We start from the raw sequence: 72,089 nt of genomic DNA, 5'->3' as shown, positions 1-72,089 counted from the left end.
TTTCACAGTCCTCACAAGCTCGTTCCATTTCATATCACTTTGTTTGCCTAGATATTTAAAGGACCTGACTGCGTCAAACAGGACACACCAATGCTGTATGCAGAAGTATGGGTTTCTTTTTCCTACTAATTTGCATTACCTAATTATTTCTACCTTTAGAGCTAACTACCATTCATCACACTAACTAAAAATTCAGTCCAAACCACTTTGTATCCCCCTACAGTTGCTAAACGACAACACCTCCCTGCACACCGTACATTACCAGCAAACAACCGCAAATTGCTACCCATCCTGTTCGCCAGATAATTTATCTATACAGAAAAAATAGCGGTCCTGTCGTACATACCTGGGGCACTCCTGACGACTCTCTTGTCTATGCTGAACTCCATGTTCTGAGTGGAACCTGCGACCAGTGCCAGTCGACTCTTACAGTGTCTTTAAGTGGACTTGCAACAAGCAAACTTCCAAAACTATTTTCTCTTATGTAACTCATTTAGGATGCAGGAGTGAGTATATTACCTCTCAAGGCTCACCAGTCAACACATCATGCAAAAACTTTTGGGAATGTGGTTTATAGGCTGTATAATTAGTGGCATAGACATGTATAGCTAACAGTACACGCTAATAAAAGCAAAGAATTCTCAAATGAACGTTTGTGAGGTATTTGCGACTTTGTGGTTACCAGCCACCAGTGGCTGGACTTTCTGTAAGCGTCATCCCAGTCAGGAAAAGGTTACAATACTCTGCAACATTCAAGAAAATTATTAGAGATACTTTGGTAGAAGAGCACGTGTTTTGAATGAACATCATGAGAGTTATGAGTACAAGACAGTATTCATAGTTAATGGAGATGTTCAAAATATCATTGTTGTACCTAGATATAGACCTGTACCCATTGCTGCAATCAGTTTTGAAATTTTTGAACATGCCTCGTTCGTTTCCAAGTTCTTGATAAGTTTTGAGAAATTTCTGCTCCAATTCTTCAACCATGATACTCATTGAACAATCCATATTTGGCGATACTGGTGAGTTAGATATCATCTCACCATAGCAACAAAATGTGCTGGTGCTCCACCATCCATGAACCACATCCTCCAGCACTATTCCAAGGATCTGCCCCGTTAGCTGAGTAGTCAGTATGTCGGAGACTGGGTGTTGTGTTGCCTTCCCCATCATTTCATCATCACTGACACTCAGTGTGACATCAACTGAAAAGACTTGCAACTCAGTGGCTGAGCTTCCCCAGATGAGGACCTTAGTGTTTAGTGCCATACGATCATTTCGCTGCTCTAATGGAATATCCTCAAGCAATGCTGCAGGAACCAATAGTAATTTGTCCACTGTGTTTGTTAGATAACATGTATGGCCCAGTAAGACAATCATCTAGTACTCCTAACCACACAATCAATGAAAAACGTCGCTGATGTGGAGACTCATGCACAGTATGTGGACTGGAGTCTAGATGACTCCAGATGTGAAAATCAGAGTAAATAAAGACACAATTGTAAATGAATCCTGCTTCATCTGCTAATAAAATGTTTTTGTCAAACTTAGGGTTGTCAACAGCTTGTTGTTGCATCCACTGACAAAACGGTAATCTCGGACTAAGATACTGAACCCATTGGAGGTGGTATGGGTACATTGCATTGCGATGAATTATTTTCTAAACACTACTGTGGCTCATTCTAGAAATCTGTGTTGTAAGTCTCCTCGTCGAGATTACTGGAGAGTGTTTAGGTGTTCCCTGGACCACATCTTCAAAAACAGATGCAGTTCGTGCAGGTGTACCAACTCCTGCAACAAATGCAAAGCCCCCAGTTTCCCAGTTGGATGTACCGTTGCAAACGTTCTACTCTCAGCGTGCCTTTGGGCAGGGTATACTTCTTTGTACAAGTGTGCAGCTTCTCGTACATTGCTGTTAGTCCTGCCATATATGAAATGCTATCTGCACATTACATTTTTTTATTAGTGTAATGTCCCATGTTACCACCAACACTTGTACAACACAGCTGATGTTATGCGAACAGCTGACATGAGTGGCAATCTGGCTGTGTACTGTTCCATCGTATCTCTTCTGTCTGCAACTCCACATCTCGAAAATGCAAACAAACACCACATTGGCGTCAGTGTTTACACAGAATGGCATCAGTAATGGCTGGTAACCACAAAGTCGCAATTGTATCACAAATCGTTTGTTTACAGACCTATGTGTATTGAGACTTTTCATGTACTTTCAACTGTATGCGTTTACACCATTAATTATGATATACCCTGTATACTGGAGAGATATCATGCAATTGTTGGCTGTCAAATATCAAAGTGCCATTTGTAGTTTCACTCGAGCAATTACTGCGTCCTAACATGAGTAACGAATTTTTTAATAGAGCTAGACAGGCAGCTCAACAAGCATTGGAAATTTACTTTTGTTATTCTTAATTAGTCCTACTATGTTTATAACTCTGTTTGATACTCACTTCAAAATCCAACACTAATGCTTTCTCTTCTTCTTAATGGATTCTTGGATAAATTCTAATGCCATAAACTGAAATGACATCAACATATCTTTGAGTAATCTCACTTGACGCCACATTGCAAACAGTACCAGAACAATTTTGACAGAAGTGGGTGGAAAAATACTGAGTCGTATTTATATATGTAGTATTCTGTTTGCAGTACATGCATACACATGCGTGTCTGAAGGAGCAGACACTGTAATGATCTACAGCAAATGTACATCTACAGCATATTCCGCAAACCGCCTAATGGTGTATGGCAGAGAATACTTCTGATACCACCTATTGATCCCCCATTCTCTGTTCCACTCGCGAATGGCGGGTGGGAAGAATTATTGATGATAAGCACTAGTATTAGTTCCAATGGTAAGTACTAGTATTAGTTCCAGTTTCTTGAATTTTCCCATTGTGATCATGTAGTGAGATATATGCAGGAGAAACTAATATGTTGTCCAACTCTTCCCAGAAAGTGCTCAAGCAAAATTTCAATAGCAAACTTCTCCATGATGAGCAATGCCTCTCTTGTAACCTCTGTCACTAGAATTAGTTGATTGTCTCTGTAACATTCTCACACTGGTTAGTCGAACCCATGGTGAAACATGCTCCTCATCATTGCTTCTTTTCTTTCTATTCTACCAGTGCTGCGTGGTACAGATCCCAGATTCATAAACTATTATCAAGAATCAGTCGAACAAGTGCCTTGTAAACACTTCCTTTATGAATGAGTACATTTCCTTAAGATTTGTCCTATGAATCTCAGTTTGGCATCTGCTTATCCTGATATTTGTTTTATGTGGTCATTCCACATAAGGTTACTCTTGGTAGTTACTCCTAGATATTTTATGGTAGATATTGCTTCCATCAGTTTGTCATCAATAGTGTAGTTGTACAGTAGTGGATTTTCTCCTATACATGCACAACATATTACATTTATTTACATTCAGGGTCAACTGCCAGAGCCGGCTGGACTCGCCATATGGTTCTAGGCGCTACAGTCTGGAACCAAGCGACCGCTACAGTCGCAGGTTCGAATCCTGCCTTGGGCATCGATGTGTGTGATGTCCTTAGGTTAGTTAGGTTTAATTAGTTCTAAGTTCTGGGCGACTGATGACCTCAGAAGTTAAGTCACATAATGCTTCGAGCCATTTGAACCATTTCAACCAACTGCCAGAGCTTGTACCATTCATTAATGCTCTGGAGGTCACTCTGCAAATAGGTATTGTCTTTTGGCGTTGATACTGTCTTATAGACAACTGCATTATCTGCATACAGTTTTAAAGAGCTTCTGACAGTTTCTAATGATAATTTATATACACTGTAAACAGTAATGGTCCTGTCACACTTCCTTGGTGTACTCTGGAAACTACCTTCGCATCTGTCGATTACACAGTAAAACACACACACTGCAAATAGTATTACATGTCTAGATAGACTATAATAATAATAATAAAGTCTCTCCCTGTGCAGGATTCACAGGATGTGGACACTCAGTGAAATATAGAGGTTTTGCTCAAGCCAGAAGGTGCACTCAGATGCCAGAGTGGTTAAGGCTCGTATAAATTCGGAAATCCAGGTTTGAGTCCCAGTCTGGTACAAATTTTCATTTGTCAACGCGTTTCGAACATGTTCTGCTCATCATAAGGTGTTTATACATATGTACATACATAGAAACGTTGCTTACAAATAATTTGTCTTAAATTAAATTAACCTAGAACTTTTTGTCTGTAACATGCCATGGGCAAAAAGTTCTAGGTTAATTTAGTTTATGACAATTTATTTTTTAGTAACATTTCTTGGTGTGTATGTGTGTATAAACGCCTGATGATGTACAGAACATGTTCGAAATTCATTGTATTATGTTAGATCAAACATACAACAAATATAAGTTACTGGTAGCAGAAATTACAAATAAGTAAATATTACAATACTATACCTTCTGTGGCATGATGAAAGCGGCGTCACTTGAATGATACCACCAAAAACTGGATGTTTATGCTTGCAGCTGTGTTGCTATTGCAGTATTCCACTAGTTGCAGCAGCTCTTCGGTTGCCTGAGTTAAAGCAGCATAAAGCAATAACAGTTAACAATAAATCTTTGAAATAGTTGTATATCATTGGAAAATATGGAAACTAGGAAGTCATTGGAAGGTCAGTGATGAACAGTACAGCAAAGAAATTTAATGGTAGTGTATAAGAAACATAAGTAAGACATTGTATGATAAGTGAATGAATTACACAAGCTAAATGATAAGATTGCAGAAGGCAGTTGAATAAGGGAGATATAAAAATGTATTGAAGCAAGGTACGATCTTTCTGATTTGAAGGAAGAAGGAAGGAAGATTGTTTTAACATTCTGTTGACATTAAGGTCGTTAGAGACAGAACATAAGCTTTTATTGTGTCAAGGATGAAGGGGAGGGGGGAATCTGGCTGTGCCCCTTCAAAGGAACCATTCCAGCATTTCACTAGAGCCATTTAGGGGGAACCTAAATGAAGGGAACCTATATCTGGATGGCCAGATGTGGGTTTGGACCATCAGCTTCGCAAATGCGAGTTCAGTGTGCTATCACTGCACCAACTCGCTTGGTCTTTCTAATTTGGCTGACAAGATGAGCTTCCTAGCAGTGGTATTGACCTTTTGAAACCTTGTATACGGTGGTGAAGAGTAGGGTTCCAGGTATCACACTATGCAGTCATTCAACAAAGTGGGCCCTCATTTACGAATAACCAACAAAAAACAATTTCACATCAATCTCTATAGCCTTACAAACAGATTTGTTATAGAGAGTGGCAGTGTAGTGTAGTAGTTAGGATATGTTCTTGATGTGTAGAAGGTTTTGCGTTTGAATTCTTTCTGGTGCTTCCAAATTTTTCATTTCTGAATCTTTATTGGAATGACTTTGATCATTATTTTCGTTCATTTAATTATTTTAAGTGTAATTTTTTTTAATTTTTAATGCTGTACTGTGTTATTTCCATATCATATTAACTGTTATGCCTGATATAATTTTTGCTTCCTGTTATTCTATTTTCGTTTGGAACATTTGTGTGTGTTGTTTTAATTACTTTTATTTATCTGTCATAATATTTAAAGGTTTTAAAATGCAAATTTCTTGTTTAAAAACAAAAAATAAAAGAATATATTTATACTGACTGCTTAAAAGTTTCAAAATTGGTTTTCATCAAAGGACATAATTTTTTGGATGGTACTGGTGATACAATCATTTAAATATAAATTTTTTTTGACTTCCCACAAAATAGCGGAGATGAAGTTTAAACAAAAGAAATGGTTGGGCAGTAAACTTAAGCAAAATGAGATATGAAAACATCGAATTCATTAACATAGAAAAATATAAAAGTCAAAGTTAATATAAGAAATAATTGAGATCAAATAAACGTAGAGTCCAAATCAAAAACGATTTATAGGAAGAAAGACGAAGTTGTTGGAGAGAAGCTAAAGCGAGAAAAAATAATAGCGATTTGGATCAATGAAAAAGTTTAGGGAGGAAAACAGAGACATTGTTTACATTGATGAAACTCATCTTATCGTTACAAGTAAGTGAAAAAATTTTGGAATGACAGTATAGCTCATAGTTTCCTCAAACCAATATCAAAGGGACAAAGCAAAATACTAACTCGTGTACATGGTGAAAATGGCTTTATTCCTAATGCACTAATCATGTGGAATCAAATCAACCAACACAACATTATGACAACTGCATGCACCAACAAATTTAAGAAAAATGGTTTGATAGGAATGGTATTTCCCAATTAAACCTAACTCTGCACTAATTAGTGACAATGATCCCTGTCACAATGTTACAATAAACAAATCTCCAATGCCTGATTCTACTAAAGGCGATATTAGAAAGTGGATAACAAAGGAACATATCCCATTCTTGGATGACATGCTGAAACCTATTCTGGATGAGCTTATTCAAAGAACGAAGCCGAGGACCATCAAGTGTTCCAGCGATAATATTCTACAAACTGCTGGCCATGTTGCCTTGTGCCTTCCTGCTTATTAACACCCAGAGCTAAATCCAAATGAGAATATTTGGTCTATTGCGAAAGGTTGGGTAGTTTCTCGGAACATCTTTGTAATGCACCATCTGTGAAAGATTTGTGTGAGGTGAAATTTAACTCAGTGAATCAAGAAGATTGAACTCTGTCATGTGAACACATTAAAAAATTGAGCAAGAATATATGCAGCAAGAAATCTCCTTCAACAATGAAATTAATAAAATAGTAATACCGTTAGGTGGCTCAGGTAGTAATAGCGAAAGTGATTATGGTGACCTGCAAGAGAACTGGAAGGAGTAATTGTGCTGCTTGATAGTGATTGAAGGCGAGTTCTTGCAGTCAATGTTTACTGTTCAGCACACATACCTTCATACTGAGCTCTGCGCCAGTTCTGCCCATGACATCAGATATCTGCCACCGATTGTAAGCCCATTTCCCAATGTATAATTATTCCAATATCACTCACATGGTGGTATAGTATCCTTTGTTGTGGGCAGGTGACACTGCCACTGACTTCGAAATTTTCCATTTTTTTTCTTCATTGAATGAGAGTGTCATAGATTTACCCTTTCCAGTTTCACACCAGAGGCTGCTTCTAGGCTTAAGTGAACGCCAGCTATGTGCATTTGTAGTTATTTATAGCTAATACAGCCTTCTACAAATTCCCTGAATCTTGATTTATTCAGACTGTTCCTTCTGGGAGGTACAAACAGACACAAGTGTTTGCATTGTACCCATCACAAAATCTAGTAGATTATTGTGGCGAACTTATCTGTATTAAATAGAAAAATATGACCTACAAACAAAACACTTGACTAGCATTTAGGGCAAGTCAGATGTAAACCTTCATTCCTATTAATTCGATTATGTTTTCAAAGCCTTTGCTAAATCACTCCAACAAAATACTTAGATTACTCATGCAACTGGAACAAATACAATTAAGAGGATTAAATAGGACGTCTTATTCAAAACATGAGTAGTCTCATGAATGAGAAACAAATAAAACAGTTGGTAGCTATTCTGGTGTAAATTAGTACAGTAACTTCCATAAGTCTGTAAATGGACGTATGATTAAGTTCATAAAATAATAACACTGCAAGAGACAGCTGTTATGAGGATGTGAGTAGAGCTGGTTCAGTGTCAGGAGGCACATTCCCAGTTCACTCCTTTCCAGTTTTTTCCTCGGCGGCGCGGTGATGACCTGTGGTCGCCAGAAGGTGCAGTGAAAGAAGATGCAGAATTTGTTATTTATTTCCATAAAAATAGAGGAAGCGTCTTGACTCATGATTGGCATCGTTTGTCAATGTCCACTGAGGATTTGCGCCGTAAGTGGCCTTCAACCTGCTAACAGCAGGTGAACCACAACTTCGTTCCAGCCGGCTACTGCACTGGTGGTTTGCCACTTGCGCTGGCCCTGGCTCTGGCTGTACTGCAATGCCACGGCAGAGTGACGGCGGTGCATGTGTTGAACTTCCACACACCGACTTGGGAGGTGCTCTATCCCTTCCAGCTCACTACCTTTTTTGTCATCCACTGTACCGCGATGATGGTTGCTGTGCAGTCGCGAAGTTTGACAATATTGACCCACCATCTAGTAGGCCCTATTCAGTCCTCCCGAATGTCAGGAACCCTGGTGTCCTCATCCTGGTATGACAGAAAGACCTCCAGGACCTCCCATCTGCGACAGAGGCAGATTATGCAGTTGAACTCTGTGACTGGTGATTATGGTGAGGAGGGCTGCTTTTGTCCATACCATTCAGGAGATCTATAACAGACTTGTGCCAGTCGTCACTTCGCTGCAATCAGAGAATCAGGCGTGAATGTCATGTACACCATCGATCTGTCTGAGCAATTGACTTAATGAGCTAAACTGCTGGGGTATTTATGGAGTGGAGTAGTGGCTTATGTTTACCTGATGTTATCCATTATGACTGCATAGGGCTTGACATTGCGAAGGTATCAGCGTTTTCCATTATGCTGCGCTTGCTTAACGAGTTTGTTACAGCTTAGAACTGATTCGTAAGGACTCTTGGTTCAGTTTCTTGCATTCGCCTTAGCCTTTCTTTCATCCTATAACGAAGGTGACGCGACCCTGTTTGGCTGTTTTGACCCACTATATCCTGCTAAAGTCTGTTTCCTGTCTCGCCAGGGACACTGATGTGTGTTCTGCTCGGTGGCTATATGTTTTCACTTCGGCCACCTCGTTTAGACATTGCTGCAATATAGCAAGATACCTTCACTCTGGGACTTTGAAAATTATATCCGTTTCACGGCCACATACAAGGTTGGTACACAACAATATCTAAGCTGTTTCTGCCAACAATTATCGAAAGAAGAGAGTTACTAATAATACTGGTCGCTTAATGTTACATAGAGCATACATTTTATGATATTAATAATAATAATACATCGTCATCACATCATTGTCATCACCACCACCACTATCTTGTACAGTTTTCCAGTACTGGCAGGGTCTGCTTGGAACAAATGCCTCTCTATCATCTCCAATTTACCCAGTCTTCTCATCTGAATGCTTTCTTCCACTCCTTTTAGCTACTTGTCCCTTGAACTTCCCCCATCTTCCTAAGCATCATTGTCTCGTCGATTCTCTTCATGTGACCATACCTTTCATGAAGAGTTACTTTCCTGCAAAAAACTTCGTTTCACTTGCTTGCACTATACGTTTTCTCTTCCCTTCATAAATCTGCATCCTGCAATGTGTAACAGAACTTACAAGAAGTATGAGTATTTGTATGACTGCAAAATACAGATAACACTACATGTGACATAACTGGTATCCACTCTAAACAAAAACAAGATGCACCACGAACTTCTTACCTGAATGGGACGGAAATAGGTAGATTTGATGTTACCTGCATGCAAAAACAACTGATTAAAATTTCAGAAAGAATGATTTATTTAGTCAATAGAATGAGCTTCAAAAACTAAGAAAGTCAGTAATCCATTGATCCATCTCTGACCCTTATGCAAGCAGTTACTGGACTTGGCACTGATTGATAGAGTTGTTGGATGTCTTCCAGTTGGTGCATTAGCTGGTTGTATGGTCCTGCCCATAATGCTCCAAACATTCTCAGCTAGGGAGAGATCTCTTTCGATAATTGTTGGCAGAAACAGCTTAGATATTGTTGTGTACCAACTTTGTATATGACAGTGAAACGGATATAATTTTCAAAGTCCCAGAGTGAAGGTATCTTGCTATATTGCAGCAATGTCTAAATGAGGTGGCCGAAGTGAAAACATATAGCCACCGAGCAGAACACACATCAGTGTCCCTGACCTTACTGGCCAAGATGGAGTTTGTCAAGGAGGAAGACCAGCAGTAAAAACTGTGTGTTGGCAGGTCTTATCTTAATGAAATGTAAGCCCAGGATGGCTTCTAACATAGGCCAACTAAACAGGAGATGGAATGTCGTCGACACATTGCTATGCTGTAAGAGAGTCGCAGATGACTATCAAAGGCATCCTGCTATGGAAAGAAATGGCATGCCAGACCTATCACTCGTGGTTGTCGTGCCTTGTAACAGGCAACAGTTGGGTTGGTATCCCACTGCTGTCCAGGGAGTCTCCGTGCACGTCTTTAGCCTGGAATTTCATTGACTGAGGTAGAAGTGTTTTCAGTGGTGAGCCACGCCTTGAACTGAGCCTTGATGACCAGCAAAGACGTGTCTTGAGACACGCTCTACAGTGATAGGTCTGTTAGCCAACATATGGCCTGACAGCCAGGACTGATGGCCTGGGGTGTCATTCCATTTCATAGCAGGACCCCCTTGTTTGTCATAAGCAGCACCCTTACAGCACAGCAGTATGTTAACAGTATTCTACATCCTGTTTTGTTGCCCATCACGCCAAGCCAGCCTGGGCTTATATTTCACAAGATAGACCCGCTTGCACACAGTGAGAATTTCTACTGCTTGTCTTCATACTAGCCAACCCTACCTTGGCCAGCGAGATCACCAGATCTCTTCCCAGTTGAGGAACATCTGAAGCTTTATGGGCAGAGCCTTCCAAACAGCTTGTGGTTTTGACAATCTAACACACCACTTGGACAGAATTTGACATTATATTCCCTCCAGAATGCATCGAACAACTTTATCAATCAATGCCGAGCTGAATAACTGCACATGTGGACCACACTATCGACTTCCTTAATTTGCTAAGCTCTTTCTGTTGGATAACTCATTCAATTGTTCTGAAATTTTAATAATTTGTTTAGGTGTACATGTACATCACATCTATCGATTTCCATCTCGACTGGATAACTCCTGCATAATGTGTTACTTTTTTGGCTTAGAATGTATAAAGTATTTGTTATTTCACATTATTTTTCTCGGGGTCCTTTTGGCTCATATAATTCCTCTCACACATCTCATAAAACTAACAGCTTGACTAGCATGTTCACTTATCTCTGTCATTCTTTCCATTTTTCTACTCTATACTCCATGAGTACTTGAAACTTCCCTCTCTTTTCAGCTGCTTCCCATCCAGTAACATGTTTACTGTAAGCTTACATGTTTTCTTATTCTTATAACCAATATGCTCCTTTTCGAGAACTTGTAATAACAATATATATTTCAATCAATTCTCTTAAAAATTTGTTAATGAAGTAGAGAAAATTGAAAAAGAAAAAAATATCAGTAAATGTTAGAGATTATTTTTAAGTTTGGCCACTTAGTGACATAACTTTTTATATATGCTGCTCAGAAATGAACAAAAATGGCCGCTTTTAAATATTTTTGTAGATAATTCATATTTCTAATATTGGTCTTGTAAACAGAGCTGTCAGTTTCATAAAGATATATTTAGTGTATTTAAATTTTCTGTTAATGGTGTTCCCTGACTCATACACCGTACCAAATGTGTCTTTTTTGTGATCTTCCACTTTATATTCATCAAAATGAATTAACGAGACAGTTTTAACGGACTTATAGTTCGTACTCTATAATAAAAATAATTTAGTTTGTAGTTATTGGGTTCTGTCACTCTCTAGGCTACAACTGGGTATGCTTGTAGGATATAACTGCATCCCTCCATCGATAACTAATGTTCTTACTTTCGCCCTTCACACTTTTATAATAATCAAAGAATGGATTTAGCCCTATTTCTTAATTTTTCTTTTGGCACGAAATGTAAATAAGGAGGTTAACATGTGGACTTGGGGCTTTGGCGAAGTTAAAGGTTGAATAGATTTTTTATTAGTATTTAATTATTAACACATTATTCAACTGAGGCTCTTTCCGTTAATAATAACTGTTCTATGTCATCTCTCTGTTACCAGGACGGAGGATGCAAAATAGTACCGGTATTCGACTTTCACAAAGACAAAACTAGTACTAGTCTAGTAGTGTTACTGGAACAGTACGAGACCAATACATATTTGGTAGAGCGCAGCATAAAATTCCTCAGATTGAGGGATCAAAACAGTTTGTCTTTTACTACCACGATAAAACAAATTTTCATAATACTTAATGCTGGATCTTTTTCTCTTGTCCCTAGAATTTTATATGCTCCGCCACGTTTTGTGTTGTTGTATAAAGATCTTTGGCAGTGCTGTGTTCCGTATAGTCATTGGTCGGTTCCCTTCTAACCGCTCGTAAAAAGTTGACTTAACGTTGCCAATATACTAAAGAATCTGGGATATTGTTATTCTTGTCATTTTTTGTAATAGTGTGACTTGTCAAAATTGTCAGTGTATAATACCGTCCGCAAAACTTTTCGCTTGTTTTCATACCGACGGAATGGAGATTACTTGTACGTACTGAAACACGTTTCAAATAATTCGGTTTTTGCACATGTGCAGACTGCGAACTTAACTTCCTGTTAGAACACGCACGTTTCCAAGGAAAACGACCGCGAGTGTAATTTCGCGTCTCAAGTTTGCTTTGTGTAGTGCTGTGTGTGGTGTGTAAACTCAAAAACATACGATGGCAGATGTTGCAACCAAGAAGGTGAGGGCTAAATACGATTAGGCGGATGAATGATCTACCTTAAATAATTAATAATCGTTGTAATGTATTAATTTTGCTGTTTATATTTGTCGCGTTTTACTTGCTATTGTTCTGTTCAACACAGTAATATTGAGTTTACTTTAAAAGCTTGAAATCAAGTCTGGTATGATTTACACAACAAATTTTAGTCACGTTCCTACTCATCGTCGGGGAATGAGTTAAGGATACGGAACGACGTCCTTTGAGAAAAAAACATTTGTGGAAATGTAATTGTGTGTTTTTATTGTTTCAGGTTCAAGAGTACAAAGATTCCCTGAAGTCAAAGGTAAATGTCAACACCGTGGCTATAATTCATACCAAAAATAACTTGAGTACGTAATGACAATTAGGTATTGTTATATTATTTCTCTGTGTAATTTATAGCGGCACAAAATTCTTCGAAAGTTCTGTTGTCCAGTCAGGTAAATTTCGTTATTAAACACGGTCAAGTAATTTGTTTTCGAGAAGCGCTCATAATGGCAGGTGACGGTGAGCTTTACATTGGTGTCTTAAGTGCAAACATTTGACTTCTCCGTTTTTTGTACTCTTCTGTGATGTGTGGTTGGTATTTCAAAGCTGTGTATTGAAAACTCTAATGCACTTTGGGAACTGCACCAGAGTTGTTTCCATTGATAAAGTTTTCTTGTCTGTTGGTTTTCTTGAGTTTGCGTCATTTTCTTCCATTAAGGTTTTTTCAATTAACGAATTATTGCTTGTATGGAATAAGATTTCCAGCGTAAATTTACTTAATTGTATCAAAGTATTGTTGGAAAGTTGCATTAGTCATTCTTAAATTGCAGAAATTATTACAGCTGTCGAAATTTGAGCGATTATAATGTGTATGGCAAGGGATACACTTCTTTGTGCCATATAGTTTTATAATTATCAGACAATTTTGCCTCATTGCTGTGTCAATTGTAGTATATGCCATAGTTAAATGGAAATGTGATGATATGTGGTCTGCAGTAAAGTGTAAGAGTTGTAACAGTGAGAATCCCAATACTTTTATAGTGTTCTTGGTTCCCACAGTAAGAAGTATTAAATCATTTCAGGCATTGTCAAGTTCAGAGGGTAGCCATTGAAGGAACAGATAAAACATTAGTGTGTAGCCACAACTCTATTTAATAATGAGTTTACTTGCAATTACAGTCATTTACTAGTAATAACAAGAAAGAGTAAAATATGAACCTATGCGATGTTGTTGTTTAACCTGATCGATAACAACACATTGAAAGTTTGTAGCAATGATAGATTTTTGTTGCCATTAAATTAGATATAGCAGCAGTACCATTAGGTGTAAGTTATTTAGTGGAAGCTATGAGTTAATTGTTCACACAATACAAATATTTGGCAGCGTATGATGAGGTTTGGATCTGGTAATTAGAGTGTAGTTAGTGCAACAGTGTATGCACACATTGCAGCAATTTGTTCTGCATTGATTACTTCAAAATGTTTCCCCGTTACATGGGCAGTTGTTCCAGTTGTACGAACATAATAACCATTCTTTTGTCCAATCACTGCTATTATCAGATACTCTTTTATGTAAATTAAATGTGGTGCACAACAGAAACAAATTGCAACAGCCATAAGTGTCATCTCTGAATGACTTCGCAAACTGTCACCTGAAGTAACACTCACAAGAGCAGAAGGTATGACAGTGCTCATTCTTTGGTTGTTGACCTGCTATCCGCCCTTATAAATGACTAACAGTCAGTCAGTTTGTTATTCAGCTCCAGCTGTAGGTTGCAACCTGTCAGTTTCATTTAGTCGTCTGGAGCTTGCTTCTGAGTGTTCGGTGAGAACCATGAATAATAGTATGTTGTTGTTGTTATATTTTTTTGGGGAAATACGGAAGTGTCCGATCCCGCCCGTCTGCTTTGACCCATGATGTCACAAATGTGGCGGAAATGACCATAAACCACGATTCCAATATGGCGCATATAAAGTTGTTATGTACACATTATGAGGACGAAAATACATCGAAAAACAAACATACACACGTTCCACAAAAAGCCTAATGACACTAACGGGACAAGTGCAGGAAATAGGCGGTTATTTGGGTGGGGACAAACTAAATATAAACAAATTTAGACACCCACCCCGATACAAACCACGCAAAACGACGAAAAAAAATCGACATCACAAAACACCCCAAATACCACTAAACACAATATCATCTGGAATCGGACACTTCCCTTGACCTATATAGCTCAACAGCAGCTCCCGATCCCATAAATTAGGACCTAACACTTCCCTTGACGTATACAGCTCTAAAACGTCTCCTGATACCAAAACCAACATTCACAGCCACACATTGGGATCGAACACTTCCCTTGACCTGTTATCCTTACATCATCTCCACATATAGCCGTCCCTGGTCCGAGACGCTGGGGCTTTAAGTAAGCCTCTTTTCTTTGCAGCATACTGAACACTTCACGACTTCATCCAACAATCCGAGTACTTTAAGAAATTTCATTAGAGACAATGCACTGCCCCCCCATCATAGCCGTCAACCGAAAACTGTTGACCTTGTCAGTCATATCCATACCTAGCAAAGACACAAAAAAGCAATTTACCAAAATTCACATACAACGCCACACTCGCAAACTAAACCAAAAACATCATCTAACACACCACCAGAGAGCACCACCGATCGCATGAAAACGACACCTACAAACACGCCACTCTCACAAACTAAATTCCGCGCCATCATGACGTCAAACACCACAACAGCCTTACGTCGCGGGTCAAAGCAGACGGGTGGGATCGGATGCTTCCATTCACCCTTTTTTTGGGGTGGGGGGGTGTTGATGGTTGAAGGTGGGTAGATCTATGGAGTTATTAACAAGGCAGATATACCTGTCTTCTGAAACAACCAATGATTGACACCAATAACAACACAACATTCGCAAAATAAAATATGACAAATTAAATGGCCTCTTCCAGAATAAGAGGTTTTTGGCACAGGAGTGTACTTGTTAGTAATGCCTTCAAACCTTTTAAAAGCTTGAAAGTACATGATCACAATGGGCAAGTAGGGATTGTAATCATGGGTGTAAATGTAACTGTCGGACGCACTGTGTGTTCACTATCTACAATACTTTGTTGGTCTGGTAAACAATGTGATCAAAGCCACCACCTACAAGATACACAGTGCCAGTCAAATTGTGACCACTGCCTATCTTTGACATCAGTGTATAATAACCATTCACAGATGGCAGCACTGCAGTGGAAGGTATATATAAAGCATGTCTGTTGATGCGGACAACAGTGCAATCGTTGTTGAAATGCAGAAACGGAGTAGTTTATCTGATTTCAAAAAGGTCGTGATCGTTGGCTTTTTGGCCCAAGGATGAGGGCATTTCCAAAACAGCTAAGTTTGTAAACTGTTTGTCTACCCTCATGGCTAAAACACACCATTTGTGACAGTGATGCTACCCAAAACTGGCTCAGAGGCAGCTGTGGTGCGCCACACGCCATACATGACAGAGGTGAACAACACCTGTGGAGATGTATATTGGTGAATTAATTTGAAACTGTTGAAAACTGACTGCTGCGATGCACCAGGGGGCTGCCAGTGATGTCTCCTCAACCACCATCCAGTGTATGTTGCATAAGGGCCTCTGCATCAGACACCTGGTTCATACATCCATGCAGACTGCTGTCGATTGGGGACAAAGGTTTTAATTTGCTTGCCAATACTGCAACTGGATGTCAACTGAGTGATGGCAATGGTCTTTCCAGATTAGTCATGTTATATATTCCATCAGACAGATGGCCGTTGGCCTGTAAAGATGAAACATCTGTAACACCCTGTGACAATCATTGGAAGTGTTCAGGGCAGAGGAGGAATCATTGGTCAGGGGAATGCTTTTGTGGCATTCTGTTGGTGATCTCATTTTGGAAAGCCAATCAATCAACAATTGAGTGTGTATCTATCCATGGGGTCCATGTCCACCCTTACATGCAGATCGTTTTGCTCAGCTGGCACCATCTATCAGCAGGGCAGTGCAACATGTCATGCAGCTTTCAGTTTGTTTACATGGTTCGAAGAACACTAGGGTGAGTTTACTGTGCTGGCCACCAAACTCTCTGGACTCTCTGGATTTAAAGCCTACCTAGTGCAGCTGGACACAGTGTTGGAGTTTGCGTTGCTCCAAATCACTGTCTGTACCTTCCAGAACCTTACTGACTGTTTTAGTGCATATTTTACAGCAGCCCATGCTGCTAAAGGTGATTACTTGGGATTCTGGCAGGTTGACCGATCATATGCTTCAGATTTTTGCACAAATGATTCTGCTTTGTCTGCGATATTTTGATGACCAACTTAGTTGTCCTAAAGTACTACAAACTGTGTGGTCTTAGCTGTGCTTGGCTCAGTTTCACTGTAGGTTTCTGTTGCAGAATTGCATCTACATACATACTCTACAAGCTATCATACATCGCATAGTGGAGGATATCTTGTAACACTTATAATCGCTTCCTTTCCTGTTTCATTCACAAATGGAATTATGGGCAAATGACTCTGTGCTTCCGTATATAAACTGTTCTGTCAGTTAGCTTCATGTGTGTTGTAATGAAAGTGTCTAGTGTTTATGAGTGTGTCTCCAGTGGTCCAATGGACTACTGCTCTGTTGAGTTTAACATATGGACCTTAGGACTGCTGCATGGCATTAATCACCACATTCGCAATCTCCTCTTACGGGCATACATCAGATTCAACAGGGAATGTTTTCATTCATGCGTTCGTTCGTTCATTCAGTACATTATGTGCAGCTCAAAAACCTTACCTCCTTCCACTGGTGTGGAGGTTTGTTGGCTTCATCAACTCACTACGAAATTCATGCATTCCAAAATAAACTATGCTCGGGCTTTGTGGCTGGGTTGTCTGCCAGCACAGCTAATTTTTTCCAAACACAAAAAGCAGTAAGCAACCATAAAAAACCTAACAATCATATCTCTAAGAGTTATCCAAGTGCTCTGCTTATCGAAAAAAAATATGATTAATTCTAATTTTCTGCAGAAAGAAATCGTTAGATTCAGCAATTGTCATTGGCTGCTGTATACTATTGCCCTGTTGGCTTTAACCATTGTCAACAAGAGCCACTGACACACGAAGTGCACTTTAGCCCCAAACGACATATCATTTCTGTAGATATGAAGAGGAGAAGATGATAGCCATCATGGAGAATGTGTACAACTGTAACATCATAAAACTAATTATGTCAGTTAAGGAATCACAATAGTTTGCTGATCTGTCTAAGATACAAATCAGATGATCGATCATAATTGCCATGATGGGCATGAACACTATACATATTAATCATTCTGTTGGGTATTCACTAATGTTCAAGAAATGAAGCTTTGAGCAATACCAAATGACTTGAAGATAATGTATTACATGGAAAATGAAGCATCTTAATTCATTTTAAAAATACGAAGGACCGGGCATAAAATCCACAGTCTTTGTATGTAGCCTCATGGCTAGTGGATTTCTGAGAGACATTTAAGTATTCAGCAATCATGTATCTGTAACATTAAGGGGGTATCTTTCTTACAGTGGGGTTCTCAGCCAAAACAAATTTTATGATAACTGCAGTGGCTGTCATTGATTGGCCTTTTGAATCTAACCAGTGATAGCCTGTGCAACAGATTATCATTCACTCAAAACTCATGTTTGAGAAGTACATGGTCCATTTCCTTCATCATCTGTGTCCAATACAAATTCTGCTTTTTCTCTAATGATTTTATCATTGATAGAATGTGAAGCACTATTTTTTCTTTCTTTACAAGGACATTTAATATACATTGTATATGTTAAGAATACTTACATCTTTGGGATGCATCCGAAGTTGCTTCCACATTGGATGCTTTTTTCCTTTAAGAACAGCGTGTCGTGTTCTGTCTGCTGGGAAGTTATTAATCCAATCATGAAGTTGGTCTAACGTTTTTGAAACTCACATTTAGTTCACAGTGTGACCATTAGAACCATTTTGAATGCCAATCAGAAGTCAAGGAACACTGCATAAATCTTGGGACTGGTATCTGCTTTCTTTTGGATCGCATGGATAAGCACTGTGACCAGAGTTTCACAAGATGGCTGTTTGTGGTATTTATATTGATTCGTGCAGGCAAGGCTTTCAGTGTCCAAGTAGATCATAGTTTGCACACATAAAATGTTTCATTACTTTACAGCCGTTTGATGTCAGCATTATAGAACTATAGTTACGTATGTCTTGCAGCCCTTGTCCTTATTGGAAGCAGGAGTGACCCAACCCTTTTTGTAGCATACTTAGTAAAATCATCAGCCTATAATAAAAGAATAAGAGAAATAATCTATAAGAAATCACCTTAGTACCCTGTCAGGTCCACTCAGTTTTACCATGTTGAGTGATATTAGCTAGTTTTCTATTGCATAACCACTTATTTCAATATGTCATTTTGGCTGTTGCATGAAAGTTCAAAGGAGGAACTGCAGTAGTCTTCACCAGTGAAACACTTTCAGTAGACTGAACGAAATATTTTGCTTTCTGTGGCATCCTCTGTTTTGGGGCTGGGTTTACTGACATTCGTACCAGATTGCCAATGGCTATATTAGGCATGGGAAATTCACTTAAGTATCTGCTGCTTGCTGTCTGTGTAGGAAAATATTATGCCCCAACTACGACTGTTCCAAGTGCCAAGCTAAATGCATGTGAAACTTCTGCCCAAATTAAAAACTTGTGCAGATAATGTTCTGCTATGATAATCCAACCCTGTAGTTCTGGAAATGATACTGCACATGTGTGGAGAACAGCTGTGCAAATTTCACTTTCTCCCTTGTAGGTACACGAGGTCACTGACAAAGAAGTTCTATCAAATTTTTGTGTTGTGAATTCACAGTAGTGGCATTTTATTGTGGTGAGGTGGTACATAATGAATTAGGTTGCTCTCCAATATTTGACAGCAGCCAATGTGTTCTGCACTATAGAAATATTGTAGTGAATATCTTGGATATGGAAGAAAAATTTCACTATTTTCAACATGGCTGACAGCAGCAGCTGTAAATAAATTTTCATTATATAGAATTTACAGCCAACCGGTTGCTTAGGTTTAATGTAAAAACCTTAACCAGGTTTCTATAGCACTAAGGTACTTCCTTCAGAAGGAAGCCACATAATTTACATGACATTAACATTGTGGATATACATGATGACCCAAAGAGCTAGATTCAAACAGCAAAAAGTATAAAATAAAATCTTCCATGGGAACAGAGAAAAAATCAATAACATGCCAAACCATTGCTTTTCTTGTCATGGAATAGATTTTCATCAGTTGCCTGTGAGCAATCTTGTGTTAAGTGTAACCTAGTGGCACTGGGTGTGGGCCTAATGCCACCCCTAACCATAGTCTGTAGCCCATTGCCACCACTGTTATTGAATAGGTCCAAAATTAGTGTAGATTTACTGAAGTTCAGGAGAGTTAGCAGTCTTGGCAGTATTTTTTACATGTAAATTCTATGAAATTTTGAATTAGTGCTGCAAATATATATCATCTTCCAGATATGGTTGTAAGCAGCTGCTGTGTGGTTTTCCCTTCATGTCTTCTCAAGATACATTTACTGAATGAATTTGCAAACTAAAGAGGTAGGTGATATTCAGGGCACCGGAGCAGACTTACGTGACATTCATACTCCCTAAGTACCCTTCAGCTACACAACTTAAATATGTGGCACACAGACATATCCACAACATCCAAGAAACCTTTAGAAACCTTTCCCATGCTAATAAAACTGGGAAAGGAGATGTCAATGTCTTGGATACCAGGATCTGTGGGAATTCTAGCAGCTGTGGGAGCTAAGGAGACATGTACTAGAAATCCTGTGGTACAGTTCTTCCTACTTCCAACAGCTCCTTATGTATTTGAAGAATATTTTATTTTGAATGACAGCATTTATGTTTGTCAGCAGATTTCTGTGTGTGAAATTAACCTAGATTAGCTCTCTTAGTGTCTTACAGGTGGATGTTCCATGCTGCAAGAGACTTGGCTGTCCTCAGCAGTTCATTTTTTCCCAGTAATCATCAGAGAAACATCATTCTAAAGATACGCTTTATCTCCTCTGTTACATTAGAAAATTCATACTATAAATGTACTTTCCATGTGTAAGTTTTTAGGCTTCCACAGTCATTATCAATTTGAATTAAGTCTTTTTAGATATTAGGCAGTGTCTTTACAAAAAACTAAAACTATTAAATTACTGGGGCCTCTGCAACAGCCGTCTTCAGTGTGACTAAGTATTACACAATACAAACAAGGAGAACCTGATGGTGGGCATTATATCCTTCAGACAGGTGACTTACTAGGTGTTGTCCAGGAAGACAATAAATAGAATAAAACAGGTGTTGACTCATTTTATAAGCATACACAAGATTGAGAAACAGAGGCAGTTGATACTACTGGTTGGAGTGGAGACATGAATGGAGTTGGGGTAGGCATATCTTGGGCCCCATACAAACCAGGAAGAAATTACTGCCAGTAAAGTAGAACGAATGATTTGGTTTGTCTGTATGGTGGTTCATATTTTGCTCTCCATAGTGGGCAAAGATGCTGAAACTAGCATTGTGTGCCTCAGCCTTGAAGACATTGCTTGCAAGGTCATTGTTGCAATACAAATAGAGCCAGTATTGCTGTGCCTTCCATTTGAGCATGCTGAGAGAAAATATGCCACTAAGTTCTCAGTGTGGTATATAAGCAGTGGTTTGTGTGTGTATACCTTCTATCTGTTAGACACTACTTTCATCTGTATCCACAATTCATTTATCTTCATTTGTGGGTATTAAAATTTTGTTGGCCACATTAATTCATTGGCTACAGTGGAGCTCAGACAATACTGTTGCAACTGGTCTGAATTTTCGTCTTATGAAGTCTGATTTTGTAATTTACTTCCCATTGGATAAGAATGTAGGGGCCAATCATGGCTACAGTTTAAACAACACAGTTGTCATATTCTTGATATGTTCCCTAACTTTTTGTAGTGACACAAGAAAACAATCTTATGAAATTTTGTGTGGGATGTTATTGCTGTATTGGGAAGTCAAATGCAGTCATGTTAAAGTTGTAAACAAATCTGGGATACTGTTAAATGTTACACAATAGTTTAGCAACAACAGTTAATGCAACATAATGTTAAATGATGATTGTGTTCTACAATTCTGAATGTAATTGATGTTTCATAGTAGTCATGTAAATATATTTAAGTGAAATGTTGATAGATTCACTGATGTGATACACAACACTATTTAATGGTATGTGAGACAAACAGGAGTTTAACCACGAAGCAAAGTTTCCTGCGGGTGAAATGTCTTAGATTAGCCTTTGCATCACTTTCTAGCAGCTTTCGACTATTGCACAAGTGATTTGTCACTGCAAACAAGATAGGAGTGACTCAAATGTAAAGCATGTGCTGGTGTGATGAAAACAAGACACACACGTGTCTGTACAGAAAACAGGCAAAAAGCCATGTTGCCATCTTGAGCCCATGAAGATTTCAGCAAGCATCTATCACCTCTGGGATATTGGGCATTCAAGCCTTTGTAGTGGTGCTCCACTCCGAATGAGTGATAAATGACACAGAGCAACAATAATTACTAATTGAGTATAATGCAAATAGACAAAAATTGTAACATTGACACTCTATCAAAATTAACCAGAGATTGTTATTGGGGATATATGCATTGGTGCAGGCTTTTATGCACAAAGTAATTATTACTATAGATATTAGTCTAAATTTGCATCCAGGCTGACATCTATGTAGAGGGATGACAGTAATATTAATTATGCGATCTTCTTTGAAAGCACTTTCTTGGAATTTTGAGACCAGCACTTGTACTGAATATCAGCCCATCTTACATATGGGAGTGGATTATAATACACCTCACCATTTAATCAGGCTTCTGTGATCCCTCTGAGACAACCTGTGTAGCCTTTTTAGATTGTTTGCAGATGCTGCCGTCTTTTTACCATTTAGTAAAGTCATCAAAAGATCAAAACAAATTGCATTGTGGTTTAGACGAGAAATTTGCATGATCCGAAAAGTGGCAATTGAACATTTAAACAAAACAGTGTGTTAGGTCTTCGTCAAAAGTAGTAAGACAATTGTTAAATTTTGGGTACGTGATAAATAACACAAATTTAAAAGTTGTTGATTCAGCTGAAAATCTAGAAATTACAGTTGTGGATAACTTAAATTGGATACATTATGTAGAAAATGTGTGGAAGGCAAACCAGAAACTGTTTTATTAGCAGAACGCTTGCAGATGCAACAAATCTTAAATGAGTCTGCTAACACTTAACTTTCCATCCTCCTATGAACTGTTGGTACATGGTGTGGGATCCATACTAGAAAAGATTGATGAGAGGACACAATAAAGTTCAAAAGAGGACATCTCACTTTGTATTATTGTGTAATAGGGGAGAAAGTGAAACACACGATTAGTGAGCTTGGGGTGGCAATCATTAAAATGGACATTTTATGTCGCGGCAAAATTTTTCACAAAATAATTTGTTGACTCCCACCTGCATAGGCAGGATTGACCATTATAATAAAATAAATCAGAGCGCACTCATTAAGATTTAGATGTTTGTTTTTTCCTGTGTGAAGTTAGAGTGGAACAGTCGAGATATAGTCTGAAAATGGTTCATTGAACCCTCTGTCAAGCACATAGGTGAGAACGGCAGAGTAATGACGTAGACGTGTATGTAAATATTGTTGATGTAATGTTTCTCTGTAACCTTATGAAGTAGGGTGTGTGTGTGTGTGTGTGTGTGTGTGTGTGTGTGTGTGTGTGTGTGTGTGTGTGTGTTAAAAACAAAGATGATGTGACTTACCAAATGAAAGTGCTGGCAGGTCGACAGACACACAAACATACACACAAAATTCAAGCTTTCGCAACAAACTGTTGCCTCATCAGGAAAGAGCGAAGGAGGGGAAAGACGAAAGGATGTGGGTTTTAAGGGAGAGGGTAAGGAGTCATTCCAATGCCGGGAGCGGAAAGACTTACCTTAGGGGGAAAAAAGGACGGGTATACACTGTATAGGCTACCCCAAGTACCATTTTCAAAAATCACTCAATTTCTTCCTAGAACTTAACATGACACACCTAGCAAAAAAAAAAAAAAAAAAAAAAAAATGTTTTAAATTATTCAGTATACATGATGTTTGCACAGGAATTTTCCGTGTCTTTCAGTATTTCCCAGAAGCATTAGTTATGGATCACATTGTACAAACCATTAATTTAAAAGTTGTTGTTTTAAGAAGTGGCCAGAATATTACAAAATTTGTTAGTTATATCACAGTCTGCATAATTTGTGATGCATTGGATTTGACTTCGTCATTTACTTGACTTGATTTTTGTAATACTCCAGTTTTCTGTTGCAGGCTGAAGAACTGATATTGAAGGGTTTTCCACAGAAGATTGTTGAACTTAATGAACTCTTGGAGACACCTCCATTCGCCCGTGAACTGAACACTGTTCATCAGTCTTTGAATATACCAGTCCCAGATCCAATTGTTCTGAACAGGTATATCTTTTTTCTGTACATAAGTCTTTCTGTTATTGAAAAACCATCTTACTAGGAAAATCCAACATGCTTTGGCATTGGCGTGATATGGGTGTGAACTGCATTATGAATGACAAGGCATACATCTTCTTACTGTTGGCTCTTATAAAATGGTAAGTTATCTACGAATATTTCAGAAGTGTAGTCACAAATCTATTTACAATGAGTCATTCTTACAACTCGTGGCAAATATCAATGCTGATATATTGTATTCTTGGTTCAGAATAACAAAGTGATCGAGAGCTATTTGTTTATAATACAGTGATCATGGAAACAGCTGATTGGAGAATGAATGTAGTCTCACCTCCTGAATGAGTCATGCCTCTTGTATTATTTACGATTCTCATATTGCACTGTTGCCTTGTGCTGGTTGACAAAGTTAGTTGTAGAAAATGCTTGTAGTTGGTGACGTAAGTTGTTATGTGTTTTGTTGTTTGCTTTGTTTCTCTGTGTGCTGAGTTTATTTTACATGACAGAATGTCAGAAACCAGTGGACAAAGTGTACAGAAAAGTGATTTGGCCATGACCAGGACTACATGGTAATGAGGAGCATGTGAATGTGCATGGTACAGGAAGTGTAGCTATTGCTCCTACAGCCAGATTTTGCATATAGGCAAAAGTGTTGGACTGATAACATTCCCTCTTTCCACCAAGCCTTACAGAATATTTCGTTATTTTGTGTGAAGTATGTAGCTTGTAAAATTTACTCCTTTCATTGAATTCATAAAGACTTGCTGTATTTTGATGGGGGTAGCCAGGGTGAATATCAAACCCATGAGAATATCGTGTAGGAGACTTGTATCTGCCTTACGCACCCCCTCTAAGCACATCACTCATGTAGGTATTCACTGTGCCATTGAGTAGTGTGCCTTGAAATATCCCAGTGATAATGCTGTAGATATAAACTGAGACTTATCATGCCATAACTAGGAAGAACATAAGAATTACATAAAGGAGATCAATATAGAAATTCTACCTGCAGACAAGAGCAGTGATACTGCTCTTTGTTTTATGAAGTCTTATTTTGGCAATAATATTAATTTATACTTTGCATCTCCTGAAGAATTCTATGGATACAATCTGTGGAAGACATTCACTACTGTTCTTCTCACACAATAGTGTTTATGAATACAGTCACCAGTTAGACACTGTATCTTACCAGTTATAGAAAGAAGGTTTCTTCTTTGACAAGTTGTTGGCAGCCCAAGTGGCCCAACATACTACCTGTTGAGCCCAAGTGGCCCAGCACACTACCTGTTGAAACAACTGGTTTCTTAAGAGTCTGTTGATAAACAGATGTTCAACACCCCAAGTTCCTCAATGAGGTACGACACAAATGATTTTTTGTCTAGTTTACCAAACATATATATCTCTCTGCTTGTTTCAGTTCTCCTTTTTACGTTGGTAATCATTGTCGCCACAACTGCTTTATGGTCATTGATACCAGTTTTGGTGTGGACATTCTCAAAGAGGTCAGGTCTACTTGTTGCCATTGGATTCAATATATTTCCACCATGAGTGGGGTTTCTATCTGTCTGTTGTAGTTAGTTTTCAGAAAAGGCATTTAGTAAAGTTTCACCAAATGTCTTATCACACCCACCATTAACAAAACCATAATTTCCCCAATTAATTGTTGGATGATTAAAGTCTCCACCAGTGATTACATTGTACTGGGGGAACTTATATACAAGTGAAGTGAGATTTTCCCTGAAGTTTTCAGTTACGTCAGGAGGCAATAGAAGGATCCAGTTATCATTTTATGTCCACCCCGAATATTAAGTCCTGCCCAAGCAATCGCACTTGCAGCTTCAATTTCTGTCTCAGTGGATTTGAATTTTTTGTCTATTGTGACAAATGCACCACCCCCATCTTCCATTTGCCTGTCCTTTCAATATACAAATAAATTTTCCCCAGAAATCTCAGTTCTGTCAATTTCAGGTTCCAACCAGCTTTCTGTACCTAATATTATGTGAGCTTCACTGCTTTTCATGAGTGCTTCAAACCCTGGCACTTTGTTGCAAATGCGTATGCAGGTTACCATTATGATTTTAATACTCTCATCTTTGGGAGGCATTTCTTTCGATATTACACCGATACTTGTGGGTTTCCTACAGGTATCGTTACCTGGATTGGGTGGAGAGTCGCCTAAACGAAAAAGCCCTTGTGGACACCCCACACGCAGTCAGCTGTGTTTGTGGTAGACTCTGATGTGTAATGCATACCCGGCCTCTTGAGAGGGCCCTACAGCTCTCAACCCTACAATGCAAGTCCTGGAAGTTGCAGCCTAGCTTGTCACAGAATCTTCGAAGTCTTTGATTCGTTCCTTCCACTCTACTCAGAAACAAAGGGCTGTGATCAGTTTTGGGACAGTGGTGCAAATTGTGAGCTACTTTGAAACTCCATGCACAAGGCTGGTCTTCTCAACAATTCCTGCCAGTTACTGGAATGACCCAAGGATGACCTCAGAGCTTAGATGACAAGTATCATGTTCCAATGTGTGCCACAATCTGCAGTTGGTTGCACCCTGTCCTCTTATGGCTGCTAGAATAGCCTCTTCAACATGTTGAATGAGACCCCCAGGTGTATAAAAGTGAGTTCACCTGGTATCCTTCCCTGTCCCTTTGCTGCCATTTCCTTAACTGCTGATGGTTAATTGACCCCTACCCTTTTGTGTTTGCCTCCTGCTGACAGTGGACAAAACACGTTTCCCCCAAACAGATGAAGGTAGCCCCACTGTCTCAGTTTCTTTCAGTGAAAGACAGCACCTCAAACTTATTGGTTAGGGGGAGTACAAGACCCTGAAACGTCACTGGTCGCTGTCCACTGTGTACAGGGTGTCTAGATCTTCCATTGGCATGCCACTCACAGTCAAGTGGACAGTAATGACAGATCATGTTCTGTACTTTCTGCAGAGGAGACAGGATCCACTGGAGAGAATAGTACTTGAGGTACCTCTAATACAGGTATCACAGGTACAAGGCTCTTGGGAGTGCTTCCAACCCACTGTTTTGCAGCAGCTACCAATTATTTGGCAGTAGTCAGGGCAGTTTCTAGTTGCTTACAAACATCAACCAACTCTTCCTGTGTTTGAGAACAGCGTTCACAGTGGGGCTGCATTTTTGGCTGGTGCAATGTATTACAATGCAGTGAACAAATGACTTTAATTTAAACCTGCTGATTATCTTCTAATCTTTTGAGCTAAAAAGTTGCTAATTCCCTTATAAGAATTGAAGCAGATACACAAAATGAGATTTCTATTACAGCAAACCTTTGGTAAAAGTTACTCCTTTCCTTAAATGTTTTGATGTTGATAATGGTTAAACTTTAAAACTGAGTTAATTTATGATAAATGCAGATAATTTTATAGGGCTACGACTCTTTAGTGGAAAATGCATATAACACAATACTTTAGTTAGAAAATCTGCTGCAGTAAATTAAATAACAAACTCTGATTTGTTGCAAATCTCTGGTAGGTTATGCAAAGGACAATGGTAGATTCCAAAAATTCTCCGAAACACAATATTATTTGCGTTGATTTACAACGAAATTCAGGGGTGATGTATACTTTGGTTGAATTATGAAACACAAACGCTGATTTGCTAAGAATTAAATTACACACAAAACACTCAAACTACTAACTTAAGAAAACTTAGTTTTGTAAATGCAAGAAAATTCTAAACTGATTGATTTCTCACATAATTGTACATTGTAATTAGAGAAAGTTTGTTTTGAATGATGATAGATCTACTAAACCTTAACAATTTTAAAAAGAGTACAATTTAGTTTAAGTATACGATTAATGATGACAGTACTAATTTAATGCAGCACTCACAAGTGTTTGAAATTTCACAATGTATCACAATACAAATGGTTATTACTGTGTCGAAGAACAATACTGCAGCATAAGTTTATTTCGATCAAAATTGCTAAAATTCGCAGCCCCAACAAAAGCACATCTTCTTCCTGTTGCAGCTAACTCTAGGTAGATATCATAAACTACCCACTTTATATAGAGCAAGAACACTGACAAATGTTTTCTTAACTTTTTGTCCCTTTTTGAAATTTGAAAGTCCTTACTTTTTGTAAAGTTTGGGGACTAGTTATTTCTGGTGGGACTGAATATAAAAATTTGATCGTTGCCAATTTTGTGCATTTGTATGATAGCGAAGTACTGTAAAAACATTGATACTTGACTGTGAACAAAGATATACATTTTTAAAAAAAATGAGGAAATAAGTTATATTATACTACAATTGGTCTTACGGTTGCTGCCTGTTTAAATGGTTTATTCCTTCATAAAATTTAGTTATAACCTATATTTAGTTAACACTATCATCCTGTATTTAGTTAACACTATAACCCTATATTTAGTTATTGTGGTTGATTTTAATAAAAAATATTAAACAATTGGAGCTTTTGCTTTAGTTCTGCATTTAAAAAATTGCCCATTTACATATAGATTTATTCTCAGTTAAGTAGCACATTATTACACATTCAAAATGATAAAAGTAAAATGATGAACGTGTGAAATTTCTTTATTGTTGAGAAGTCTACAGAAGAGTTCAGTCTTCAAGACAGATGTGTACAGAATTCAGTGGACAGTGTAGCAAGTCAGCCCAGGAGTCAGTGACAAGCCTGTACATGAACTGTGTATCTCTGCTAAATTTGCTGGGTGTGGCATTGCTGTAGTCAGTCTGTTCAGAAACCTGTGTTAGGGTGAATGTACATCCTTCGTTGAGAGTGTAGAATATTTTGTGCGCTTTTGTCATGAGTGTAATTTTTAACTAAAATAGTTTTAAAATTTAATAATAAATACATTTGAAATACTAATTGGAATGCAATAAAATTCATGAGCAGTGCTCTATAGGACAGATAGTAAGTGAAGTGCATCACAAAACAGTTTATGGTGCAGTTTCAAAAAGCTTAAAAGATGTTAATGTCTTTGATGAAGATAGATAAACTTGGTTTAAATTGCAAGTAAGTTCTTCTCTATCTTTAAGTTGTAAGTATCATGAGAAAAAATATATTCTGAAGTACAATAACATTTTTGGAAAAAAGATTTCTCTGATTCAGCCAGAGTTTATAAAAAGCCAGTTATTAAAGGTTTGAGGGAAATAAAACTTGAACATTTGTCCTTGTTAGGTGTGAGTAAAACAACTTCCCGAGTGACTTAATGTGATTCCTGGAAATTCCCTGTGGCGAAATTGTTACTCAAAAATATTGGAACATGTAATATTGTTCATGACAATTTATATTCCTGATGAGGAAGCTGTTAGCAAATTGGATATTGCTTGTTTTAATTTAGAGGCCTCTCCTGCTTCGAAAATAAAAAAACTAACTAGTGGAAAAGAAAAGCAACTATTGAAAGTAAGGTACAACCAATTTCGGATGAAATTAGAAGAGACTCAGAATCGTGGTTAAGAGAAAAAAAATAGTTTAGGGGTTCGTCCTTTCTAATTGTTCAGTTAGACTAACCCAACATTTTAGTGAAAGAGCAAGGCATTTTACCAGTTCTAGGAAAGATGAAAGCAGTTCTCATAAGTGAAGAGGAAATTGAAAAGATCCCGCAGTTTTTTAAGGTGATGAAAGCAGTAGAATGTGCCTGTGTAGCAAGGGTAGCAAAAGAGTTACTGTAAGTGCAGTTAAAGTCACAAAGCAAAAATAATTAGTGCTGCCACATTTAGATGAACTTTATGTATAATTTTAAAGATGCTCATCCTAATGCAAAACTGGACGGTCAAAATTTTGTGATCTTTGCCCTAAGTGTGGTGTATTTTGGCCAGCTCCCCAGGAATGCACTCCATATGTGTTTGTTTATATCATCAAAATGTCAAACTGATGATTTTGGGTGCAAAACTCAGTGATGTTATCTACAGAGAGCTACTAGATTTAATGGTTTGTGATGCTAACAATTGTTACTGCATTACGAGTTTGCGTGATGAATGCCCTACTAAAGAAACTGCTTATGAATTGTTTAATGAATCTGAGGAGGAAATACCCAACAATGTAACCTTCAAACAGTGGGTCACAACTGACAGCAGAAATGACAAGTCATTGAATCTCAGTGAGAGTACTTACAATCTTTAATTCATAATTGAAAAAAATCTTAAGTCACCCTGATGTTTCTAAAATTCAAAGCATCTTTTTGAAGGACAAAAAAAAGCACAACTTTATGAAATTGAATGCATAGTCCTAGCTGATTCAGCAGACATTACTTTTGTGTTCCAGAATGAAGTGCAAGGGTACCACTAGGTCAGTGACTAGGCAACAGTGCAACCACTTGTTCTGTACTTCAGAAATGAGAAAGATGAAGTTAGCAGTTCTTCAATTTGCATTTTAAGCGACTACTTGGAGCATAATGCATGGGTTGTCCATGTGTTTTAAAAGTATGTAACAAACACATGAAAGAAAAGTTGCCCAAGGTTGAGAAGCTCATATGCTTCTCAGTTGGAAGTGGTAGTCAGTACAAGAACAAAAAGAATTTTTCAAATCTTTGCAATGACAAAGTAGATTTTGGGTTGCACTTTTTTGCCTCTTGCAATGGTTAAAATGCATGCAGTGGAGTAGGAAGTACAGCAAAATGTGAAATGAGTAAAGAAAGGTTACAAAGATCGACTACAGACCAAATTCTTAAAATAGAGGACATCTATGCCTTTTGCAAAGATTAATATTAAAGGCATCGCCTATTTCCCCACCAAAAAGTAGTTCTTATATCAAAACAACACTTAAAACCAGATTTGAAAGCAATAAAAGGAACAAAGCAGTTCCCCAAATTACTTGACTTTGCAGAAAACTTTAGTTCTATGCTATGGAACATCAGAAACCATAATTTATGAGGATCGTTGTGTCAATAAAATTACATCTCTGTCTTCTAACTTTGAACGACATAGTTCTACATCTACATATGTACTCCGCTAGCCACCAAGCTCTGTGTGTGTGTGTGTGTGTGTGTGTGTGTGTGTGTGTGTGTGTGTGGGGACAGTGGTGGCTTTCAAGAAATCTCCTAGTGACAAAAGTTTGGGGGCCAAAGAAAAGTGTGTTAAACAAGTTTTCAGTGCTTGAACTAGCAACTGGGTGGTCTTATTCTATATAACAAAAGCTGTCTGAAGAAATGTGTTCTTAGCACTCACCACTAGGATTAGGAAGCACTGCGTCTCGTATGTTAATTGGAAATATTTATTTTAAAATTGTCAAGATAATATAAAAGTTTAGTTCAGTAATTTTTTGATTTTTACATATAATTCAATTCTTAATTTCAATAACAATTGATTACATCTAGCAAATATCACACATGAATTAGGCAACAGCCGTAAGTAGTAGGTGTAATGTGAATTATTTCCTCATTTTCAAAAATTCATATCCTTGTTCAGTCAAATATAATTGTTAAAATTTTTCCAGTACTTCACTGTCATATACCGTATTTACTCGAATCTAAGCCGCACCTGAAAAATGAGACTCGAAATCAAGGAAAAAAAAAAAAAAATTTCCCGAATCTAAGCCGCAGCTAAAATTTGAGACTCGAAATTCAAGGGGAGGAACAAAGTTGGTTCGTTGTAATATGAGACACAATTTAGGCCGAATGAATGACGATACAGCTACAGTAGTGTGGTTCGAGTCGTAAGTTTAGCAGTTAAGCTCTACCAGGTAGCCATTGCTATGCGTCAGGCGCTCCGTCCATATTTATACAGGTACCGGTACTCTTCCTTTTTCACGTGCTTCATCTGGTTTGAATTGATTGCTTATTTTTCTTTGATCTGATAACTGCCGTTCTTTGTTATAGGTGTTTACGTCACTCTAAGCTGAAAACGCATTACTGTACTGTGTCATGCATTGTTTGCCGCATTCTGATAATGAGTGTTTACGGCCTGTCGCCACTCGCGGCATCGCTTACTTTTGTGCGTGCTACAGCTGCTTTTTTTTTTTTTTTTTTTTTTTTTTTAAAAAAAAGAGGCTCAACAAGAACCAAATAATAGACTGCATATGATAAATGATGTTCTGAACGAGAGTTTCGCGAAAATTTTTCTCCGTTTGAAAATCTTTGCACACGCCTTTTTAGTACATAACATTCTGCACAGAAATTAGTCGTCTTAGATTTAAAAATCTAGTCAATTGCCATGCCTTATTTCTGACTGTATCACTATTAGGCATAAGAATAATACAAATATGAACATGACACGACATGTACATTCTTCCGCGTTTGCTGTTGTCTCATCTAGTTTCGTAGTTCATTAGGCAGACAGGGTTTAAATGAGATAGCAGCAAACACGAAACAATACATGGCAAAATGTTTATATTCGTATTATTCTTATGGTGAAGAGAATACTGCATGTGATTCACAATTCATAAAAGTTACTATTAGCAACCATATCTTCTCACAAGTAGGAAAAAATTCAGACAGTAGAGTTGGCCATATTGACAAACATCCCGAACAGTCTTGCCAGTCGGATTTTCGTAGTACATTGAAAGGCTGCTACATTTGAAGATAAACAATATGGAATTTGTATTTACTTCGTTGGATAATGTATGAAAATGCAGTGGTCGAAACTCGAGGTGGAGAAAAATGCTAGTTTTCCACCTTTTTTTTTTTAAATTTATTTACTGGCGCAGAGGTTTTGGTGCCAGTATTTATCTTTGTGCCTGCAAAGCATGCCTGTGTAGTGCTACATATATTCGACGGCAGAAGTTAGTTGTGGCGGCACCTACCAATATTTTTCAGAACTTCCTCTTACTTTGCACTCGATTCTAAGCTGCAGGCAGTTTTTTGGATTTCAAAAATCGGAAAAAAAGTGCGGCTTAGATTCGAGTAAATACAGGAGGTGTACAAATTGTGCTAAAACCAAATTTTTACATTCAATCCCACCAGGGATATCTAGCCCCAAACTTAACAGAAAAACAATTTTCAAATTTCAAAAATTTATAAAAAATTAAGGAAACATTTGTCAGAGCTCTTGCTCTAAATAAAGCTAGTAGTTCATGATATCTAACTAGAGAAAAAAATTACTCTGATAAACCACTCCTTGGTTGTTATTTTTGATTCAAGAAAGGGGCTTTTCTAAATTTACCAATACAAAACATTGGAGAATAGTTTCATTGGTTACTTTTGAATTTAGGGTATTTTGGGTAATAAACAGTTTTGTAGAGGAGACTTTTCTAAAAACAATCATATCAGTTACAATACCGTACTCAGCCCAGTACGGAGATATTCACATTAACACTGTTATCTTCAAATTGAAAAACTCATGTGCTTACAAATAAAAATGGCCGCCATTCAATAATGGTACAAGGTAAATTTTTTAAAACTATTTTGAACTACTCAATTATAGGGTAATTTCACATAAACAAACCAAAATATTTAAAAATGGTCAAACAACCAACATAAATTTTATTGGATGACTGTAGTTGGATGGACCCAAGTGTTTTAATGAGTTTAACATTGCGTTTATGTGACTTGAAACTTGTCAGTAACTGCATGCTGTTTGTTGGTAATACTCTTCCTGAGTTGGGCACTGAGAACTGTCAATGAAAGGCTATGTTAAATAGTAATTATATTCATCATACTTTAATCCAGCACAGCTCATCATGAAGCAGATCCTCCACCTCCTAAGAAATGGAAGAATGATGCTGGGAAAGAAGAGAAAGTTGGTGGCACAAAAGTGATGGTGTTACCTACAGGGTTGGTACCCTGTAACAAATACCTCTGTGAACTTGTCCATGTTGTCAAGCCACACATTCGACAACTGGTTGAAGATGCAAATCTTGTAAGTTTATTTTTATACATGCACTACTACTTGAACACCTTTGTGAGAAAGTATTCTGCGAGGTTAGAGAGAGTTTTCACGGGCATGAAGTGATCTTCCCAAGGTTTTTTAAATTTTTTTTTAAGTGAAAAGATAAGCATAAGAGCTGTCAGAAACTGATGGTATACAATCTTATTGAGGAATGATAAATATGATTTATTCTTACAGATGATTTTGCAGTTACTGTTAATATCCCTGTGCAACAGCAGCAAAAATTTTCATTATAATACAGTTGTAAGAAAACAGCAAAACAGATGTCTAATGGTGACTGAGATCGCTGATATGGAGTACCTATCAGTAGGTGGCAGCACAATGAACCTAATATGGAAAATGTATGTGTTTGGGGGTGCCCGGATATTTTCAATAACATAGTGTAATTACACTCACTGCTATGTCTCCTACTCACATGGAAATATTAGTTTAAGTAATGAGACGCTGCATTCTGCAACAAAAAAATGACATTTTAGTTTTTGTGTTCTGCCTCTTGCAGTGTCACAGTTTACTCTTCTGCCATCCTACTAACATACAAAGTACTCACATTAGTGAGTTTCTCAGAAGCATGACCTTCCCTGTTGTGCAGTATATTGTTTCTCAGCTGAGAAAAGCTGTAAAGAATTAGCTGCACAACATGTGTCAACAGGTTGTATACGTATATTTAACTGTATTATGCTGTTAAAGTGAGTAAATTTTACCATGTCTAGCTGTATCTATTAAATGAAAAAAATTCGTAGAATTAGAACATCTGTATCGTCAGTTTCTATACACATACTTACAACAAAGTTCCTCCTAACGTACAGTTCCAGAAATGAACTAATGAAAACAAGCACTGTTTTTACTAATCCTTTCACATTTATACGTCATTCCCTCTATAGTAGCCAGTTTAACTGTTGGGTGGACAAACAGTTTTTTTTTATAACATGAGCAGGCATGTGGCATACTTCGTTCACATGTAAGTGCAAAATCACAAAGTAATCTTAATTGAATTAAACAATGATAAAATAAACTTACATTCTGTGATCTAAATCACTGCTTAGTTAAACAACAATAAAATAAACCTTTCATTATATAACAATGCTGCCGCATACAAATGCTACCACACAGTAATAAACCACTCAAAACATTGAACAGCACAGTTGGATCAGATTCCTGTCAACCACATATTGGTTTACTAATTATCTCAGATAACTGCCCGATCATGGGATCATGCTGCTAGCTCGGAATCTGGACATTTTCTTGGGCAGATCGTAAGTTTTTTCTCACCTAGGTTGCTGTTTATTTTATATTACTGCTGATCATTTTAAAGTATGACAACACAACTTACTACTGTGTTAGCTGAAGCAATATTGAAGGAGTAGGTACAGGCTCGCAATTGTAAAACAACAATGGAACAGAACAAAACTATGTTATTTGTGATTGGTGCAATTTATACACAGGCATGCCTTCTCATGAGTTGAAGTTTTAACTTGGACCCCCATACATCCCGTCAGTTAAAAACAATTTGTCAAAATCACACTGTGTTTCATAGTTTTAAATACTTGCTCAAATAATGAGCAGTTCATACTTTGGGACTTCAAATATTTGCAATTATGACTGTACAGCATGCCATGTGGAACATCTGCTCTTACTAAACGATATAACATTTTTGTAGACATCATTCAAAAATGATCATAAACCTTTAATAATAAATCATATTCCCCAAAGAACTGTGTTTACTCAGCTTTAACGAAATTCCTAGAGCTCCAGGTTATGTGACCACTCATCACAAATGCTGAACAAGGACTTCTTTTAGCTCACAAGTGAAATTCTTCCCCTGTACCAAAGCATGCAAAAGACCTCTTCTCTGATTTGCTGGATAACACTGTAACTAGTTAGCTTCATATTTCAATTCACGTACCAATACTCTCCCTCCTTGGACCAATCACTGTCCAGAAATCTGTTACCTAAAATTACAAAATAAAACATTCTCAGAAACCAATTAGAAACAAATTAACTTCATCTTTAATTGTCTGAAATGAGTTTTGTTATTCCAAAATACTAAAAACTGGCTGGTTTGTACTATCATTTTCTCCCATATATGTAACTCACTTTTACATGCATTCATCCCCTCATTCGTCCAGACAGCAAAAAGAGGCAAATAATATTGAGCAGTATATAATCCCTCCTCTATATGTAAGAGGGTTGTTCAGTAAGTTATGCAACACATTTTTATTTATTGTGGATGGTTTTATTCAGGATTCCAATACCTGTTATGGTTCCCCTCTCTGTTGGCTACAAAGCTAATGTCATGGCTTTAAGCCGCCTTACTGGGAGGACCATACGCCCTCTATTGATCCGCATTGGAGCAAACATCTTGTTGTCTCAATAACCTCCCCATTATCCATGTACTGCTTCCCATGGAGCACACCCTTCATTGGGCCAAACAGATGGAAGTCGGAAGATGCGAGATCTGAGCTGTAGGGTGGTTGAGGAAGAACAGTCAAATGAAGCTTTATGTGCTCCCCTCAGTGTACAGACTTGTGTGAGGCCATGTGTTGTCATGGAGAGGGAGAAGTGTGTTTGCATTTTTGTGCAAACGAACATGCTAGTCATTTCTTCAATTCCCTGATGGTAGTATGGTACACTTCAAGAGTTGATTGTTACGTCATGGGGGAGGGCATGAGACAGAGTAGCTCCTTCAGAGGCCCAGAAAACTGTTGCCATGACTTCTTCGGCTGAGGGCGTGGCTTTGAAGTTTCTCTTCTGACAAAAAATTGTCATGATCAGCCTCGTAAAACGCAAGCAATTCTGCAAAGATGGTCCTGTGTCACTGTTCATGGTCTTCTTTTAGGCAGCAGGGAACGTAGCTGGCACACACAACTGAGTACCCCAACTGGTGGATCAAATGCCACAAAAGTGTCAGCACTACCATGAGAGACATCCAGTTGATTATGACCTGTTGATCACCTCGAATAATTGTCTCTGCACATTCCTACATTGCAAGTCACAGCTGTGTGCAGCTAGTCAGCATGTGGGCGATCAGACAGGTTTGCACACTTGTTGCAATGACGACAGCTGCCTTACCCAATGACTCACCATGTTTTTGTTCACTGCCAGGTCGCTTTAGACATTCTGCAAGTGCCTTTGAATACATGCAGTGCTCTGGTTTCCACCAAAAGAAACTCAGTGACAGGTGTCTGCTTCGAATGCACTTTGCTGTTATGGACTCCATTTTGAAGGCTACGTATAACACCATCACCCATCGGAACTTAACAAAACTACAGGGGCTGATATGCGAATATTCTGTGATGTCCGATGTGCAAATATCCCGTGATGTCCCGCAACAAATTCCGCATTTTTTCAACTGAAGTTGGCTGAGAAAAAAGTGAAATTGGCTGAGAAAACAGTGTTGCATTACTTATTGAATCCCTATTGTAAAATTTCTTTCTTTCTTTCTAATACTGGTTGTAAAAAAAAATAAGGTAAGGGAGAAAGAGGAATTACAATTTTGGTGGGAGTAATCAAAATTGGCAGAGCCTGTATTGGGAGCCCATCTTTAACATGACAATGCAAGACTGAAAAGACAATTATGTTTTGTTCAGTATTGTGCATGTAATAAAACAATGCTCTAAAAAGGAATTTTACTTCGTAATGGGACTTCTGAGTGAAGATAGGTTCTAACGTAGATCATGCAGTCTGCTCCTAAAGCTGTGACAGCGGCAGCCAATCAACTGCATCGTTGTCTTAAGATGACCAACATAGAACAGTTTCTGTGAATAATTTGCTGAGAAGTATCTAAAAATCAGATTAGGACAATGTTGTTTATTTCATTATTTAAGGCTCACGTGTTCATTTAGTGTTCTTCACTGAGATAAAAAAAAATCTACTAACCAAGCAGCAGCAGTAGTACATACATATAATAAAAGGTTTCACTTATCCAAGCTTTCGGAGATACTGGCTCCTTTTTCCAGCAGAGAGGGTGAAAGGGAAGGAACTGTAGGCTTTAGGAAAATGTGTAGAGTTCAGAAAAGTCACCCAGAACACAGGGTCAGGGAAGACTTACCGGACGGGAAGAGAAGAAAAGACAGTTTATTTGCAGAATGTCTACAGAGACCGGCAGAATTTTCAGTGAGTAATTTCTCAAAGGACATTGTAAATTGTATTTTAGGTGGTTTATATCAAAACTTACATAAAAAGTGAAATTCATATTGTTGTTGACTATTATCTTTACATTTTATACTAAGTTTCACAAAAATTGTCGTATTAGAACTGTCTTTAACAATTCATAACAGTGTATAAAGTATTGGATTCTGGACAGTGCATGCACGCGCCTTGAAGGGCAAGCTTATTCATGGGCAAATACATATGTTGCTCACAGCATGTGGTAGTTTTCTCCGGGGGTCATGCTCATTGCTTGTGGCAAGAAAATTTGTCAGATTTGCTACAGGCGATGAATATTGCTGTGCCTCGCTCCCTCTGCCTTAAAGTGCTTCAGTGCTTTGTCAGTGGTAGTCAGCCTAGTCCGCTAGTGGGCGTTCCAGTTTTCATGGTAGGCAGTGGGGGTTTTAAAACATTTTCGTTGGGTTTTCATAAAATTTTAACAAAGCATTTGGTAAGTAATTATCATTATGCTGTAAATCTCCTCATAAGTGTTACAAATTACAGTTTCTTCCCTACTTTATAAACTACCACTACTATGTAACTGATGGCGGTTAGTGATTTTAGGCCTACTACTAATAGAGGTACAAAAGAGGGCAGTAGATGAAAAAGTTTGACTAATCCTGATTTCTTCTATAGGTCATATTCATAATAAACACTATGGTGTGGAAAAGCTTACAAAACTATCTTCTGTTCAATCAGTGCTTTCTGCCTAAGTAAGTATTACCACATAAGACATCAGTGAATGAAGATATGGGATATAGAAGTCAGTTAGTTAATATATTTTGCAAATTTGGCAGTTACTGCTATGCCAGAAACAGGTGAATCTAAACATTTTTGCATCTCTACCGTATGGTTTTTCCAGTTTAAATTTCAATCAGTTCACAGACAAAGAACTTGGAGCTCATTCCCTGTTTATTATTTCTTGTTGGTATAGTAGGTTCATAGGAGGTCGATGTGTTTGATGGTACAAAACAGTATGATATGTATTTTTTCAAAGTTATAGCTAACCCATTTGTGCAAAGGCAGCCAGTAACTTGCACAAAAACATTATGTACTATTTTTTTTTCTGTTGATGTTTCTTTGCCCGGCTTCACAGCAGTGTTTGTTGTCATCTGCAAATGGAAATAATTCTTCTTACTGATTTAAATAAAATGGAAAATCATTAATGTAAAGCAATAACAATACTGGGCCAATGATTGCACTCTTTGAGACTCCCTTTGTAATTTCTCCCTATTCAGGTGATGTGGTGTCTACCTTTGTATTACTAAAATGGCCTAAAGTAACTTTCTGTATTCTATTTCTTAAGTAAGAACTAAACCAGGCATTTGCTGAACAAGTTATTTCATATAAACTAAACCCCACTAACAGAATATTATGGTTGACACAGTTGTTGTCAATAAAGTTCAGAAGGGGCTATAGAACATCAGTATGTCTTACAGGAGTTAGTAACAGAGCCAGACAACGACAACAGGAACGTATGTGTGTTAGAGACCTTGGATATTCATGCAATATTGTGAGCATGCCTGGTGTGATACCGCATGATGTAGGCAGTGCCCATCACCTTTGATTGTATATAGGGTGTCCCAGGAGGCATGGTCAGTATTCAGGGATATGACAGGAACGATCACTTTAAGCAAAAAAAAAATCTATGTAACATGGGATCTAGAATGCACACCGTAAGAGTAATGTAGGTTGCAGTAGGTACTGGGAGATGAAGAAGCTTGCACAGGATAGAGTAGCATGGAGAGCTGCATCAAACCAGTCTCAGGACTGAAGACCAAAACAACAACAACAACAACAACAACAACAAGAGTAATGAGCACTTTTTCATCTTTGCTGCTGTGAAACACCTCTCTGCTGCTGAACAAGTGCTCGTAGCTCTTTAGGTATGCACTTTACAGCTCATGGTTACTGGACATTTTTCTTTTACTAGTCCATACTACCTCCTCACAAAATATGGAAAACAAAGAGCTTGCAGCAGAAGAGATTTGTTTCACAGTATCTAAGGTGAAATAATCGCCATAGCTTTTAAACATGCATTTTCGAGTGCATGTGTACAAGACTTTCTTGCTTCAAGTTATTGTTCCTGCCGTATCCCTGGATATTAACCATTTCTCTTGGACACCTTGTTCGTATGGCCATACCTTCAATAAGTGTATAATACGACATGGGGTGGCAGCCTTCTGTGTCCGCAACTAAGATCCGCACCTAAGATTTTTCACAGTTACTATCGCATGAACTGTGACTTTATTTGGATGTAGCTGGGATTTTTATTATTTGCTTTTGTTGTTCAAGGAGTGCCTCATCCTGCTTGTGATGTCTGGTGGTGCACATGAAAATTCTGAAAGATGTTAGTGTGATCACATTGTTTTACTACTCTGTACATAGCATAGCTCTGATAGAAAACAGTAAACTGTATAAGTCTGCCAGATGGAATCAATCAGGTCCTCTTATTGCCATTACAGTATGACTGTTAATACCAAGATGCCATAAACCAAAATTTATTTCTCAGTTTTCATTAGACAAAGACTGAAAGTGGACATAATACTATATGAAAAATGTTAGGAAATAAATGGACTAGATCACTTGAGCCGCATCAAGTGGCAGAAAGTATTTAATTCACAAGAGCACTGCCACATTTGAAAACAGACTGCTCACAGTGTTGCTACTGTCCAGGCAACTTCTGTAGATCATGAGAAGTAAGAATTTATTATGTCAGTGACTTCCACAAAAGTTGGAAGAAGCATAGAGACACGTGTGAGATTCTTAACCTTCGAGAGGCCGCGCCTGTGTATGAAGTGCGCCAACCACATATAACATTGCCATTTACCATTCTATTGTTGTTTCACAGTTGAGGCCATACCAATTCCTTCAGTATTGCTTCAGCTAACACAGTGATAAGTTGTGTTGCCATACGTCCAAACGCCCAACAGTAAAATACATCAAACAACAAGCTAGGTCAGAAATAATTTACAATCTGTGCAAGGAAACTCCCCAGATTGTGAGTTAGCGCCATGATCCCACAATAAGGCAGTTGCCGAAGAGGTAATTAGCATCTGAATAAGCAATTGACCAGAATCTGATGCAACTGAGCTCTTTAATGCTTTGTGTATTGGTCATTACTGTGGGGGAATGCTTACGCTTGGAAACAGAGTAATATAATGAAAGTTCATTTTATTGTTGTTCAGTTAAACAATGATATAGGTCATATAATGTATGTTTATTTTATCGTTGTTAAATTGAACTAAGATTACACTGTGATTTTGCTCGTACCGTTTTTTTTTTTTTTTTTTTTTTTTTTTTTTTTTTTTTTTTTAAGTTGGTGACAGAAAGGTAGCTATTCCTTACATGCGTACAAAGTACGCTGCCCACCTGCTCCTATTATAAAAAGCAGTGCACCCTATTGAGGATTAAAGAAAAGTCTGAATTACACATAGACCTAAACAAAGGCTTTTTAATCTGTGTTATTAAAAAATCTGCAGATAAGTTACATCCAATCTCTTTATTAGGTACAGAAATGACATTTCAGGAGAAAACACCACTAGCTACCACCGACATCAGAAGAAAGCTTTAAATTACAATGGTAGTAATCATGTGCCAATAGAAAGAGCACACATTCAACTACTCTTTACATAGTTTGAAAGTTAACACAAATTATACATATGCTGTTCTCCAGGGCTGTAGTAACTGAAGTTTCAGGACAATGACAACATATATCGCATCTACCCAACGACATCAAAGTGACTGCTGATCATATGTATTGAATGATTGTCAGGTCTTTTGGATGTGAGATTTAGATGAGCAATTTAAAAGTTACCCAAACGACGAGACAAGTGACACACCAGAAGAGAATGCAATGTAGTTTTAGTATGTCCATGGAAAAGACCCATGTTGTGTTGTTCTTACTTTTATTACACACACACACACACACACACACACACACACACACACACACACACACAAAAGGTTGTCTGAAATAGATAAAACATTCATTCCCTGTCTGCTCTATTTGAATGTTATAACTAAGTTTTATTTAACAAGCCGCAACCAAGGTAAATTCATTACACACAGATAATTTGTAGCATTTAAAGGAAAATCTAGTAGGCTTGATTTGGTAAAATATGAAGGCACTGTAAAAGGGCAATATATTAAAAGCCTGTAATATGAACTGTAAAGCAGATTTAATATTTTCTATAAATTTTGCATATTTTGCTGAAATAAGTGTGTGTTCATTCTGCATGCTCCTATGTTTCAGATCTAGCTCTCATAAATTATTTGTGAAGCTTTTACAGAGTCTATGAAAAAAGAAATTGCACATACAACCTGCAGATAGTTGTATTGGAAATTAAGAAAATTCTTTTAATGGAATAATTAGTTAATTGTTGCAGTAATTTAGTGTATGGAGAAATATGAAGTGGGTATGAAATTAATGCCTTTTAGGATATCTTTATTTCTTTCAAATTATAAGTTAAGTGCTAAGACAGTCTTCTACTTTGTAACTGTCAAGGAATTCTGTGGAATTCATCAAATATAGTGAAATCTGTTATGACTCGCCGATCTTTCAAAGTGCCACTGCGCAGTTACGCGCGTCCTCTACATGCGGCGCTGCCTGCCAGCCATGCAGCAGCAGCGCCACCTAAACCGCCAGTCAGCCAGCAGCCGCTAGACTTGGACTCAGTTATGAATTGACTGTTAAAGTGTACGCACGTCTTACTCTGTTTACTTGATCTGTGACTTTCATGTATAGCGTCTTCCTTAAAATATATTTGTTAAACTTGAAGTTATTCCAGTTGGCGACGAGGATGGGATTTTTCTTTTCCATCGTTGACCCACATGTTTCCGTGGCTACTTTAGAGCAACTATTGCAAGGTCTAATAGAACAGCAAACGCTTCTCACAAATTCGATTCGTGATTTCGTCGCGGCATCAAATGCGGGGTGTCTCTCGTCGTCGTCTCTACCTACTTTTCCTCCTTAAGACGAGGTGGCGGAAGACTGGTCTGATTACGAAAAACGTCTTCGACAGCACTTCTTGGCATTTCATGTTGCGGACGAACAAACATGTAAGTCTCTGTTCCTCTCATGGGTTTCACCTCAAATGTATCGGTTGTTGTCGCAATTGGCTTCTTTGAAAGATCCTGCGTCTTTGTCCTTTGCTGAAATGTGTTTACTTCTGTCCGTCTATTTTCAAAACCAAACGCATGTGGTAGCCTCTCGTGTTGCCTTTTATCGTTTTCAAAAACAACCGAATCAATCCTATCGCGCTTGGGCTGCTGAACTTTACAGCCTCAGTAGAAAGTGTCAATTTGTTACTGAAAGAATCCTACACTGATTCCATGGTACGGGATGCTATTATCCGATCGGTGCCCGACAAAGTAGTTAGGCAACGTGCCCTTCAGTTGGCAAATCCGACTCTAGATGAAGGCCTATCCATCGCTCAGTCTTCTGAAATTTCTCGCGCCGCTGGAGCGCAAATAGAGGCATGGAGCGACCCCTGTGCGATGTTGACGAAGCGTGTGGCGTGTCCCCGCCGGCCGACTGGCCACAGTATGCTCCCAAGCGCAGCCTCGACCTAACCGTAAACAAACCTCTAAGAAACTGCAGCAAAACCCATGGCAACTTCCTTCATGTCTGCGGTGTTTTACGAAACATTCACAAGAAGATTGTCCACAATGTTGGGCCGTGTGTCACAATTGCAAAAAAGTGTCACGTGTCATCCGTTCGCAAATCCGACCGCATACATGATGTTCATTAACATGACGCTGATTCTGATTCTGTGTTGTCTGTCAATAGTACTTCTTCCCTTTCAGGGAAGTTATTCCTCACTATCCAAATACTTGGTCGAGATGTTCGCATGCTGGTGGATACTGGTTCTGCTGCCACTATCATCAATTCTCAGACGTATCTTCGGTTGGGTTCTCCAATCCTGTCACTTGTCACTAGGCAATTACGGACTTACAATAAACAGAAGATTTATCTCTTGGGACAATTTGATGCTGAGGTATCTTACAAATCCGTCGTTCGCACTGTTCCCATATTTGTGGTCGACCATAGTAACGCGGAGAATCTTTTTGGTTTCTATGCCGCCTTTCGCGATTTTGGGTTCTCCATAGATGACTCTGTCACTATCGTCTCTGATGCTATTCCTTATGCTCAATTGGATTCCTTGTCGACGACATTTTCGTCCCTTTTTTTCTCCTGGGTTAGGCCATGCAAACGACTTTGAAACTCATATCATGCTCAAATCCACTGCTCGGCCTAAGTTTTTTCGGGCTCGGCCCATTCCTGTGGCCTTTCGTGATCAGGTCCACCGAAAATGCTTCACCACGTGTTGTGGTACCTGCGTCTTTGCGTGCTTCGGTCTTGCGCCTCCTTCACCAAGGGCACTGGGGTGTCTCTCACACAAAATCTCTTGCGCGCTGTCATGTGTACTGGCCCGTCATCAACTCTGAAATTGTACACATGGACGTTGCCTGCGGCCCTTGCGCATCACAGGGCGCCGCCCCGAAGTCACCGTGGTCTTCACCCGATGCTGACTTCGCGGGACCTTTTTAGGTACTTATTGGCTTCTCGTTATTGACGCCTACTCTAACTTTCCTTTCATTGTCCGTTGCACGTCGCCTACCACCGTGGCAACCACCAATGCTCTAGCTCACGTTTTCTCTTTGAAAGGCCTTCCCTCTACTCTTCTTACTGATAATGGTCCGCAATTTGCCTCTTCCAATTTTGCGGATTTTTGTGCCCATCACGGCGTCATGCGTGTCACGGCCCCTCAGTTCGATCCACAGTCAGTGAGGCTGAACGACTGCTCGGCACATTTAAGGCTCAGATGAGGAAACTCCTGACTTCTTCTGCTGATGATGAGCTTCTCTAATTTCTGGCTTCCTACCGTTTCGCCCCCATGGGCGACCACAACCCGGCTGAGCTCTTACATGGCCGACAGCCCTGCACGCTACTTCATCTTCTGCGGCCTTCCACCTCACGGCCGTGGGTGCCTTCACTTGGCCGGTTCACCACCATCGACCTTTTATGGGTACGGGGATATGGCAGGCGGCCAAAATGGAGTCCTGGCCGCATCTTACGACACCGGGGCCAACGCCTGTATGAAATCCAGACGGACATGGGTGTTGCAGTGCGTCACTCGGACTAGCTTTGGCCTCGTGTGCCGCAACGCCTGTTCCGGATGCCACACCACCACCTTCGGCTGTACCTGATGTTTGGGATACTGGAATGTCTCATTACTCACAACGCAGTCCTCTCACCATCATATCGGTGCCATAATAAGAACTGACGCCACCAGTAGACAAGCCCATGCAGGAACCAGATGACCATCATCTGTCGGAGCAACTCTACTCGCCTCCTTGTCCTGCGGACGCGGACACATCGCCCATGTCTCCTGATATAACAACCGGACTTGCCGCAACGGGCAGATTGGTGCGCGGGGCCCCAGCATATTTGACCCCCATGTGTCCTGTCATCTCAACCTGTTATCATCGGGGACACTTTCGTCCGTACGGGTAGCTTCCTCCTCTAGCCTTTACGGCCAGTCAAACAACACCTATGGATAAAAAATTCCAAGGGGGGGAAAAGTGTTGTGACTCGCCGATCTTTCAAAGTGCCGCTGCGCAGTTACGCGGCCGCTAGACTTGGACTCAGTTATGAATTGACTGTTAAAGTGTACGCGCGTCTTATTCTGTTTACTTGATCTGTGACTTTCATGTATAGTGTCTTCCTTGAAATATATTTGTTCAACTTGAAGTTATTACAAAATCCAGCTTCATTGCTTTAAAATCTGGTATTTTTCAGTCCTTTTTTCCTCTATACATCTAGGAGTTTCGAATGAAAATGTTTTTACATTCTGTCACTGTTTATGATTACCTCTTATAGGTACTGTGGATGAAGACTGCCTTCCAGTGCTCACGACCAGATTTCTTAAGCAGTGTCGTTATGCTAGTCAGTAGAATTATTTTATAATTTACTAAAAATTAAAGTTATGTATACTTGCAAAATAACGTAATTATGTTTCAGCTCACTTAGTAATGTTTCATCCTTTCTAGTTAGCGGACACAAAGTAAAAATCACAGTAAATCAACAGTTTCTGATTTAAATAATCATATTGATGCAATAATTAAGAAATCTAATTTGTTTTAATGTGCCTTCATATTTCTCTGAATTAGTCTACTTTTAGTTAGAGTATAATTTAAGCAAGAGGATTAAAAATTATCTGAAATACAAGAGAAGCCAAGTACCTCAGCTGATACACGTGGATGCAGTGTATCAAATATAGTGAAATTGTAAGGGACTCTTGTCAGAAATAAATATACAAAAACATCAATTGTGTCGTACTTAACCTTCAGACAATAATCTGTTTACTGTTTGGTATCATTTGGCTCAGAAAACCACAGAAATTACTTCTGTAACATTCATTTTATTCAAGAAAAAGGTAAACAACTTTTTTAAGAATTTCAGTAGGTTTTAATTACACGCCAGGTGTTTTTAAAAATGGAACCAAGAAGAGCTATTTAATCAATTTGGTATTGACGTAATCGATCCATCAGGTTGCTATCATACAAAACAGAATTAGGCCTAATGTTAGAGTGAAACTGTTGTCAGTGATCCTTATGTAAGAAAGGAAGGTGTCATAATTATTATAATATTAATACAGTCTTGTTCTTTTATTACTGCAGGTAGAACATTTAACTTCTAGTATTGTAGTGACCTTTCACAATAAATTGTGTTACATGAGCAAGTTTCATAAAAATATCACATGTAATGTTATTTCAGTTGAAGATGTGGATATCTTTCATGATCCCGAAAATTGAAGATGGAAACAATTTTGGAGTTTCTATTCAAGAAGACACATTAGCAGAAATACAGTCAGTTGAATCTGAAGCTGCAGCCTTCTTTGATCAGATATCCCGGTACTTTGTTTCAAGAGGAAAAATTGTGTCTAAGGTTAGTACATGGCAGAGTATGACCTACTGAAATGACAGAATCTTGACAGTTTTGAGTGTTATATGGATTCAGTCTAAATAGGAGTTTGTATATCAATGAAAATAATTTTTGGTTCTGGATTCTGGGCAACTTATCTTTAACTATTCTCATTTCCTAAACCTCGGCAGCCCTTTTTCTTCACTCTTCTTCATGCCCCTGGCCCAAATAACTTGCACATTTCCTTAACTTTTATCTGTCTCTTCCCCTGCTGCCACTTGGTCAGGATATTTTTTTAATGTATCCAATTATATTAAGTATAATTCAATAGATTAAAAATCTACTCACTAAGCAGTGGACGGAGAACACATGCATTAAAAAAAGTTTCAATTATGCAGGCTTTCAGAGCTAGTGACTTCTGGTAGAAGGGAAGGAAGGGGGTGGGGGGAAAGGAACTGGAGAGGTTTAGGAAAAACGATAGAGTTCAGAAAAGTCACCCAGAACCCTGGGTCAGGAGACTTAACAGATGGGATGAGAAAGAACAATCAGTCTTTCCTTCTCATTCCGTCCGGTTAGTCTCCCCTCATTGACTTTTCTGAACTCTACCCCTTTTCCTAAACCTCTTCAGGTCCTTTCCCTTCACCCCCCTTCCTTCGCCTTCAACCCTCCTGCTGGAAGAAGCAACCACCCTGCATAAGTAAAACCTTTTTTAATATGTATGTACTTCTGCTGCCGCTTGGTGAGTAGATTTTTTTATCAATCCAGTTACATTATATTGTCAAAAATTCATTAATTATATTAAATAGGAGATTGGTCACCCTAAAGTCCAGCCCTGATAGTGTCAGTATTTTGTATTTGTGGATAACATGTTCGGTTTATTTTAGCTTCACATTTTCGTTATGGCCTTATTTTATGTGGGTAGTTGCTATTTTCATTTGTCATCTGACATGAGATGTAGAAAATTTGTTTGTGGCCTAAGGCTTTGGGTATGTAAAGATTGGGAGAGATGAAACTCCAAGAATTGTTTCACTGAGGCTTGTTTATCTCTTGATAATCTTTTTATTAGCCAATAAGTATTGTGTGCTGACAGTCTTTTTTTCTCCGTGTCGTGACATGTCGAACTTAAGATTATTTAACGTGTATAACAAATATTTTGTTCATTACAGGTTGCAAAATACCCGCATATTGAAGACTATCGTAGAGCTGTTGAGGAACTGGATGAGAAAGAGTATCTGAGTCTGTGGTTGGTGATGTGTGAGGTGCGCAACCGTTATTGCACACTCCATGACATTGTTATAAAAAATTTGGAGAAGATAAAGAAGCCCCGTACAGAAAATTCAGAAACATTATACTGAAGGAGTGTTCCATTTTGGGCTGTTCTTTTGTTGACGGCAAAGATCTTCAAAATAGATCCAGAATTGTCACATATTTAAAGTGAATACAGTGCATTGGAGTTTATACAGTATTGAGCAGTGAATAAAAATGTCAACCTTTTCATTCCCAGTTGTCATACAACTTTAGTTTAGATTGCATTCAACGTCCTGTGCAAGGGATATTCATCATTTGTATGTGCAGTGCATTTTCAGAATAATTTAGTTCATATAGTTTGTACTTCCCTATGTTACAGCATTGTAAAAGAGAGACATTATTTAAACTTTTTACCAGTATGTTAATTTTTAGTGCTGTAACACTTGGAAGCAAAAACATTGGTTTAGATCATTTATTGGGTATGCTTTGGACTGTAAGAAGGCAGTGGGAAAAACAGAGTAAAGGAAATTTATAAAACTTTTTATGCAGCTGACGTATGTATGGCCTAGCACATATTTCTTTCTTCAGACATTGAAGGTTTACTTATGATGATAAAAGAACAGAGTGAGAAATGTGAAAAGTGGATATATGTGTGTTATAGTGGTGGGAATGGAATGGCTGACTTAATACTCATTGCTGTGAGGAATTATGTTATGTTGAACAATGTGAAGACAGATCTTAATATTTTTGTCTCAAGTGCTGGTGTTAAATATTTGATTTATTTTTCTCTTGCAATGTGTGAGTGCATCTGGAAATTTGTTGAGGTCATTTTCTGCTAGATATCTTAAATATGTACACTCCAGTTTCTTTTCTGTTGCTGCATGGCCTTCACTGGTCATTTTCATTTTATAACACTACTTTACAATCAATTTCATTGTGGTACATCATTTTAGTTCTTTACAGTGATCTGTATGGTATTCAATTGATTGTATTATACTATTTAAGAACAGACTTTTATACCGTTCTTCTGTGAGGATTTCTTTGTACCAAAAGAGCTTGTTTGTCCAATATGTTGCTTTGTGGGATGTAACTCAGTGAGGTCATAGAAATTTCAAAATAAAGCATCCATGTTTAAATGTATTTTGAAATTGTAAAAAACTTATCCTGTTGGTTGTGTGTGGTATCCATTTTTAGAATTCTGTGATTATAATCTTGAACGCCATAACATGAATTTTGCAAAAGTCGTCACTTGTGCTGACATTTTTTCCTCGTGTAGGTGCATGTAAAAATGTTAAAGATGTATTTTGTGTGATCTGTGACTTTGATAATGGTCTCCGAGGAATAAAAATTGTAATGTATAATCTTAATTTTTGTCAGTTGGAGTGTTCAGTTGAACGAAGCCTGTTGTTCCTTAGATGTTAGGGGTTCACAAAATCAGAATGTGCATTTTGTATTTGATTGTCAAGAGGCTTTGTGCATTTTTCTTCTGTTTGCCCCCTCCAGCTGTTCCCTTAACAGTTTAATCAATGACTCTGAAACATTATATGAGAATGTTGTTTCTACAGTTGGGATTGTTTTTATTAGTGCAGGATAAGTTATATTGTGAACTGAACAATGTATCTTGCAATAGTTAGTAATTTGAAAAATGGACTAAAAAAAGATTGTGATATAGTCTCACAGAAATGTCAGATGGCTCTATTTTTGTGCATTGACTAAACAAAGCTTAGGGTTATACTTCAGCATGCCAGATCTTTTCCCCCTGTAGTGCAGATGTTTGCTCTTACACTTTGTCATTGTTAGTTATATAGGATATAAATTGTTTTTTATTTACTATTACTCCTGCTACAGCTACTACTACTACTACTACTAGTTTTGTGCTTTTTTTGTTCGGGAGTAGATAAAGGAGAAGTATTGAGTTGCTGAGGAAGTTGTTGAAGTGTAGAAGAAAAATCTCCAGTGGAAGAATACCTATATTGTTTTGAAATTGAATATACAGGTAGACTGGAGTTAGAATTAGTGAAGCTGTTTAAATACATCTATACAGACCAAGAGGAATGAGTAGAAGTGTTTTTTATGTGAAATAAATTTTTCGTATAAAAACAAAGATGAGGTGACTTACCGAACAAAAGCGCTGGCAGGTCGATAGATACACAAACAAACACAAACATACACACAAAATTCAAGCTTTCGCAACAAACTGTTGCCTCATCAGGAAAGAGGGAAGGAGAGGGGAAGACGAAAGGAAGTGGGTTTTAAGGGAGAGGGTAAGGAGTCATTCCAATCCCGGGAGCGGCGCTCCCGGGATTGGAATGACTCCTTACCCTCTCCCTTAAAACCCACTTCCTTTCGTCTTCCCCTCTCCTTCCCTCTTTCCTGATGAGGCAACAGTTTGTTGCGAAAGCTTGAGTTTTGTGTGTATGTTTGTGTTTGTTTGTGTATCTATCGACCTGCCAGCGCTTTTGTTCGGTAAGTCACCTCATCTTTGTTTTTATATATAATTTTTTCCCACGTGGAATGTTTCCTTCCATTATATAAATAAATTTTTCAGCTATTTTTCTTTGGCTTGTGGAAGACACTTCTTACTGACTGTAAAGGCACATACCAGTTTGTCATATGCATTCAACATTAGTTTTAGAATGACATTAATAGACTCCAGTTTTAGAATGACATTAATAGACTCCTACTGAAGTGAGTGGTAGAAGCTGCCGGTTGGGGATGTAATAATAGCATCATCCAGAAACAAGCAACTGAAAAGGTATCTAGTTGCAGTGAATAAAGATTGACTGTGAGCACATTAAATACAGAATTTTAATGTTTATATCAACAATGTTGGTTTGTGGTATAACAGGGCTACCAGGAAAATTTTTGCACCTAGTGTTACATCACATTTGAAAGAGAGATGTCAAATGAACAAACAAAAATGTAAAAGGCAAGGGCCAAGTAATCTGGCCATTCAACAGTCCTGTTGAATGATTAGTCTGAAGAGGACCCATCCATGGTGATAATTTGCTATGAAGTGTTGAAGAGAAAGAGAGTTCCTTCTCTCTATCCACAACTGCTATATATTTGCAATCTCTGCAGCAAGAAAGAAGAGGCAGCTTTATGAAAATCTCAATGATAACATGGCTGCCGTTCTGCATTGGAACCTGAATGGGTTTAAGGTTCTTCTCCGAGGAACCCGCTCTTGACACAGGGCAGACACCTGTGTCTTCAAGACATTAAGAGTATGACTACCCATATGGGATTATAGCCTCCACAGAAAGGATAGCATCAGTGGGGGGAGAGATAAAGGTGGAGTGGCCATATTCGTCAGCGATAAATACCCAGCCTTAATCCAGCAGCTTGTCGTCACCATCTGAATGTAGAAAGGGATATGTTTGGCTTCATTTCCAATGATGCTGAGTCCAATGACTAGCCCTTCTCCACATGAAAGCTTTATTGAGCAATGTCTAAGGCCTGTGATACTGCAACTGAATCAACTACAGTACACTGCAGTTGAATAAGGTACAGTATGCTGTGGCAATAGATAAAAAACGAAGGAAATGCTAGAACTACTTAATGCAGTATGACACACACAAAAATTTCCCAGCTCGTGGAGTGAGGCAATTTTTGTCCCCTTCCTCAAAATGGGAGGACTTAACAAGCCCCAGTTCTTGCTGTTACTAGCTGTATGGGAAAGGCCCTGGGGCATATGGTGAACCATTGGCTGGTTTAGTCACTCTGTGTTGATTCCAGAGTTATTGATCAACTACTGACAACTTTATCCTCTGAAGGTGGCTATAAAAAAGGTTGTCCTGCAGTGAAAGCACCTAGTAGCCATATTCCTTGAGATAAGAGGGCCTGTCAAATGAAAACTGAACGCTCATCACACTAGGACCATGGAATGGTTCCATTCAAAAGTAGTCACCACACATGTTAAGACATTTATCCCATTGGGAGATGAGACAGTCAATTTGTGTTTTGTAGAATGCGGTCAGATGTTGACGGATCCACAGCCGCACCCACTCTTGTACTGCTTTGTCTCTCTTCTTCGTCCGACTGAAATGGACGTCCACGCATTTCTTTCGTCAGGTCGCCAAAGATGTGAAAATCATATGGTGAAATATCTGTGCTGTATGGAGGATGTTTCAGTGTTTTTTTCATCCAAATAGCTGAAGGGCAGCCTTCATCCGATTGGCAGGGTGGGGGTGGGCGTTATCGAACAACAGGATGATTCCATCTAGCAGCATTCCAACAACCCAAGGGCAAGTGGCAAAGCCACAGTTAAAGCATCCCACATGTCCCGTGCCAGAGAAATCCAAAGCTGTTCACACATGTTCTGATAAGGTCCTGATGACTTCATTTTTTGACTGCAGGGACCCTCTGCTCATTGCGTTCCTCAAGTGTGGATCCACAAGCAGTATGCTGCACTCTGAAGACACTTTGCAGGATCTGTAAGGTGAGAATGCTGTCTGATGGAATCATCCTGTTGCACTATAATGCCCGCTTCCCCATTGCCAATAGGGCAAAGGCTACACTCAAGCGAATTGGTTTGGAGGAGCTGCAACATCCTCCGTACAGCCCGAATCTTTCACCATGTGATTTTCATAGCTTTGGCGGCCTGAAGAAATAGATGTGTGGACATCGGTTTCAGTTTGACAAGCAATTGAAAAAGTGGGTGTGGTTGTGGATCCATAAAGAGCTGACTACCTTCTACGAAACGGGAGTTGAGTATCTCACTTCCCAGTGGGATAAATGTCTTAATGATTTGGTGATTATTTTTGAGTGGAACCATTCCATAATCCCTTTGTGGTGTTGGTTCGGTTTTATTTGAATCGCTATTATAGACAAGTTGTGTAATATTAATTGGGAGCACATTATTCTCGGACAGCTCCAGCAGTGGGGCTTCCATGAAAGGCTGTCTGCACTTGTATGATCATGGTGCAGAATTGCAATGCAGTTTTGAGGGTGCTATGGCAGCTGGCATGTATCTGTGATGAGAAATTCCTCATTTGCTCAGACTTCCTCAGTAACCTTCAATCTACTCAATGAATGTACGCAGCAAACAGATATACGAAAGACACTCTACTCTGCCTGCAGAGGCTGGAGGAGGAGATCACATTCTGCTGAGAGCTAGAGAAATGATTCAGCATTGTGGCCACCAGGGAATTGTTTAACGTAAACCACCCACTCGGTGCACTGTACCCCTATGCTATATTCCCACAGTTGAGGTACACAGTCATGCATCGGTGGAAAGAAGAGTGACTAGATGTGACAAAAAAATAAGTTGTTAGTAAAACTACATTCATGTTCAGAAAAAAACTGAACGAGTAGACAGGACATTAATATTCACAGGACATGTACATCAGCATATGCTGCAGAAATGATCAGCATTTCAGTCACCTCGGTTCAGTATGTTTCCTGTTGCCTAGTAGGAAGAGGGCTTGCCACGGGCCCTCGTAACTTGCTCCGCATGTGATGACATTGACACGTATCCGGTGAGAATGGCGTCATGTGGTATAGCCATCCATGCTGCATTCAACTGTTTCCAAAGGTCATCTGTAAATCCTTGACATTGGGTTACAGCGCACCACTTGTCGTTTCACCATATCCCACACATTTCCGATTGGCAATAAGTCTGATGACCTGGCAGGCAAGGGTAAAAGGCTGACATCCTCTGATATCACGGAGGCACATGTTCACGCAGCAACATGTGATCGCGTATTGTCGTGCTGAAAAAATGGCGTCTGGGCTGTTGTGCAGAAAGGGTATGACTACGGGTGGCAGGATGTCATTCACGTAGGTCACGCTGCTCACTGGACACGCGCCAACTGTGATTTGTGGCTGTATCCAATAGCACCTCACACTATAAGGCCTTGAGATGGCACTGTATGTATTGTGTGAATGCAGTCAGTGTGACAAAATGGGACCATCATTGCCAAACAGAACCTGGATTTTTCTGAAAACACTATCCGATGTTACTCCTGGCCCCATGGATGTCATTCCCTACCCAATTGCTATCTAGCATGTTTCTGGGCATTTATCAAAGGTAGGCAGAGATGTGGGCTGTGCACACATAACCCGTGCCTTAGTAAACGGCACTGGACTGTCACCCCTGACAGTGTACGATGTGTCACACTGTTGTGCCAGAGCCCAGGAGGATGCAAATCTGTCCTGAGCTGTCGATCTTCTTGGGGCGTAATCTGAGTGATGTGACCTGGCCCATCACATCGTATACTACGGTATTTCACGAACCATTCTGCACGCACCCATTGTACTGCTGAAACACTTTGTCCCACAGAAGGATGGATGCATTGGATTCTCTTGAGCCAATAATGTCCCCTCTTTCAGACACTGATGGCATGGTCCACGCATACGTCTGCGAGGCATCCTGCATGTCTGCTCAAGTCAACACTGATCCATTATCTTCGTTTTATAGTGCCGACGAGAGCCACAGAAACATTTTACTGGTAGGTGGTGTTGCATTGCAATATTGATGTTGATCTATGACCCACAGGCTGACATGGTTCAGATCCTTATCAGGTATAGAGAACATAATAATGTACCTGTCCTGTGAACATGAATGCCCTGTGTGTAGTCATTCAAGATGTTCTGTTTTTTTCTGAACATGTGTGCAACTACTAGGCAGTTGCGTACATTCTTCCAGTTACAGAGGCAATATGAAATACGTTTCACTTGCTAACAGAGAGGATACAGTCTATGACACATGGCTTCCTGCTATGGTGGGATGATCCTTTCATCTGTTGTGCTTGTGCCATACAGATTACAGTATGCCACAACTTAATGTATTTTATATTCAGACAAGAGTAGTACAGAGGGTAGTTTACTGTGACATTATATTTCAGGCATTTTTAGTCTCTCTCTCTCTCTCTCTCTCTCTCTCTCTCTCTCTCTCTCTCTCTCTCTCTCAGGGATATTATAGCTGTAACCTTATGGTGTCTCACTGCACATGATTTGCCCTGGTATTCTCGGACAGTAAGATTTAAATTTCAGATGGGGTAGTGGTTCACACTTCACTGTCCACAGCCAGTTATAGAGTGAATGGGATATTATCACTAGCATGTCACCTCTTTGATACATGCAACATGACAGTTACACGTGACTGAGGCATTCATGGTAATTCCATTATGTTGTCAATGTGTAAACAAAGATACATTAAACAAGCAGTGATATTAAGCAACAGCACTGATGTGTCACATTAAAGTGTGTCTGACTAATATTGATTTGGCGCTGGGAGGATTACACGCAACACGTGTGGACTTCCTTGTGGGGTATAAGAAAATCTTATACCTTGTAGCACTTCGTAAAACAACACACAGGATGAAAATCAACTCAATGGTGCTAGCCATATTCAGTATAATTACATATCTTCATTGAAGTTACCTAACTTCATTGGGATTACGTACTAACATACACGGACTTAAATTGTTACACAAAAATTGACAGATCAGGATAAAATCCCTATTGTTCTGCATCACTGGGCTTTTAGTCTGTGATATTTTTCCTGCAACTTTGTTATTCATGAACTCTAAGGATAGATGACTTCATTCTTCATGCATAATGCCTTATCAATGTGTTTGAAAATAATTTTCGGTTTCTTTCCAAGAAGAATGGTGCTCAGTGGCATACCAGTACTGTCATGATTCAAATTATGAAGACTTAATTCAAGCCTTGACGATTTTCTGCGTGACCAATGCATCCTCTACAGTGAGAACAAAATAATCAACCAAATTCACACATGAAATGGTTGGCTAAATTACAAGCTGGGTGATAATTGAAGTTATGTGCTTTATGCCATTATCCTCTGCAGATTTTGCTTACAGTTGAGATCTGAATTGAAAAGGATTAGTCCTTAAGATGCATTTGAACAGTGTTCATAAAATAAAATCCTTGTGCTATGTAGTAATCAAAATTTATTATTTGCATTTATTAGTTTTCTGGTCGGTTTGATGCGGCCTGACATGAATTCCTCTCTTGTGCCAACCTCTTCATCTCATAGCAGTGCTCACAATGTACGTCCTCAATTATTTGCTGGATATATTCCAGGTTAGAAACACAATTTAGAAGGAGTTTCTGGCATGACCATGATCTGAGAACATTTTGTTTGCTTCTTGGCTAAGCTTCCAAAGTATCAGTGGTAATTAGCTCTGCAGATTTGTGTGATATGATATTTTATGATATGATGCTTGAAGCCTTTATGCTGAACTGTAGAAGCTGTAACATTCTGACAGACATTGAAAATTCTTAGTGATATTAGCAAATATAACATGTTCTTGCAATTTAAGCATACATTGCTTTGGCCAGAAATGAGCGTAGCCTAGGTGATGTAGTTAACAAGTACTTTGATGCAACGACTTGGAACACATGGTCTCCTGTTAACAGAATTTAAATTTTTTTCTCCTGTGAAGGTTGTCTTCTTTGAGTTAGTTTGTTGAGATTCTGACTGTAAATGAATCCTCAGTTTCTGTTTCACTATTTTTGATGTACTGTCTGCTGCTTGTTTGGCTTTGACATTTTTGAGTAACGTTCTCATTACATTATCCTTAAACATCTAGTCTACATCTGTACTCTCCAAGTCATTGTGAAATACATGGCAGAAGGCATAGTCCACTGTACCATTTATCAGGTCTTTTTCTTGTTGTCTTCAGGGGTGTTGCAAGAAAAATTGTTTAAATGCCTCTGTGCGTGATATAAGTAATCTCATATTATCTCCACTATTCCTATGGGAGCAGTATGAATGAATGGGTTTGTGGTATATTCCCATGATCCCTTTGGGAATGATATGTAGGAGGTTGTAATGTATTCCTAGGGTCATCATTTTAAGTTTGTTCTTGAATATCTGGATGTTTTCTCTACCTTGAATAGTCTGCCAGTTCAGGTCTTTCAACATCTCAGTGACACTCTACCATGGTACTAAAATGTAAACTTTCACGGCCGGAAATATCATGTCCATTATAATTGTCTGGGCTGTTATGCCGTGGTCGGTTGATGAATTCTGTGGTGATTCCCAACGTTTCGTCTCCGACTGCGGGAGACATCTTCAAGGGGGTCCGTAGCTTGATGGAAGGTCCAACACACTGGCTAGTGAGCCACTGTGTGTGTTGGACCTTCCATCAAGCTACGGACCCCCTTGAAGATGTCTCCCGCAGTCGGAGACGAAACGTTGGGAATCACCACAGAATTCATCAACCGACCACGGCATAACAGCCCGGACAATTATAATGGACACTCTACCATGGGTCAAACAAACCTGTGACCATTTGTGCTGCCCTTCTTTGCATTTGTTCAATATCCCCTGCCAATCCTATCTGTTACGGGTCCCACACACTCGAGCAATATTACAGAAGATACAGATTGACTGCATTTTCCTAGTATTCTAGTAGTAAGATTGACATCATTGGTCTCCTGGTACACATGATAAAGCATTTGGTATCACATTCCTGGATACTGGTGTGTAACAAGTTTCACAACCATTTTCTAGCATTCCCAATGCCTGCCTTGGTAAAATATTGTACATCAGCTATCACTGTAACAGAAACGAGAGGTCTTCATGGTCAGTCCTTAATACATTGTGCTGACCCAACAAATAAAATTTCTCGAGCCCTCAGGTAGTAGCAAGAGCTTCTCATTTGGTAACTATGTATGTCTTCTTGGAAGTAAGCAGTTTACAAATTGTTAACGTGTTATTCTTGTTGTAAGTAGCAGTGTGTCTTTTCCTTACATTGTTGGTATTCCAACCTCGTGTGTCTTTTCCTTACATTGTTGGTATTCCAACCTCGTGTTTGCATTGTTTGTTGTTAAAAGTGAGACCTACTTGTGAACCATTACCATTTGTTCATAAATAAAGTTTTTGTTTGATCTGGGTGGTGTAAGATTTCTGCTGATGACGAATAACGTTCTTTGGTAAAGTGGCAAGAAAAATTACAGAAGCAAGCAAATGCCTTACGCTGTAGGCTCTGGAAAATTCTCGATTGCTTCTTTGTTTGCAGGATCTAATTCAGTGTCCTCTGGTGACGGCGAGTGACGTGAAATCAATTTTTTAAATCTAGAATCCGTATTTTTCAAATGTGTAGTAACTCCTGATTTCTGAAAAATTACAGAACCCAATGAAAATATTCCCAGGACAATGAATTAATTAATATATGACTAACATAAATGGCAGTGTTTTGCAGTAATGTCTCTCTCGGTTCTTGGTCCAACTTGTGAATGAACATTGCTGATAAAATGTTTAATCCATTAGGATCCTCATGAATTAGCTACATCTTCAATGGTAAAGAGATCCATGGACTTCCTGCTCTTTGGATGAAATTCTAACACCCAATGTTTGACATCAGTAAATTTTTGCAAAAGGCTTTCTAGATTATCAGTATGATTCTTTAGCAGAAGAATGTGATTATAGCTCTTGCAACACTAATTCAGGCAGACCTGTTTTTTTGTGCCCAAAACATGAAACCAAATTGCAGTATTTAGTCTTATGATAGTGTTATTTAAGATGTGTCAATTTTGTTCTCTCTTTACTGATTGAATAGGATAACCTTTGCTCCTAAGTGCAAACCTTTCAGTGGCTGACACATTGTCTCAAAACTCCTGGTTTTTTGGGAAAAAATATTAATAATCGACAAAATTCTTCACTCATTGCTTCAGGCAAGTCTACCAAGTCTTCTGTACTGAAACAGATTTTGTCTATAGTGTTTTGATCAAAATCTTTCCTGTAAATATTGCCGGTTTTTGGAAGCTGACCCCTTCCTCCCCCTTTCCTCTTTCTGACATGTCCTTAACGTTCTCAGATTCGTGCCTGCACTGCTGCTATCAACATGTCCTTCATATTCAAAGCAATGAAAGTCTAGGATGAAATAACAATAATGTTAAGAAAAGGATAGAATGCTATTCATCTCATAGAGGAGGTGTCGAGTTACAACTATTTTCATATTCTGCAGATATGCACATTCGTGACCAAAATCTTACCAGCCGATCAGTATGCAGTTATCAATCCCATTCTTAAAAGATTTAACTATTGGAAAGTTATGTTCATACTCTTCATTTGAATCTTGAGCTTTAATAGCACTTTTCCTCAAATTAGCTTGCATTTTTTGCCAACTGTAGTGACAAAATTTTTACTATTCACAGGAAAAACCATGAATGTTTCTCATTGTTCCAACAGCATGAAACATTTTTCTGACATCCCCCTCAATTGTGCGTTATAGTCTAGAAGTGAGTCAGATCAGCCCAAAAGGCATTGAGATCAATAAAAGGCCTCAAGAGTTCTTCCATTGTTGTTGTACGGGGTGATCAAAAAGTAGATAGAGAGGTAAAAATTGACACACATGCTTGGAATGACATAGGGTTTTATTAGGGGAAAAAAATAAATAAAAAATCGCTAGATGCATGAAAGATCTCTTGCGTGCGTCGTTTGGTGATGATCGTGTGCTCAGCTGCCACTTTCGTCATGCTTGGCCTCCCAGGTTCGCAGACCTCAGTTCGTACTATTATTGGCTTTGGGGTTACCTGAAGTCGCAAGTGTATCGTGATCGACCGACTAGGGATGCTGAATGACAACATCCGACGCCAGTGCCTAACCATAACTCCGGACATGCTTTACAGTGCTGTTCACAACATTATTCCTCGACTACAGCTATTGTTGACGAATTATGGTGGACATATTGAGCATTTCCGGTAAAGAACATCATACTTGCTTTGTCTTACTTTGTTATGCTAATTATTGCTATTCTGATCAGATGAAGCACCATCTGTCGGACATTTTTTGAATGTTTGTATTTTTTTGGTTCTAATAAAACCTAATGTCATTCCAAGCAAATGTGTCAATTTGTTCCTCTCTATCTACATTATTCTGTGATTTATTCAGTTTTCAAATTTATACTGACTTTTTGATCACCCGGTACATCACATTCAGGTTCTTACTGCTTCACATTAAGTTTGATAACATGTGACCCATTTTCCAATTTGTGTATTTCAATGTGAATCTTGGTCAAAACCAGCTTCAGTTTACTGAGTAGTATGGAGGCTGCCCTTGTTTGTCATTCGTTTTGGATTGCAGCGAACTTTCAAAATTCCAATGCTCTTGATTTGAGTGCAGTAATTCTAATGTGGCAATTGTCGTTGCAGTGGTGCTCACCTCATGATTTTACCCTGTTTCCTTGGTGATTCCATGAATTTAGTAGTACATAAAGCGATTCCTCTTTGTGGCCGTTCTGAATTTTGAATACTTCATTCAAAACTATTGTCACATTCTTGCCATTCTTCTAATGCTTCAAGGCTATTAACAGCTAGGAAATGTTCTCACTGTCTTTGTACTGGATTAAAGCTAAATTCTCCCACACTGCCAACTGTAATTTTTGTATCAAGCTAGCCGTAATCTCATGATACTTGATTGGATTGTATAAATAATTTTTCCACTCCCAGCACTTCTGTGGAAATTATTTGATCATGCTGTCATTGCATGTATAATTATGGGTGTAAGCAACTTTATCTCACAAATGTTGCGATTACATACTAATATATGTTGAAAAAGGCAACTTCAGTGCTGTTGAAAAAATTGTTGAACCTGCCTATGAAATGTATTTCCCACATATGTGGGCCAACCCACATGCAGCTCACACTAACTTTCCCTTTGGACATAATCTGAAAAATGCATTCAGAAATGCTTCAGTAAATGCCACTGGACTGATCCTGTTAATGGGGTAGAACTCTTGAAATTGCCAGATGATCGTTGTGGTAACCTGTTACTGAGCTTGGAACTATGAACAAAAATTCCTGGTGTCTATCATATAAGGCAGAATCACCTCCATCATGTAACAACTTTTTGATTGGACCCTGCAAACAATTTTCATGTTCAGTAATCATCTGAATTTGTTGTACAGTTGTCTCCAAAGTTGTGCACTGTTGCTGGACATCACTAATTAGTTTAAACTGAAGAGTCCTTATTTTGCACACATTTCCCTTTTACATTAATAATTCTATACAGTGTTTTCATTTAACCTGCAAAGTTTTCAATCAACTTTTGCAATTGTTGACAACTTGATACTGGTTTTTTGTCTTTGATATTACCTCACACTACATTGTCACGTTTGCTCTGGAATTCAGAGTGCAGTTTGATTTGTTCTGAATAAGTTAAACTTGCTCAGGTTTTCAAATCTTGTCCAGTGCAGTCCCCAACAATCAATCTTTCTTCCTCATCCCATCCGGTAAGTCTCCTCTGACCCACCGTTTTACATGACTTTCCTGAAACCTTCCCAATTTTTCCTAGACCTCTCCAGTCCTTTTCCTTCACTCATCTTCCTTACCTTTCAGCCCTTCTGCCTGAAGAAGGATTCAATGGCTTCGAAAGCTTGCCTTATTGTAACCTTCTTTTATGTGTGTGTTCTGCTGCCGCTTGGTGAGTAGATTTTTTATCTATTCAGTTACATTTTAATTATTTTTGTGAAGTCTCTAGCAGATGATTTGACAAAGCTGATGTCTGGTGGTGAACTATGCAGTATCTTTAAGTAAGTGTAATGGATCTTCCTTTTATTTTTTAATATGTGTCACTGCTCCTGTCATCAGGGAATTGAGTATCACTTGTGTTGCTAAGTTCATTCATTTTGTGCCTAATAATTCAATGAATTGCACTTGCTGTTTTTATGCAGTTCTGATTTTTGTGTGCGAAGTACATGTTTCTTGCCTTTTTAATGAGATGATAAAAATTTTGCAATACTACTTGTTGTGCTATTTTAATTCTTGGTGTGCATTAAATAAAGTTCTCTCTTCCTGGCACGAGATACCTTCATCCCCAATGTTAGCCACACTTTCCACCTGCTCTGCTGTGATTGTTCCTGAGTCTTTGTAAAGAAAAACTGGATCCATAGTGTCTTAAGAATATTTTTAGGAAAGAATTAATGTTCTCATCTACTACATGTACCATGTGTCCATGGTGAGGTTCCTCCCATTGTTCATTCTGTAAATTCTCTCTGAGTTATGGTTCTATGAAGTTGTTTGTTTCCATCCATAATTAAACCTGATTGATGGAAGTGCTTTATTGCTGACATTTGACTTTAATGGTCAGATAAACCATTTATTATAAGGGGCTCAGTTGTTGTTGCACAGTGTCCACATATTCTTGTAAGAAGTATTTCTGTTGGTATCAGACTGAAGCTCGACAGAAGCAACCCTAAGTGCCCTCAATAAGAAATATCTGGGGTGAATTGAATATCATAGAAGTTGATTCTTGCAAAGAACAACACTGTTATTAATGATATTTATTTACACAAATAGTGCTGTTACAGGTCTCAAATCAACAGGTTCATCTACTGATGGCTGTTCATGCCTGTATTACATTTTTTGTTGTTTCCATTAGTTACTGAAAAAAGTCAACAACTAATGTAAACAACAAATTAATATAAAAATGAACAGTCCCTGAAGTTGAATGTATTATTAAGAAACCTGTGCTGGGCTGTTTGTATAAATAAACAGCATTATTACCAGTTGCTGGCTTCTGTTTTCTTCTTTGTAATAATCAGCTTGTAAAAACTTTGTTATTGGCTCTTAGAACCAGTCAGTCTCCTGGTATGGCACTTACAATATTCACAATAAAGTATTTATTTTCTAATTTGTCTTATTTTTTTTATGATGAGCAGCATAATTCTTGGGTATCAGAATATAGTGTCAACTTTTTGTATAAATATCAGTTATAGTCAAACCCTGAAAATTTGATAGTTGATAACATGAGAAATTTTCCCTGTCCATTGAAAAATACTTGATACAGTGGAGATAAAAAAATCAATGTGTTTTGACTCTCTCGGTAATTTGAAGATGTACTGATGATGGCACCTCACAAACAGTATAATTTGATGTAAGAGTCCCCACATATTCTATAATTGGAAGTCCCCAATCAATGTGATTACCAGTGAAATCCTCCTACAGTTGTGATTCCCAGTAGAAGCTCAGCCCACATGTTTATTTCCCAGTGTATATCCCATTCAGTCTGCAGTCTGCTTTCCTGCTGTGTTGTAATAAGCCCATGTTTCCTGTACTGCAAAACGCCATGAGTGCTAGAAAGAACAAGTGTCTTTTAAGTTAATAATAATTTAAAAAAAAATCACACTTGTGACTCAAACTGCGGACAGCTAATAGTGACATGAAAAAGGAGAAATGCAAAATTTTACTGTTTTTATACAACTGCACCAGACGTAACAACCCACCACCATTAGATCACCTAAAGTTGATTTTATTTTCCCACCCAACATGACAAGATTGTAACCATTAGACCAGGACATAACACGCAATTTTAAAACTGTCTACCTTGGAGAAATTGTTCCACTTCTGCTGAATAGTATTGAAAAACATGCAAAGGTGAACATAACAGCTTTGACTACAATAACTATGATTGATAAAGCCTGAAAAAGTATAAGCCCTATTACTGTTATATCTGCTTCAAAAAGTGAAAGTTTTTAATGCAGAGAAAAAATATGGAAGAACCATCAGTCACGGCAATTAACCAATTTAATCCTGCCAGACACAGCGTGAGAACTTCTAGACCGGCATACCCTAAGAAAAATCGGGTGACGAATTCTTCTCAGCTCTCATCACCATCAAAAATTTGCTTGACAGTGCTATATGGAATCATGGAAGTCACTCCGTCAAAAGGAAATCGCTGAATGTTTTTCAAAATGACGTGCAACATTTTGGTTGGTATGTATGAATGTACGTACCATACGTGTGTATTACTTTGCACATTACTGAAATAAAGGTGAACGTAGATATGTATGTATTATAATTTACTTCCAATTAAAACTCTCATTTATTTGAATTTTTTCTTCAGTCCCTTCCGATTATTTGAATGCCTTTTATCTTGAACTCTCAGTAATTTGAACTTTTTCCCTCTCTGTTGACAAAAGATTTAAGAATAATCCCTCTGTTCGGGTCTTTGGAGGAGACGACAAAGGGAGAGGTGACCATGAGAAAAAGACTGAATAACCAATAAAATGATAATATTGTATGAGTTGGCCATGGAATGTTAAAAGCTTGAATGTACTATGGAAGCTAGAAAATCTGAAAAGGAAAATGGAAAGGCTCCGTCTAGATATAGTGGGGTCAGTGAAGTGAAATAGAAAGAGGACAAGGATTTCTGGTCAGATGATGCGTATAGGGTAATATCAAAAGCAGCAGAAATTGGAATAATGGGAGTAGGATTTGTTCTGAATATGAAGGTAGGGCAGAGTGTGTTACTGTTAACAGTTCAGTGATAGGATTGTTCTTATCAGAATGTACAGCAAACCAACAGTGACAACGATAGTTCATCTAAACATGACCTCGCAAGCAGAAGATGAAGAGATAAAGTATTAGAGAATACTGAATGGGTAATGCAGTATCTACAGGGGGGTGAAAATCTAATAGACATGGGGGACTGGAATGCAGTTGTAGGGGAAGGAATAGAAGAAGAGGTTATAGGAGAATATGGGCTTGGGATGAGGGAGGAGAAAGACTAATTAAGTTCTGAAATAAATTTCAACTAGTAATAGTGAATTATATGTTCAAGAATCACAAGAAGAGGAGGAGGTATATTTAGAAAAGGCTGGGAAATATGAGAATAATTCAGCTATATAACATCATCGTCAGACAAGAGATTCTGAAATCAGGTACTGGATTGTAAGGTATACCCTGGAGCAGATATAGATTCAGATCACAATATAATAGTGATGAAGAGTAGGCTGAAGTTTAAGAGATTAGTCAAGAAGAACCAGTACACAAAGAAGAGGGATACGGAAGTACTAAGGAATGAAGAGATAACGCTTTAAGTTCTCTAAGGCTACACAGGTAGTGCAATAAGGAATAGCTCAGTAGGCAGTACAGTTGAAGAGGAATGGATATCTCTAAAAATGGGAAACATAGAAGCTGGAAAGGAAAATGTAGATACAAAGAAGGTAACTGTGAAGAAACTATGGGAACAGAAGAAATAGTTAAGTTGATCGATGAAAGAAGGAAGTACAAAAATTTTCAGGGTAATTTGAGAACACAGAAATACAAGTTGCTGAGAATTAAGTAGATAGGAAGTGCTGGGAAGCTAAGACACAATGGCTGCATGAAAAATGTGAAGAAATTGGAAAAGAAATGATTGTAGGATGGACTGACTCAGCATATGGGAAAGTCAAAACAACCTTTGTTGAAATTAAAGCAGGGTTGCTAACATTAAGAGTGCAACAGGAATGTCACTGCAAAATGCAGAGAAGAGAGCAGATATGTGGAAAGTGTACATTGGAGGCGTCTATGGTGGGGAAGATTTTTCTGTTGTGATATAAGAAGAAACAGGAATCGATGTAGAAGATGTAGGGGTTCAGTTTAGAATCGGAATTTAAAAGAGCTTTGGAAGAATTAGGATCAAATAAGGCAGATGGGATTGATAACATTCCATCAGAATTTCTAAATTAATTGGGGGAAGTGACAAAATGGCTATTCATGTTGGTATGTAGAATGTATGAGTCTGGCGACATACCATCTGACTTTCGGAAAAATATCATCCCCACAAACCTGAAGACTGCAAGAGCTGACAAGTGTGAGAATTATCACACAATCAGCTTAACAGCTCATGCATCCAAGTTGCTGACAAGAATAATATACAGAAGAATGGAAAAGAAAATTGAGGACATTTTAGATGGCAATCAGTTTGGCTTTAGGGAAGATAAAGTTGCTAAAGAGGAAATTCTGATCTTGCGGTTGATAGTGGGATCAAGACTAAAGAAAGTAAAGACACATTCATAGAATTTGTCCTGGAAGAAGTGCTCAGCAATATCAAATGGTGCAGGATATTAGAAATTCTGAGGAAAGTAGGGGTAAGCTGTAGGGAGAGATGGGTAATATACATGTACAAGAGCCAAGAGAGAATAATAAGGGTGGAAGAGCAAGAGCAAAGTCTCAGATTAAAAAGCAGGGATTTAGTTTTTCGCCTCTGCTCTTCAGTCTATACATCAAAGAAGCAATGATGGAAACAGGGTTCAGGAGTAGAATTAAAATTCAAAGTGAAAGGATATCAATTATGTGATTCGCTGATGACATTGCTATCCTCAGTGAAAGTGAAGAAGAATTATGTGATCTGCTGAATGGAATGAACAGTCTAATGAGTACTGAATATGGACAGAGAGTAAATCAAAGAAAGACGAAAGTAATGAGAAGTGTCAGAAATGAGAACAGTGAGAAACTTAACATCATGATTGATGGCCACAAAGTACAAGGGTGGTTTGAAAAGTTCTTGGAATCACCACGAGAGGTCAGCGCTAGTGCCACGGGTGGTTTGAAAAGTTCTTGGAATCACCACGAGAGGTCAGCACTAGTGCCATGAGTTGTTCATGTGATACTCATTGGACTGCTGCCTGTAAACACGTTCCATGTCAGTGCTCTTGAAAGGGAGCTGTGGTGGTGATGTGGCTCTGTTGTTACCGCTTAGTGATTTTCGAAGATGGAAAAAAATCGAGATTCGAGCAGTGGTTAAGAACTTTGTAAAGAAAGGTACAAAAGGAAAGGACATTCATGTCAATTTCCAAAATACTCTGGGGGACTCTGCTCCTTCATATTCAACTGTTGCCGAGTGGACGAATGAAGTTAAATTTGGTCGGGAGAGCGTAGATGACGATCCGTGCAGGGGTCGCCGAGGATGTGTCGCTACTCTCAAAATCATTGCAGAAGTGCACAAAATGGTCATGGTAGATTGCCGATTGAAAGTGCTTGAAATTGCTTATGTTTGCCAGATGTCATCTGAAAGGGTGTATTACATTTTAACTGAAGAATTAGAAATGAAAAAATTATCTGCAGGATGGGTGCCACGACTCTTGAGGCTGGATCAAAAACATCTGCCATCGTCATGACAAAATTACACAAACTGTTGCCACACTCACCTTATTCGCCTGATATGGGCCAGTCAGACTTCCATCTCTTCCCAAACCTGAAAATTTTTCTCGGTGGACGAAGATTCACTTCAAATGAAGAATTGATAGCCGAAGTTGACAAGTATTTTGCAGGCCTGGAGGAAACAAATTTTCGATGTGGGATCAAGGCACTGGAACATCGTTGGACAAGGGGACTACATCGAAAAATAAAAGAAGTTTCAGTGATGTAAATACTTTTTTTCTATTCCACTCCGAGAACTTTTCAAACCACCCTTGAAGATGAAGTTAAGGGATTCTGCTACCTAGGCAGCAACTCTACCAATGACAGGCAGCAGAAGGAAGCATCAAAAGCAGATTAGCACTGGCAATAGGGCATTCCTGAACAAGAGAAGCCTACAGTATCAAACACAGGTCTTGATTTCAGGAAGAAATTTCTGATAATGTTTGTTTGGAGCATAGCATTATGTGGTAGTGAAACATGGATTGTAGGAAAAATGAAACAGAAGAGAAGTCAAGCATTTTACTTGTGGTGCTATAGACAAATGTTAAAAATTAGGTGGACTGATAGATAAGGAATGAGGAGGTTCTGCACAGAATCATAGAGGAAAGGAATATGTGGAAAACAGAAGAAGAAGGGACAGGATGAGAGGATATCTGTTAAAACATCACGGAATAACTTCCATGGTACTAGAAGGAACAGTAGAGGGTAAAAACTGTAGAGGAAGACGGGGACTGTAATATGTTCATCAAATAATTGAAGATACAGGTTACAAGTGCTACTGTGAGATGAAGATGTTGGCATGCGAGAGGTATTCAGGGTGAGCCGCATCAAATCAATCAGAAGATTGATGACACACACACACACACACACACACACACAAAAGAGAAGCCATTCACTCCCTCTTTCATATTACCCATAGACTAGTGACTAATTGAATACTAACATATATCCAGCTAGGTAAATGATTCCCTACATGGGAGTAAATGCCTCCAGTGGGGTAAAATGTAGTTTCCTGAGGGGTAAAAACAAAACGGTTCAACTATATTTCAGTTATGACACTAAATTATTTTTAATAATCATTACCATTATCAATTCAATCATGCAGGACTTGTTACACCTTCTTTCCTTCTCCTGGTCCCTACAGTGGAAACACTTTTTTGCCACCAACCTTACCAATCAGACTCAACCAAAGACCAATGTTGAACCCTGCCTAACTCAGTTCACTCTTCCATCCAACCGTGATCCACCCCCACTGCCCCCAAATTGCCACCTGTTAATTTTCCAGAATTGCTTAACCTCGAACCTTGCCTCACCATCATTCATCAAATCTCTCAACATGCAAACCGACTTACTGATTCTGATCTTATAATCTTACCTGTAGACAAAGGCTCCACCAGTGTTTTGAACTGTAAGGATTACCTGGCATAAGGACTCTGCCAGCTGTCAGATACAGCCACCTAACCTTGCCACAGTGGCCCCCTTCCAGAAATTCAGCTGGATCTTCAGTTACTCCTCAAATCCTTATGCCCATCCCGGAACCTCTGCCCGGAGTCAATCTCTCTGCTCACACCTATCACTCCATGCACTCATACCTTCTACATGCTTCCTGAAGGCTGTAAACTCAACCAACCAGGACTCCCCATTGTGACCAGTTACTGGGCCCCCACTGAGAGAATCTCTGCTCTCGAAGACCAGCACCTTCAACCTATTACCTGGAACCTACCCTCCTATATAGAAGACACCAACCATTTTGTCCACCGACTCTCCACAGTTCCTGTTCCTTTACTACACGGTGCCCTGCTCATCACTGTTGATGCCACCTCCCTTTACTCTAACATCCCTAATGCCAATGGCCTTACTGCTATTGAACACTACCTTTCCCAACACCTGACGGGTTCCAAACCAACAACCTCTTTCCTAGTCGCCATGACCAACTATATCCTCCCTCTCAATTACTTCTCCTTTGAAGGCATTACTTACAAACAAATCTGAGGTAAGGCTATGGGCACCCACATGGCACCATCCTATGCCAACCTATTTGTGGGTAATCTAGAAGAATCCTTCCTACACACCCATAATCAGGTTCAAATTCATTGATGACATCGTTGAGATCTGGATCGAGGTTGAGGACACCCTATCCACATTCCTACATAACCTCAACAACTTCTCCCCCATTTGCTTCATCTGGTCATATTCAACCCAACAAGTCACCTTCCTAGATGTTGATCTCCACCTCAAAGATGGCTACATCATACCTCCGTCCACATTCAACCTACTACCTCCACCAGCAGTACCTCCACTTTGACAGCTGCCACCCATTCCATACCAAGAAGTCCCTTCCATACGGGATGGTTGCATCTGCAGCAACAAACTGTCCCTCTCGAAAAATACTGAGAGTCTCACTGAAGCCTTCACAGACAGTAATTATCCTCACAACCTTGTACAAAAACAAATCTCCCGTGCCTTATCTTTCCAGTTTCCCACCACCTCCTGAAGTCCCTCTGTCCAGCCACAAAGGAGCATTCCCCTTGTAACTAAGTACCATCTAGTACTGGAGCAACTGAATTGCATTCTCTGCCAAGGTTTCAACTACCTGTCATGGCGCCCTGAAATGAGAAATGTCCTACCCACTATCTTTCCCACCCCTCCCACAGTGGTATTGGATTGGATTGTTTGGGGGAAGAGACCAAACAGCGAGGTCATCAGTCTCATCGGATTAGGGAAGGATGGGGAAGGAAGTCGGCCATGCCCTTTTGAAGGAATCATCCCAGCATTTGCCCGGAGCGATTTAGGGAAATCACGGAAAACCTAAATCAGAATGGCCGGACGCGGGATTGAACCGTCGTCCTCCTGAATGCGAGTCCAGTGTGCTACCACTGCACCACCTTGCTCGGTCACAGTGGTATTCCACCAACCACTGAACCTACACAATATACTTGTCCATCCCTACACAAGCCCTGCTCCCAACCTCTTACCTCATCGCTCATACCCCTGCAATAGACCTAGATGCAAGAGCTGTCCCATACACCCTCACACCACCACCTACTCCAGTCCGGTCAGAAACATCACCTGTCCCATCGAAGGCAGGGCTACCAGTGAAACCAGTTGTGTGATCTACAAGTGAAGCTGCAACCACTGTGCTGCATTCTATGTAGGCATGACAACCAACAAGCTGTCTGTAAACATGAATGGCCACCGACAATCTGTGGCCAAGAAACAAGTGGACCACCCAGTTGCTGTGCATGCTGCCAAACATGACACCCTTCATTTCAATAACTGCTTCATAGTGTCTGCCATATGGACTCTTCCCACCAACACCAGTTTTTCTGAATTGCACAGGTGAGAACTTACCCTGCAATATATCCTACATTCCCCTAACCCTCCTGGCCTCAACCTCCGTTAGCGACTGTCCTCACCCATCCAGCCTTTCTGTTCCCATTCCAGCACTATATAGCCCTCACAGCCCTCATTCCACCATCACACCCAGTCTTTATACTTCCCTCCTTTTCTGCTACTCCCCTCCCCTTCCACACATCTCTCCTGACCTACATCTAACCTCCCAGCTGCACATAGCTGCCCTACCATCTCTCCAACTTGTCCCTGCGCACTCCCCAGTGGCACTGCACTGTCTGCCACCTCTACCATACATCCCTCCTCCTACCCATCCCAGCATCCTCCTTACCCCCATCCAGTCGCCACTCCCATCATGCACTGTCTATTTTTGATGAAGGCCTTACGGGCCGAAAGCTTTATTTGTGTGTGTGACAATGTGGTGGGGGTTACAGTGTCTGTAACAAATGCAGGAATCCACACACAGGATACATATGTACCCAGTAGAACAGTTCATAATGGGAGGGACACTCCGTAGTATACAGTCACTGCAAAGAGACTTCTAAAGAAACAGAGATTACTGCATAATAGGTGTACAACAAAGTGTAGGGCTATAGATGGAGAGATGCTGAATAAAATGTGTTTGGCTGTCAAGAGAGCAACGCATGATGACTTCAGTAACTACTGTAGTAGAATATTGTGAAGTGATCTTTTGCAGAATCCAAAGAAATTCTGGTCGCATGTAAAGGCTATTAGTGCCACCAGATTTAGAGTCCAGACCCTAGTGAAACTGAGGGTAGCAAAGCAAAAGCTGAAATGCTTAACTCCATTTTCAGATATTCCTTTACAAATGAAAACCCAGGGAGAATTGCTCAAGGTTAATCATCATACCATTGTGAAATGACTGAAATAAGTATTAGTGTCAGTTGTGGTGAGAAACAGCTGAAATCATTAAAACTGAACAAAGTTCAAGGCAACGATTGAATCTCTGTCTGATTCTGTACTGAATTTGGGCTCCCCTCTTCTACCTATAGTCTATCACAGATCCCTCAAACAAAAAACCATGCACAGATCCCAGAAATAGGGTAGCAGAAGTGATCCACAGAACTACCATCCAATATCCTTGACATCAGTTGATTGCAGAATCTCAGAATATATACCGAGATCAAACATAATGAGGTATCTTGAACAGAATGACCTCCTCAATGCCAACAGTATGGATTCTGAAAACATTGATTGTGTGAAACTTAACTCCTACTTTTCTCACATGATGTACTGAAAATTTTGGATCAAGGCAACCTTGTAGATGCAGTGTTTCTTGATTTTCAAAAAGCATTTTACTCAGTACCACATCTACACTTATTGTCAAAAGTACAATCACACGGGGTACCAAGTGAAATTTGTGACTGGATTGAGGACTTTTTGGTAGGTAGGACACAGCATGTTATCTTGGCTGGAGGCCATTGTCAGACATAGAAGTAACTTCAGTTGTGCCCCAGGGAAGTGTGGTGGGACCCTTGTTGTTCATATTGTATAATGACCTTTCAGACAATATTAATAGTAAAATCATACTTTTTGTAGATGACGCAGTTATTTATAATGGAGCACTACCTAAGAAAAGCTGCATAAATATTCAGT

At 38.9% G+C, this 72,089-nt stretch overlaps 1 protein-coding gene across 1 annotated transcript; it reads left to right on the top strand.

Moving 5' to 3' along the window:
• The first annotated feature begins 12,120 nt into the window (after positions 1-12,120).
• Positions 12,121-49,388, top strand: LOC126475506 (proteasome activator complex subunit 3). Its single transcript, XM_050103415.1, has 6 exons — positions 12,121-12,501; positions 12,794-12,826; positions 23,956-24,098; positions 33,706-33,895; positions 46,854-47,024; positions 48,167-49,388. The coding sequence occupies exons 1-6, from the start codon at positions 12,478-12,480 to the stop codon at positions 48,353-48,355; spliced, it is 750 nt and encodes a 249-aa protein (XP_049959372.1). The 5' UTR covers positions 12,121-12,477; the 3' UTR covers positions 48,356-49,388.
• Positions 49,389-72,089: the final 22,701 nt, after the last annotated feature.

This window comes from Schistocerca serialis, chromosome 4 (genome assembly GCF_023864345.2).
Source record: "Schistocerca serialis cubense isolate TAMUIC-IGC-003099 chromosome 4, iqSchSeri2.2, whole genome shotgun sequence".
NCBI classification, from domain to species: domain Eukaryota; kingdom Metazoa; phylum Arthropoda; class Insecta; order Orthoptera; family Acrididae; genus Schistocerca; species Schistocerca serialis.
This window is presented reverse-complemented; position numbering and strand designations above follow the sequence as displayed.

Excerpts from the sequence above, each read along its gene's own strand:
- LOC126475506 (XM_050103415.1), top strand. The coding sequence starts at position 12,478 with ATGGCAGATGTTGCAACCAAGAAG. Across the intron at positions 12,827-23,955 it reads AAGATTCCCTGAAGTCAAAG|GCTGAAGAACTGATATTGAA; the intron begins GTAAATGTCAAC and ends TTTCTGTTGCAG. Across the intron at positions 33,896-46,853 it reads TGGTTGAAGATGCAAATCTT|TTGAAGATGTGGATATCTTT; the intron begins GTAAGTTTATTT and ends ATGTTATTTCAG.